The 72,089-nt window shown below is 38.1% G+C and overlaps 1 protein-coding gene across 1 annotated transcript; it reads left to right on the forward strand.

Moving 5' to 3' along the window:
* Positions 1-39,755: 39,755 nt before the first annotated feature.
* On the forward strand, positions 39,756-40,676 carry LOC145163831 (uncharacterized). Its single transcript, XM_079082580.1, has 2 exons — positions 39,756-39,915; positions 40,036-40,676. Exons 1-2 carry the CDS (start codon positions 39,756-39,758, stop codon positions 40,674-40,676), a joined length of 801 nt encoding a protein of 266 aa, XP_078938706.1.
* Positions 40,677-72,089: the final 31,413 nt, after the last annotated feature.

Consider the following 72,089-nt stretch of genomic DNA (forward strand, 5'->3'; position numbering starts at 1 on the left):
TCATCCGCTCCTCGAGCTGCTCGGTCCCTGAACCTGAGCCTGATCCCTCTCCGACACCTGGTCCATCCACTGGTCTATCTTGCATCGCCGCCATACTAAAAACATGCCATAACCAACATCAAAATGCACATCACTGCTGAGGGATCACACACACACTACAAGTTCCCTGGTTTTATCTCGGCCCCTCTTGAATCGAGTACGGATCCTCTGCTTTTAGTAGTACGGGCCCATACTACCTTCCACATCTATCCGTACTTTCCTCAAGAGTTACCTCAACTCCACCAAGTCCCTTTCACTACCACCGCTGCTCCTAGCACTAAACTCATCCTAGGCTTACCCTAGGGAAATCTCTGACCCAAACCAGTCCTCATCTGCGGAAGGTCTCTTCGTAATGCCAATTAGCCATCACCTGAATACCATCACATGTAACGAGGCTCAGATAATCCTTCGAGTAAAGGACTCTTCCCTACAATGGTTGGACTCAAACAAGAGCTGCGCAATAGGGCCAAATCCAGCACTCTGAGATTATTCAACCCTGGTCACATGTGACTTGACGCATTCACCTAATGGCTAACTCCCATCACTCAGAGTCCCACAAAGCACAAAGAAAGCAACATTCAGACCAAAGGAAAATCTAACCATATCATAAACAAGCAATCATATTCACATATTAGGAATCTACACTAGCATGCGATATAAGCTCATGTAATCAGGCATAACCTAAACAGGCTATCCTACCACTGTCTAACCAATACTAGCATATAGCTCAATAAGCGCATATAACAGGCACATAAGGCATCCTCCTAGATCCTTAGCCCTAAATCTAGCATGCTGATCACATAATCATAACATAACATAAACTTGTAGGGGTAATTTGGGAGAACTTACTTGAGCTCAGCTGATTGCATGCACCACACCCTTTTCTTCTTTTAAACTTCTTATTCCTTTTTCAAAATCCTTTTTCTTTTCAAAGTTCTTTTTATAAAAACGATTTTCCTTTGAAAAAAATTTCCTTACCAAGCACTCAGTTTGAGTTCAGTCACACCCGAGAGTGTGCCCGAATCCCTCAAACCAAGGCTCTGATACCAACTTGTAATATCCCAAAAATCATGACCAAAAATTTCTTTTAAAAACACTACTAACCCATAGTATTAAATCATTTCAACCATACTAAAAAGAGTTATATGACAAATCAGAGTATTTTTCCCAAAACACTTATTCATTTTATCAGTGTAAACATCCCAGGCTAAACTTCTTGGTGTGTGCCATGCAATCATCCCGAGCTCTTCCCTCCGCTACCGGAAGTACCTGAAGCCAAAACTGAAAACCGTAAGCACGAAGCTTAGTGAGTTCCCCAACCTACCACATACCATACATATCTACTGATCCATACATGTCATACATAACCCTGAGCACATAACAACATATTGGGCCCCCGCCCGCTGCATTGGGCCTCGCCCACCATCGGACCCCGTCCGTCATCAGGCCCCGCCTGGCATCAGGTCCCACCTGGCATCGAGCCCCGCTCGGTATACATATCCGTTTTCCCTTAGGCCCCACCTGTGTCTGGGCCTCGCCCGCCACTACACATACATACTATCAAATAACACATCAGTGCATACAAACATATCTAACTGTACCCTGTTCTAAGGCCTCGCCTGACTTGGGCCCCACCCATGGTCTGCTACTGAAGTAGTGGAACCCCGTCCATACTCCTACTAGTAGTGAGATACGGGCCCTGCCCACACTCACGTCCTTCCTGCCACGGGCCTCGCCCACACTCACCTCCCTACTAGGCACATACAAGGATCGGTTAGATCTGCCTGTTATATGCTCTGGCTATATATCTTCTCCAGTAGCTTGTGTTGATGTAGTATGGTTGGGTTGATGTAACATACACGTTTTGAAATCGTGTTATATAATTTGAAAAGTTAATAATATTATGAAATATTATGTGAAATTGAGTGTTGAGTTCTAACAGATAGTTTTTACTAGAAATGAAGTAAAACTATGTTTAGAATCACTCATAAATTATTGGAAGTCTTATGAGATTCCAATTAAAAGCCAAATAGTGAAATTTAGCGAAAATATAAAATTTGAAATAAGTAAAATTTTATTATTGAAAGTTTTAGATAATCTCGTTAGAAACATGTAGGCAAAAACTTCATCGAAATCCGAGTTATATCGAAGAAGTTATGACCAATCGAAGATCCGCGATAAAACCGGCTCGGTGCCGAATGACGTAAAAAGTGAGTTTTTGATAAACTATTTTTTTGCCTTAGTGATCTAAGTGAAAGTCGTAGTATTCGTTAAACCGAGAATTTTGATAAAAAGAACGCCAAAATCTGACTTCGTATGAGGAAGTTATGATTTTTACAAGTTTCAGCTTAGCAGTAGACAGCTAAAAACTCGAATTTTAGATCGAGTGATTTTTAGCCGACACAACCTAAACGAGAATCGAAGGTCTCGTCATTAGCAGTACAACGGTAAAAAGTCTGATGAAAACGGACATCGGATGAAGAAGTTATGAATTTTTAACGGATTTTACCAGTCCCGGTCTGTTAAAAATAATAATATAAAAATAAAAGTCAAAATTTTCCGACGAAGTCTAAACGAAAGTTGTAGAGCATAATTTTCTCTACACGTGCATATAAAGATGTAACACCCGGTTTATTTATTAAATAAATAAACAAAATAATGAATGAATGGTAGCTCTAAAATAAATAATTATATATGCAGGGTGTTGGTTTCGAGGAGTTAATTGGCACAATTCAGAAGTTGGGGGTTAGAAGTATAAGTTCCAGACTCATTTTATAATTATTTATGAAGGCAGGGACTAAATGGTAACTTCTGGGACTTCATTTGTAGAGATTTTGGGGCTAAGGAGCTGTTTGGTAAATTAGGAATCGAATTTGTGAAGAATTATGGAAGCAGGGGTTAAATTGGTAAATTCTGCACCTAAGTTGTAATAGATTTTTAATGTTGGGGGCTAAAAGGTAAAATATGGATATTCTTTGAAATGGGTTTTGAAGAGGAGGGGGCCATTTGGTAATTTTCAGATTTAGATTGAAAGAAGAAGGTGATGGAGGGGCTGGAAGTGCCATTATGGCAAAGTTCTAATGGGAGCGGTATTTAAGGGTTAAGAAACCCTAACCCTGGAACCATGTGTATCAGCCGCACCCTCTCCATGTTCGGTTACCAGCCGCCACTCCGATTTCTTCATCTCCGGCGACGCTGCTCGCTGCCGTCGAAGTCGCAACACCTTGTTGAAGCTCTTGCTACCGAAGACCATGAGCGCCACCGGGAAACGAAGATAGGTGGGTTGCTGCCACCGTGTGCTTGCTAGACCGCTCCACAATCGTTGCCGCCACCTCCTTTCCTCCATCTCAGCGTCGTTTCCCTAGTACTACGCCCAAGCCATCGGTCGTCGTTGCTTCGCCGACCTCATGCCTTCTCCAGTCGCCACTGTTGCATCTTCGCCGCTGCCCTCTCGCTTTCGTTCGAGATACCGCCGCCATTTGTGTACTCAAGTGGTTGTTCCACTCGCTTCAGTCGCCGCCATGCGGCTGTGCCGCCGACGATGCTGTTGGACGTTGCTACCTCCGACGAGGACAAGGTTGCCACCGGAATAGCCTTGACTGCCATTCCTGTTTCATTCCGCCACCACCAGCCACCGTGGGAGGTGGCTGTGGACGTATTCATAGGTGTGTGGTGTTTCTGCGTGTTGGAAGCTAAAGGAACCGCTGCCACCACCGTGAGGTGGTGGCTGCCGCTTCATGCCGCCGTGTACCACCGCGGGTGGGTGTACTTTTGTGTGTATATGTTTTGTAATTAGATTAGGGTGTGCGTGTGTTAATCGGTTGGGTATTGTAATTGTAACAAATCTGAATAGTGAAGAAAATCCATCACCACCACCGTTAGGTGGTGGCTGCCGCCACCGGCCGTCGTGTCGGGTGGCGGTGTGCTTTGCCTGGTTGTGTTGACTAGTTTGGGGTGCTAGAAACCCTAATGGGCCCAAGGAAGCCCTAATGGGCCCAATGAAGCCTAATGGGCTTAATGAAAACCCTAATGGGCTTAATAATATTCTAGTGGGCTTAATAGGCCCAATAAATCCCTAATTGATCTAAAAGCCCAACAAATTAATAAATGGGCTAGTATTTGGGTTGGAAACCCTAATTAGGGTTTGGAAAACCCTAATGCCATCAAAACCCTAATTTGGGAATTAATCGGGACACACGGGAATTATTTAATAACTAGAGATATTAAATAATAATCATTGGCAAGAAATTAATCTAAGTAATATTGGACTTAATGGATTAAGTCCTTAATGGGTTAAGTAGGAAACTTAACCCTAATCATCATTTTATGTGAAACCCTAGTTTCACTTGGGTTTATTATTGGACCTTTCTATTGGGCCTAAATGATTAAGATAATAATGGACCATCCAAGATCAAGCAAATGGTCTAGAATAAATTAATGGGCATAGGGTAAGGCCCATGTAAGAGGTTTGGGCCCAATTTGGAAAATTAGGCCATAGTTGGGCCACAGTTTGGGCCTTAATGATTATATGAGGATGAGCCTTAGAATAAGACCATGTATAGGCTTGGGCCCAATTTGGAAAACTAGGACATGTGTTGGGCTTTGATTCCTAATTGACTTTGGGCCTATGGATTGGGCCTTAGGCTTAAATAAAGCCAAGCCTGGGGCAAAGTAGTAATTATCCAAAGTAGGTACTTATGGTTAGGTAGTGGGACCCAATTATTAATTGGGTGATGTTTTGATGATTGACAGATCAGGAATCTGTCATCCAGCAGCTGGGGTTGAGTCTGCAGGACCTCAGCAGTGGGGGATTGAGTCTGCGGGACTTCAGCAGTGTCAGGTGAGTCTTCTCACTATACCTTACCTAGAGTGGTAATTATGTGTGACCGGAAGGTCTTATGTGCTTACACGAGTTATGTGATATTATGCATTTTGTCTATGTGATATTATGCATTTTGTTTATGTGATATATGTTCTTATCTATGTGTTATGTATATGTTGTATGATTTGGGACCGGAAGGTCGATAGAGTTATGGCCGGAAGGCAATCAGAGTTATGGCCGGAAGGCGATCTGAGTTGAGGCCGAAAGGCAAGCCATGGTAGGGCCGGAAGGTCTACCAGAGTTGTAGGACCGGAGGGTCCCACTGAGACACATTGACCGGAAGGTCTTATAGAGCAATAGCCTCGAGTGGCTAATATGTATGTGTGGTATTTTGGGAACTCACTAAGCTTTGTGCTTACGGTTTACAGTTTTGGTTTCAGGTACTTTGTTTCAAAGGAAAGGAGACGGCTTGATCGCAGCGCATCACACTATGTTTTCCGCACACGAGATCATTGGGATTATACTCTGATATGGTTTTATAATATTATATTTTGATTATTCACACTTTGATTTTATGTAATAACCTAATTAAAAATGAAATTTTTGGCCTTGAATTTTGGGATGTTACAAAAGAACGTCAAAAACGGAGCCCGTATGAGAAAGTTATGGATTTTACAAGATTTGACACGATTTTCGAGAAATTTCGGATGAGTCATCTTTGGACACGTCACCCTCGCATGCGAGGCTTACACGTGTCGGACATGTGCTCGCTGCTGATTGGACCGCAGTACGCGTGTCACCCTCTGATTGGTCCGAAATCGTCACCCTTTTTCCCCATTGGACCGAAGCTCGATCCGCTAAGAAGCCTCCAGCTGTCCGAACCGAGGCCTCGCAGAAGCTGTCGCGTGTCCGAGCCAGCTGCTTCGCTCCGCGGTCACCACCTGGCCTTCGCTGCTGATGCCACGTGCCTCACTGACTCCTCCTTCTCGGCCGAACCCTCGCAGCTCTCCCCTATAAATAGTGGCCTTGCGAGATTACCCGGGTATTTGGAGAATTTTGCCATTTTTCACCCATTATTCCATATTTTTACTATTTTGACTTCCCCCGAAGCCCCGGGATTATTTCCAACGCCCGAAACACGCCCCGAAGTGCCCGAGGACCCAGAAAATTTATCTTTTCGGTTTCGAAGCCCAACCCTCGCAGGGCCTGGTTTTCAAGAAAACTCCCGGTTTTCAACGAAGAAAGTCATATTTAGAACCGAAGTGCTGCCCAAATTAATATTTTGACCCCCGGTTATTTCAAGGTGATTTTGATATATAGGAACAATTGTATGTTATGTGTTATATGTGCTATGTGCTTTTCGGTGTTATTATTCTGGGTTATTTTCCCGTGTTATTTTTATTTCTGCTATTTATGATAGCAAAGTTATACCTTTGACCATGTGATCAGTTTAAGAACTCAGATTCACGGCGGTACTGGTATGTAGCCTCTGGCCATGTAGAGCATGTCTCCGTAAGAGAATGACTTCTATTCTATGGCATTGGCAGAAGGTTAGACAGGGCGTGAATACCTGAAATCTACCTTAATGTTAATCAGAAATTGTTTGTCTTCAGTGCCATTTGGGCCGAAGCGTTATTGATGTTTATCAAGTATGGAAATTGTTATATCTCATTGATTGTATATCTTTGAATCGAATCATTGATTAATATGGAAAGCTTTTCGCATTATGCCTTTGTTGTTCCTTGCTCCTATTTGCTTCTGCCATATTGGTATATATATATATATGGCATAACGTTATATTGTATCTATTATTGAACTCACTAAGCGTTATCGCTTACCCCTCCCAATGTTTTAACCTAATGCAGGCAATAAGCACCCAGTATAGTTGGAAGACTTAGAATAGTTTGTAATAGTACTTTGTACTTCAGTTTATGTTTGTATAAAATTACAATATCCTGGGTAGTTATGTAAAATCTTAAAACATAGTCGATTTGTATCCAATCTTTTGTAATGACTTTATCAATGTAAAAATATTATTTTGTAAATATGCATGTAGCATGTTTTGGAATAAGTATATTGTTAAGTATAGAAAGGGGTTCCTTTCAATCATGGTATCAGAGCAGTGGTTTAAGTGAACTAAATTCCATGGATTGGTATTTAGACTTAAACTATTGGAAGTTCAATATATGAACTGAATCATTGTAAATATATGGATACAAACCATAGGAAACACTTAAGTGGGGTATTGGGTAGTGATAAACCCTAGTATTCTAAGACATTAAGTTATTTCAAAAAATTTAGAGAATTAGTATATATGAACTAGGAATTTTGAGAATTTCTATATTTAAACATGAATTGTTAAGTGAAGATGATACAACATGTATCTGGTATATTTTAGGTTGAATACCTAATGGGTAAGCACTAGAATATTAAGAGGAGACATGCCTTATATTCTATTAAGTGCTAAATGATAAGTAAATATAGCATGCTTTAGGTTTCATACCTATATTGCTAATATTTGAGGAAGTTTAAGGTTTGTTGCCGACCTTGGTTTAGAAAATTTTATGTTCGGAATTCTAAGAATTTTCGTAATAGAATTTACATGAAACTTTTCAAAGTAATAAAGATACTTATGATAGTTGATATTGATAAGTTTATTGATAAACGATCGAAGGATATCGTGAAATAATAAATATGAAGTGTAATCGTAAATAATGTATTAATACCAACAGAGTGGTATTATGCATTTAAAATATGTAAGATAATATAATAACATCTTTGGAAGAAAGATGTGCGTTTGAAATACATTTAGATGAGATAAATGTTTTGGCATAACCAATGAAGTTGTTCCACCGCTGTCCAGATTAAAGCAATGATTGTTTATAGAGTCGGAAGAACCAAGATGGTAATAAATACTTCAACAGTATTGAAATTAATGTAGTACAAGATTTAGAAGAATTAAATAAAGATCAAGGAAAAGGCTAATGAAGTTTTCAGACTCAATAGGCCAAGGCCTTGTGATGTAGTATGTAGTTCGAGTAGTAACCCTATACAGGATGCTCAGACTTAGTATTGAATAATACTGAGTGACGATTGATTTCTATCACATCTTTATGGAAGTTCCATTGTGTGTTAAGCCGACTTTAACATACAAAATTGGGATAGTGAAATAGGTTATTTGGTTGTGAAAAGGCTGAGTGGCTTACTTGTTAGAGCAAGGTAGAGTACTTAGTTGAAGAAGATATATACTCATATTATTATATGAGAAGAGAAGTTGTAGTTAGGAATGGTAGAGAACCAAGTTGAAGCTAGTAGAGCTTGCTGAGATGCAGCTATAATGCAGACTTCTTAGGATAGACTCCTATGAAGTAGACATAAAAGATACAACCATGAGAAGAAGACTTACTCAGATACAGGAATGATGATGTCATGAAAGGATAATGAAACCAACAAATATGTATGATGGTTTGCATGAGTTAGAAGATGATGTAAGTAGTTGGAAACTATTTGTCTTTACACTGCTAGAGGAAATTTTGGGTGTAGTATGTCTTGCAGAGTAGACACTACCCGAGAAAGAATTTATATGAAGAAATGGAAGTAAAATTTCTATCGACCTATAGAAAAGTAGGATATATTAAATAGAGCATATGCATGAGAAGAATTTTAGAAGGCGAGTATAAGTAATCCAAGATATGTTTGATAGAAATGCGAAAAGCCTAGTTGAGTCTAGGAGAAATTTTTGTATGTACTTGTTTGAACGCACTTAGGTGTGAAAATTTGCTTTGTGAAAAAAAAACTTTTGAATGGTGACTTGGGAACTGCGAGACAATACTTGGGACGAGTATGAGTAGGTGTGAATAGTAGTAGAGGCCTATACTACTGGAAGCACGGGACTTACACTTGGATCAGGCAAAGTCACAAGGTTACCAAGAAGCTAGTAAATGATTCCGTTTTATTCATGTGTGTCGTTACCTTCGTTTCGGTAATGACTAAGAAGATAATTATCGTTCAAATCTTAATGTCATAAAGAATCGAGTCCGATTAGTATAAATCCGCGAACAGAGTTGATTGGTTCAGAGAACCATGTCTTATATAGTGACAAAACTTCAGTAGGAATACTGAAGAAGTAAATGGTCGAGGTAGTCGATAGAAATATAACAATCTTCATTAAAGGATTGAGCAATCATTAACCAGAGATGTGACTTGCTATGTGGTGTTACTGGCCACAAGAAATGTTTCCGCCCTACTCTTACTAGTCAAATAGCGGGGAGTCAAGTTTCCGTTCAACAATCAAAGAGTACTCCAACTAAAAAGGAGGAGGTGCCAAAAGCTAAAAGATGTATATGTCCGAAAGCACGAATTAGAGATATGTGGTGCTATTCTTTCTGTTCCAAAGCATCCACATGTTGATCAAACTCTTTTCATTTTATTTAGTCCATCAACTTGATTTATTCGATCTGATTCTAATACAAGAGTTTGGTTCGTTATGCGTCTTGTGCGTTATAAAATTAAAGGTCATTAGAATAAGACCATTCGAGTTGTTGTTATAGCAAAAGTAAGACCTTATCTTGGGTTTAGTCTATAAACCAAGAAGGAGCAGGAGTTTGCAATGAGAATTGAGTTTTAACTCAAATATTAGGATCGAAGGCCCAATAGAAAATGATGAGCGGGTGCAGGTTTGAGCACCGCTAGTAATTAAGAAGTTTGAAGAGTTTGACAATCGTTTGTCAAATCAAAAGTTAAATATCGTACAATATAGATTACCACAAAGGAAGTAAGTTAGGACTCGAATGTTGTGACTAGTAATTTTCTCGTAAACTTTAGATCTGATCACATCTTATTTGATTGTGATGCCTCAGATTCTTTTGTGCCTTATAAATTCGCACATTCTTTTCAAATTGCTTGTTGCGCAATTGTCCAATCATTTCATATAGATAACATAGGAAATATATCATTACTTGCTGATAAAGTCTATGGAAATAGTGTCATAGGAATTGAAAGTTATAATCTTCCTGCTAACCTAATTCCTATCTTCTTTCCCAACTTTGATATTATTCTCGACATGAATCGATTGGTTGTTAAAGAACCACGCAGAACTCCTGTGCTACGAAGAGATGATATGCATCCCTATCGAAAGGAGGGATTCTATTTATGTCTACGGTGAAAATAATAAAATTCTTTATTAAAAACTCGTAAATTTATATCAAAGGGATATTCTACTTATCCGGCTTATACAGTTAATACCTTGAAAGAGGAGAAGAAAAACTGTGAATGATAGCCTTTGGATAATTATCGAACGACTGATTAAGAGTGCATATTTTCTCGCCATACGTACAACGGTTCTAATGGAGAAATACGCACAAGTTTACTCAGACGAAATTGTGGCGAGACATGGTGTGCCACTAAAGATTATTTCCAATCATGATACTCGCTTCACTTCTCACTTTTGGGCGAGTATGAAAACTGAATTGGGATCTCGAGTTGCTCCCAACACAGCTTATCATCCCCAGACAGATGGTTGGATGGAGAGAACAATCCAAACAGTAGAAGATATGCTTCGTACATGTGTCTTAGAGTTCGGTAGTAAATGTGAACACCATTATGTTGGCATAATGTAGGACAGAAAATCCTTGGTGGTCCTGAAATGATTCAAGACACCACTGATAAGATTCAAATTATACGAGAATGAATGAAAGTAGCTTAGGATCGACAAAAGACCTGTGTAGAAATGGAGGAGACGATCCATAGAATTCCAAGTGGGTGATACTGAAGGTAACCCCGTGGAAAAGTATTATGAAATTTGAGAAGAAAAGGAGATTGAGTCCTAGATTTATTGGACTTTTCAAAATTATCTAACAAGCATACCGCTTGGAATTGCCTGAAGATTTGGCAGGTATTCATGATGTATTTCATGTAAGATATCTATGTAAATGCTTGAGCGTATATGATGAAACGGTTCCATTATCCGAGGTGAAACAGGATAATAAATTAAGTAGAAGAGATCGTAAATGAAAGAACGACTAATCTACGTAATAAAGAAGTGAAGTTGGTGCTTGTCAAATGGAAACACCATCGAGGCCCAAATTATACTTAGGGAAAAATAAGAATGAAATAAGAATGAAATATCCTCATTTGTCTAAATCGTTGTGATTTCGGGGACGAAATCCTCAAAAGGAGGAGGTAATTGTAACATACACGTTTTGAAATCGTGTTATATAATTTGAAAAGTTAATAATATTATGAAATATTATGTGAAATTGAGTGTTGAGTTCTAACAGATAGTTTTTATTAGAAATGAAGTAAAACTATGTTTAGAATCACTCATAAATTATTGGAAGTCTTATGAGATTCTAATTAAAAGCCAAATAGTGAAATTTAGCAAAAATATAAAATTTGAAATAAGTAAAAATTTATTATTGAAAGTTGTAGATAATCTCGTTAGAAACATGTAGGCGAAAACCTCATCGAAATCCGAGTTATAACGAAGAAGTTATGACCAATCGAAGATCCGCGATAAAACCGGCTCGGTGCCGAATGACGTAAAAAGTGAGTTTTTGATAAACTAGTTTTTTGCCTTAGTGATCTAAATGAAAGTCGTAGTATTCGTTAAACCGAGAATTTTGATAAAAAGAACGCCAACATCTGACTTCGTATGAGGAAGTTATGATTTTTACAAGTTTCAGCTTAGCAGTAGACAGCTAAAAACTCGAATTTTAGATTGAGTGATTTTTAGCCGACACAACCTAAACGTGAATCGAAGTTCTCGTCATTAGCAGTACAACGGTAAAAAGTATGACGAAAACGGACGTCGGATGAAGAAGTTATGAATTTTTAACGGATTTCACGAGTCCCGGTCTGTTAAAAATAATAATATAAAAATAAAAGTCAAAATTTTACGACGAAGTCTAAACAAAAGTTGTAGAGCATAATTTTCTCTATGCGTGCATATAAATAACGTCAAAAACGGAGCCCGTATGAGAAAGTTATGGATTTTACAAGATTTGGCACGATTTTCGAGAAATTTCGGATGAGTCATCTTTGGACACGTCACCCTCGCATGCGAGGCTTACACGGGTCGGACATGTGCTCGCTGCTGATTGGACCGCAGTACGCATGTCACCCTCTGATTGGTCCGAAGTCGTCACCCTTTTTCCCCATTGGACCGAAGCTCGGTCCGCTAAGAAGCCTCTAGCTGTCCGAACCGAGGCCTCGCAGAAGCTGCCGCGTGTCCGAGCCAGCTGCTTCGCACCGCAGTCACCACCTGGCCTTCGCTGCTGATGCCACGTGCCTCGCTGACTCCTCCTTCTCGGCCGAACCCTCGCAGCTCTCCCCTATAAATAGTGGCCTTGCGAGATTACCTGGGTATTTGGAGAATTTTGCCATTTTTCACCCATTATTCCATATTTTTACTATTTTGACTTCCCCCGAAGCCCCGGGATTACTTCCAACGCCCGAAACACGCCCCGAAGTGCCTGAAGACCCGGAAAATTTATCTTTTCGGTTTCGAAGCCCAACCCTCGCAGGGCCCGGTTTTCAAGAAAACTCCCGGTTTTCAACGAAGAAAGTCATATTTAGAGCCGAAGTGCTGCCCAAATTATTATTTTGACCCCCGGTTATTTCAAGGTGAGTTTAATATATAGGAACAATTGTACGTTATGTGTTATATGTGCTATGTGCTTTTCGGTGTTATTATTTCGGGTTATTTTCCCGTGTTATTTTTATTTCTGCTATTTATGATAGCAAAGCTATACCTTTGACCATGTGATCAGTTTAAGAACTCAGATTCACGGGGGTACTGGTATGTAGCCTCTGGCCATGTAGAGCATGTCTCCGTAAGAGAATGACTTCTATTCTATGGCATTGGCAGAAGGTTAGACAGGGCGTGAATACCTGAAATCTACCTTAATGTTAATCAGAAATTGTTTGTCTTCAGTGCCATTTGGGCCGAAGCGTTATTGATGTTTATCAAGTATGGAAATTGTTATATCTCATTGATTGTATATCTTTGAATCGAATCATTGATTAATATGGAAAGCTTTTCGCATTATGCCTTTGTTGTTCCTTGCTCCTATTTGCTTCTGCCATATTGGTATATATATGGCATAACGTTATATTGTATCTATTATTGAACTCACTAAGCGTTATCGCTTACCCCTCCCAATGTTTTAACCTAATGCAGGCAATAAGCACCCAGTATAGTTGGAAGACTTAGAATAGTTTGTAATAGTACTTTGTACTTCAGTTCATGTTTGTATAAAATTACAATATCCTGGGTAGTTATGTAAAATCTTAAAACATAGTCGGTTTGTATCCAATCTTTTGTAATGACTTTATCAATGTAAAAATATTATTTTGTAAATATGCATGTAGCATGTTTTGGAATAACTATATTGTCAAGTATAGAAAGGGGTTCCTTTCAGTTGAGATTGTACTGCTTTGTGCTGCCAGTCAACAAACCCAATAATGTTTATATCGGTACATTATATGTATGCTTATATGTTATATGTCGACATGGCATGTGTGTGTGTGGTTGGGCTGAGGCGGACCTGCTTCGTGCTGAAGGCCAACATACCCATGGCGGCCTGGATAGACTGAAGGCCCATCGGGGCGTACCAGTCAGGCCAAAGTCCTAGAGAATGGTCCAGACAGGCTGAAGGCCAAGCGAGGTGGACCAGACATGCTGAAGGTTCTGAGAGCGGCCCAGACAGGTTGAAGGCCCGGTGAGGCGGTCCAGACAGGCTGATGGCTCTAATAGTGGTCCAGATAGGCTTAAGGCCTAGTGAAGCGGTCCAGTCGTGCTGAAGCCTCTGTATGCATGTTGTTATTTGTATATGTGCTGCTGTTTGTGTGTCGGTACTTTGGGGGAACTCACTAAGCTTTGTGCTTACGGTTTCAGTTTATTGTTTCAGGTGCTTCAGATGTTTTTGGCTAGGCGAAGGCGTGACCGTACACATCCTTGGTTTTACAACTGATTGGATCTTGGGAGACTCTGATTTTAAATCATGTTTTGGATGCAATGGTTTTGTAAACACTTTTATTAGTAAATGAGCTGTTTTGAAAAGTTTAAATATTACTGAAATTTTATGGATGTTACAGTTCAAGTATCGTTTGAGACATATGTGGATTTTAAGAGTAGTTTAGGAGTAGATTAGATTAGATTAGATTTTTTGTTCCAAAATCTACTTACTTCTTTGACCCTCAACCATAAACCTCACACTATCTATAAAAACATTAACAACTTTGGAAAGTAATTGGTTGCATGTATCATCGAGTATTTATATTTTTCATTAGAATTAATTTCATTGTTTGTAAATATATGTACCTTATGTAATTCTAATACCATTCAGTGTAACTTAAGTGTATTGTTTTCTAAGTTAATAAACATAAAAAAAACAAGTTGGGGCTAGCCCACTTGGCTAACAAAATGTTTAACAAGAAGTTACTAACAAGGAGTTCATGGGTTCTATCCCAGACATATACTAAGCCCCCGTTCAAAAAAAAATGAATAAAGTGCCCGAGCATTTAAATCAGAAGATAAGTTTTAATTTTTTTCACATTTAACAATCTTTTATATATAATCACGACATATTCATAGTAATATGTTTGTTAATAGATTTATTACCAAAACAAGTTTAATTTTCAACTCAAATTTATCCATTGGCATATTTATCTTTTACATTTTTTACAAAAAAAATATTTGAAAGTATTCAAAGAACAACCTCTCGCTGTAAGTCTAATGTTGTTGGGAAGTCGAGAAGGAGTGGAAGTAGTGTGGGTTGTTCCACTGATTCGATGAACTCAACCACCAAAGAAGTAGGTAAAACTCTTTAACTTGGTAAGGAAATTTGATATAACATGGATGGTGCGGTGAGAAGGGTTTTGCTCGGGTATTAAATGAGTTGTCTTTCAGTTAATTCGAGAGGAGCGAGAGGTGTTCATAAGGCGGATTGGTTTAAAGAGCTTCAGATGCGACATCATATTAATTTTATCAGTTTTCAAGAGAGTCAAATATGAGATGTTGGTGATATTCCGGTGGAGAAGTTTTGGGACAGATCTGACTTCAATTGTGAAAGAGTCGATACTCAAGGAAGATCAGGTGGATTATTTTGTCTATGGAATTCTTCTGTTTTCAAAAAGGTGAATGTCAGTTTTATTTTGATCTCGAGTTTCTGGAGTGGAATTCATGGAATCATAAATGTTATCAATATATATGCCCCTGTGGATGAAGCTGTCAGATTGAATTTATGGTGTTCTCTTCTTAATCTTATTAGCTCTATGCCGTGTAGTTGGTTGTTAATGGGTGACTTCAATGAGATCACAGGGAGGAGTGTTTCTCCAATTGGATGTGCGAGTGTTCCATGGGTGCTTTCAATTCTTTTATTGCTGAAGCCAAATTATTCAAGTTCAGTTTGGGCGGTAGAAATTGTTGGATTAGTGTCTAAGCCCATAACTATATTTGATATGTACTTGACCCGGTTATGCATGGTCCTTTTGGGTTGCCTTCACCAAAGCAACTTGACAAGGTAATTTGATATGAGAGAGAGGATATTATGGTTTATTAATATATTATAAGAATAATATATTAAAGGAGAAATCATATTTATTTAATTAGTATTAGTCATAAATTAATTAGGAATTAATTTGGTGACTAAAAGAGATTAATTAAATAAAGGGGCATAAACTGTCAAATGTGTGATAGTTGAGTTTTGGGCTGGGAAACCTAATGGACTAAGGGGGAACAAAATTATGATGAAGGATCATCATATTTTCGTCCAAGGGCCTTATTCCAGAAGGTTCCTTGGGCTACTTGGTCGCTAAGGTATCCATTAGGGTTTAGACTGAAACCCTAGCAGCCTGCACTATAAATAAGACCCTAAGGCTCCAATTTTCGGCCACTTGCTTCCAAGAGAAACCCTAGGGCCAAAAATTAGCATCCTCCCTCCTCTCTCAAAGTTGCCTTCTTGCTTGAGGTATTTGTGATCCATTAGAGGAGTTACAATTGTGACTCTAAGCTCAAGAGAAGAAGAAAAGAAGATCTAAGCCAATCTTTGAAGAGGTAAACATCTAGATCTGATGTATTAAGTTAATTTTCGAATTATGTATGCTAGATTAGGGTTTGCAAGTCTTGGATTTAATGCATGTACAATAGAGAAACCTAGATCCAAGCATTAGGGTTTGTATGAGCACATACGATTGTTCTTATGCTTAAAACCCATCAGTGGTATCAGAGCCTTGATTGGTTTCTGTTGTATGTGATGCTTTAACTGTTTAATTGCTGAAAATCGTTTTTCTTGCCTCTGCCCGACTCAACTCGGCGAGTCAGTATCTGGACTCGGCGAGTTGGCCCGACTCGGCGAGTCCAGGACTGACTCGGCGAGTCTGTGCATCAGGCAGAGGATATTTCGGGATTTTGTTGCTGTTTTGTCATGGGGTTAATGCCTAAATCGTTTTTTGAAGATAAAATCCGAATTTTATTATATTTGAATGATTATCCCTGCCAAAACAAAAGATAATTTCAAATCTTTTGAATAATAGTTCTTTATATGATAAATATGGATTATTTGAATTATTTGGTAATTATCTTGTGACTAAAAGTGGATTAGGTCAAATATAGATAATCATAAAATGAATTGTTTAATTTATATTATTTGTTATTTGATCCCTTGTGTTTTAAAAAGTTCAAAACTTGTCCTCAAGTTTTGAAATTTAAAAAATCTACGATTAAAAGTTTAATTTTGAATGATTTAAATTTCAAATCCTTAGAATTTTACAAGTTTAAAATTCAACCCTATACTATTATATTATTACAAGATTAATTAATGTATATGTATAAGAATAAGCTAGTCTTATCGCTAGTAGGCCTCATTCACGAAGCCAGTCTATAAGGTGGGTATAAGGTTGCTGCCTATAAAATGGCGCTTAATGGGTGTACACTCACATCCACTGCTTGCTTGATTGGTGGAGGGTCGTTAGCCGAACGGATAGGATAGGGCACTTAATTCCTCATTATAAGTATAGTGAATATTGCAAAGTAACTACAATGTTTTTCAAATTCCCATCCTAGTTACTTTAGGGTAAAATGTGAAAATGATGCTATTCCATGGAATTACACTTTGTACCCCTGTCAAACGTTAGTGGAGCGTGCGTGGCTAACCGACACACTAATTTGGGATTGACATTGGTGACAAAGGGTGGCTCGATGTTTTATCATAGATCAATGGAGCGTGCGTGGCTAACCAGCACATTGATTAGGTAATGAAGACATTGAGTACACCATGTTGATTCGCATGGTTATTCACAAACTTATTTGCGATCCTCGGCATCCCAGTCGCAAATTTGAAGTGCATATCGAGATTTAAACATGCCATTGAAATGTTCAATGAATCTTAAAAGAAATCTAGGAATTTTCAAATACATTTAAAACTTAATTTCTTTTCGTTTTTCATGGTGAAAATTAGTGAATCGTCATTCACTTACCTTCAAATTATTTACTTTTAGATTACATCATCCCTTTTCTAAGTTGTAAATAATGTTGTTGGATCCTAGCCCTAATTTCTCAGTTGGGTGTTTAATTGGGGATTCATTTCTAATCAAACTTTGTTCCTTTCTATTTCAGATGTCTAACGCAAACGCAAACAACAACACTTCTGGGTCATTCTCGTTGATGAACCTATGTCAAAAGGTGACATTTGATGGCTCGAACTTCAACGAGTGGATGAGATACATTCGCATGATAACTCGCTACGAGGACAAAGAATATGTCCTCGACGAGAAGCTAGAAAAGATCAACCCAGAAGAAGCTACTCCTGAAGAGATGGCCGCCTTTGAGGCCCACGAGCGTGATGCTACGAAAGTTCATTGCATCATGTTGGCCACCATGAACCTCGAACTCCAAAAGTCCTATGAGGACATGTATCCATATGAGATGCACCAAGATTTGCTGGACAGGTACCACCAGAGCGCGAGGCAAGAGCGCGATGAGATCATCACCAACATGATCACCGCTAGGATGGGGAGTGGAGAATCCCTAACTGCTCATTTGCAAAGAATGTAAAGGTATGTTGATCGTCTTCTCAAACTTAATGTTAAGTTTGATGAGGATTTGGCTATCGACATCATCCTCCACTCCTTGCCTTCCTGCTACAACCAGTTCAGAATGACCTACCATATGAACAAAGAAGAGGTCACCCTGAGCAAACTTCAAGGGCTCCTGAGGACAGCTGAGAGCAACCTCAAGGACAAATCTATTGCATCATCCTCTACTGTAGCTGCTCCTATGTTGGCAATTGGCCAAGGAAAGGGAAAGAAGAGGAAGGCTCCTTCTAAGAGCCACCATAAGGGTAAGACCCAAGATGGTTCCTCTTCTAGTGGGACCAAAGCAGGTTCTGTTAAGCCCTCTTCTGACCCCAAGGAAGCAGAGTGCTTCTATTGCCACCAGAAGGGCCACTGGAAACGAAGCTGCCTAAATATCTACAGGATATTAAGGATGGGAAGATAAAGCCCACCTTTGCAGGTATGTATTTAATTAAATCTAATAACTCATCACTTGCTACTTCATGGGTCCTTGATACTGGATGTGGTTACCACATTTGTTCTGATTTACAGGGGCTAAGAAAAAGTAGGGAAGTGGAGCATGGAAGGATAAACTTGATCATGGGAAACAAGAAGTCTTCACCAGTAACCAAGATCGGAGTTTATTCCTTAGTGTTGAGTAATGGGTTAGGGCTAGATTTAAATAATTGTTGCTACTCGCCGGATATGGCAAGGAACATCATTTCTTTTCATGGATTGTTTAGACAAGGTTTCAGATATTCGTTTGATAATAGTAATGGTTCTATTAATGCTTATTTGAATGGTGTCTTTTATTTCAATGCATTACCTTGTAGTGGGATTTATGAATCTGTGTTAGTTATAGATAATTTAGGAAATGATGTTTTGAATATTGATTCGTCCACAAGTTTGGACAAAGCATGCTTGTGGCATTGTCGCCTTGGCCATATTAACAAGAAACGCATAGCCCAACTCCAAAAGGATGGAGTCTTGGAGTTATTCGACCTTAGGGACAATGACGTGTGTGAATCTTGTTTACTTCGGAAGATGACCAAGTCACCCTTTACTGGTACATGTGAAAGGGGTGAGGGTGCATTGGATCTCATACATACAGATGTATGTGGACCCTTTAGATCCACCACAAGGGACGCTTGTCGCTTCTACGTGACTTTTACAGACGATTATAGCAGATATGGATATATCTACTTGATCAAGCAAAAGTCAGAAACCTTTGAAAAGTTCAAAGAGTTTAAGAATGAAGTGGAGAATCAGCTGGGCAGGAAAATCAAGATGCTTCGATCTGATCGAGGAGGAGAGTACCTAAGTCTTGAGTTTCACGACTATCTAAAAGACTGTGGAATAGTTTCGCAATTGAAGCCTCCTAGAACGCCACAATTGAATGGTGTGGCTGAGAGACGTAATCGAACCTTGTTGGACATGGTTCGTTCTACGATGAGTCGTGATTCGTTACCAATCTCATTCTGGGGGTATGCCTTAGAGACTGCCGCCCATATCCTTAACTTAGTTCCCACCAAGAAGGTTGCCAAGACACCTTACGAGATGTGGACAGGGAAAGCTCCCTCATTAGCACATATCAAGGTTTGGGGTTGTGAAGCTTTCGTAAGACAAGAGACTCACGACAAGCTAGAACCTCGTAGTGAGAAGTGTTATTTCATCGGCTATCCACAGAAGTCTTTTGGCTATCTCTTCTATAGACCAAGTGACAATGTTGTCTTTGTTGCTAGGAGAGGAGTTTTCAGAGAGAGAGAACTCAAAAGTCAAGGAGACAGTGGGAGTCAGATTGACCTTGAAGAGCTTCAAGAGTCAGGAGATGAAGGAACCTCTGACACTGGCGTTCAACTTGAGGAGGAAACTCCTGTTGAACCAGTTGACCAGTCCTTACCTCTTAGACATTCAAGTAGAGTTATTGTTCCACCCTAGTTTTATGGTTTCCATATTACTACTGACGGGGATACGTTTATTATGTTGGATAAGATGTCTAAGTCCATAACTTATTTGGTATATACTTGACCCGACCCGGCATGGTCCATTTGGGTTGCACTTCACCCGAACTAGTTATGGATTATTTTATGAGAATTGTATACTTATGATTTATTAATATATTATAAGTTATAATATGTTAATATATAGTCATGTTATTTAATTAGTTTTAATCTTGAATTAATTATGAATTGATTTAGTGATTAAAAGGAAGACTAATTAAATCATGGGCTATTATATTTATATGGTGTGGGCTAACACTCATTTGGGAATGGGCTAAGCTTATATGGAAGTCCATGGATGATCCATGGAGCTTTTACCCATGGATCCTTGGAAGAGGAAAAGACATGGGTTATTAGGGTTTCACCCTAACCATGTACACTATATAAACAAGCTTATGTTGCATGAAAAAGACACTAATGTGTGTGTAAGTGTGGTGGCCAAAATCAAGAGTTAGTATACTCTCTCATACATTTTCCAAGTTTGTGGTGATTTGTGATTTCCATTTGAGGCATTCACATTATTGGTGCTTGGCTCTCAAACTCCAAGGAATCAACAATCAACAAAAGGTATGTAATTCATCTAGTTCTTTTATGGTTAAAAGTACCCCATGCCATGCTAGATAGGTTATAAACCTTGGAAAATAATATTTTGCATGTATCTTAGACAAACATAGATCCAAGGTTTAATAGGGTTGCATGTACACTTAGGAAGTGTTAGAATGCTCAAAACCCAACAGTGGTATCAGAGCCTAGGCTTGTTTGTTTGATACTTGATGCAAAATAGTGATAAAAGGTCGATTTTTTTTTGCTGTCTGACTGATGAACTCGCCGAGTCCATGGGGGGGCTCGTCCAGTTCATGTGTAAACTCATCCTACTCGCCGAGTAGGTTCGTGCACTCGGCGAGTAGGAGCCTCAGAATGCAGATTTTCGACTTTTGCTGCTGGAAATGGACTAGAAACATTACCCTAAACTGTTTTGGTGTTTTAAAACTTGTTTTAGTTGGTGTAATGGTTGTTCTAATCCATTTACAATAGCTTATATCAAAATTTCATGCTTTGTATGTGTTCATATAATTCTTGAAACTTTGATGATCATGTTCATGTTCTTATGAATTTAGAAGATGATAGGAATTATTTGCTGAATTGTTTAGGATTAATTCTTGATCATTTATGTGTTTTAATGGAGTCCATAATTTGTCCTCAAGTTATGGATATCCAAAGGTCACTTCTTTTAAACACACACTTAAAACACATAAGTTACATGGAAATGAAGAGTCTTCATTTTTATGAACCTTTAATTCATAAGTTATGAAATGAAAAGTTTTGAATAGTTTCAAAACTTGTCTTCAAGTTTTGGAATTTGTAAAGTTACACACACTTTAATATACTTTAATTCCAAACCCTTAGAGTTTTAAAAGTTAAAATTCAACCCTTATACTATTTATAACATTAATGGTTAATTATTATATATATGTATAAGATCAAAGTCGTCTTACCGCTAGTACGCCTCATTCACGAAGCCAGTCTATAAGGTGGGTATAAGGTTGTTGCCTATAAAATGGCAACTTAATGGGTGTCCACTCTCACCCACCGCTTGCTTGACTGGTGGAGGGTCGTTAGCCGAACGGGTAGGACAAGGACTTATAAATTCTCATTAAAAGTATGATGAATATTATAAAGTAACTAAACCTTTTATAAATTCCCAATCTTAGTTACTTTAGGAAAATGTGAATATGGTGCTAACCCATGAAATTCACACTTTGTACCTTACCAAGTCGTTGGTGGAGCGTGTGTGGTTAACCGGCACACTAACTTGGACTAGTAAGGATCAGGAAGGGTGACTTAATGTTTATCATAGATCGGTGGAGCGTGTGTGGTTAACCGGCACATTGATTAGGTGATAATATTAAGGGTACCAAGTGAATTTGCATGGTTATTCACACCTTGTTTTGTGATCCTCGGCATCCCAGTCACAAAACTTGAAGGGCACAATCGAGATTGAAACATGCCATTGAAAAGTTCAATGAATCTCAAAGGAATCTAGGAATTTCAAACCAATTAAACCTAATAATTCATTTCGTTTTCATGGTGGAAATTGGTGAATCGTCATTCACCTACCTTCAAATATATTATAGCTTAGATTACGGCATCCCTCTTCTAAGTTATAATATATTGTGTTGGATCCTAGCCTTAATATTACATTTGGGTGTATTATTAAGGATTCGATATATCTAATCTAAACTTGTTTTCTTCTTTTCAGATGTCTTCCAACAACAAAGCTTCGGGCTCTAACCCTACCGGCTCCTTTTCCCTCATGAACCTTTGTGGGAGGGTCATCTTTGATGGTTCCAACTTCATGGATTGGATCCGGAACATCAGGATGGTTACTCGTTACGAGGACAAGGAATATGTCCTTGATAAGGAGCTAAAGGAGCTTGATGAGTCCACTGCTACTCCTGAGGAGGTCGCTGAGTATCAGGCACATGAAAGAGATGCCACCAAGGTGGCATGCATCATGATGGCCACCATGACAGCTGAACTCCAAAAGTCATATGAGGACTATTACCCTTTTGAGATGCATCAGGATCTGATGGAAAGGTACCATCAGAGTGCTCGTCAAGAGCGGTATGAAATAATCTCCTCCATGATCACTACCCGTATGAAGGATAGGGAACCAATCACGAGCCACATGCAGAAAATGCAAAGTTATGTGGACCGTCTAATGAAACTGAATGTGAACTATCCTGAGGAGTCTGCAATTGATATCATTTTTCACTCCTTGCCATCGTGTTATGATCAATTTCGTATGACATACCACATGAACAAGGAGGAAGTCACACTCAGTAAGCTTCAAGGACTTCTGAAGACTGCCGAAAGTGGTCTTAAGAGTAAGTCGGTTGCTACTCCTACTCCTACTACTACCCCTGTTTTGGCTATCGGGCAAGGCAAAGGGAAAAAGAGGAAGCACCCTTCGAAGGGTACCAAGGGAAAGTCCCTTGAAGGCTCCTCATCTGGAACCAAAGGTGGTTCTATCACTCCTTCTGCCATCCCTAAGGATGCTGAATGCTTCTACTGTCAAAATAAGGGGCACTGGAAGCGAAACTGCCCAAAGTACTTGCAGGATGTCAAGGATGGGAAAGTGAAACCATCCCATACAGGTATTTACACTATATTGTCTAATAACTCACCATATTCTAATTCTTGGGTTCTTGATACAGGTTGTGGTATTCACATCTGTTGTGACTTGCAGGGTCTAAGAAGAAGTGAGGATGTGGAGCACGGAAAGATAAACTTAATCATGGGGAACAAGAAGGTTGCACCTGTTACCAAGATTTGAGTTTATACTTTGTTGCTAGATAGTGGGTTAAACTTAGATTTGAATAAATGTGTGTACTCGTCTGAAATGGCGAGGAATATTATTTCCTTTCATGCTTTGTACAAACAAGGTTTTACCTTTTCTTTTGATAATGAAGTTGGTAGTATTAATGCTTTCTTTAATAATGTTCTTTATTTTAAAGCATTACCTTGTGATGGTGTGTATGAAGCTGTATCGGTTGTAGATAATTTAGGAAATAATGTATTATGTATTGGTTCTTCTACTAGCTTGGATAAAGCATCTTTGTGGCATTGTCGTCTTAGACATGTAAGCAAGAAATGCATAGGCCAGCTCCAAAAGGATGGAGTCTTGGAGTCGTTCGACCTCAAGTCGGATGATAGTTTTGAGTCTTGTCTACTTGGAAAAATGACAAAATCACCCTTCACTGGTACTTGTGCAAGGGGTGAGGGTTTGTTGGACCTTATACATACTGATGTATGTGGTCCATTCAAAACCGCCACAAGGGATGCTAATCGCTATTATGTGACTTTTATTGATGATTTTAGTAGATATGGTTATGTCTACTTAATCAAACATAAGTCAGAAACTTTTGAAAGGTTTAAAGAGTTTAAACAGGTAGTAGAAAATCAATTGGGCAGGAACATTAAGATGCTTCGATCCGATCGAGGTGGTGAGTATCTTAGTACTGAGTTCCTCGACTATCTTAAGGAGTGTGGGATTGTCTCACAATTGACACCTCCCAGGACACCACAGCTGAATGGTATAGCTGAGAGGCGCAATCGAACTTTGTTAGACATGGTTCGCTCTATGATGAGTCGAGCTTCGCTACCAATCTCTTTTTGGGGGTATGCCTTAGAGACTGCCGCCCACATCCTTAATCTAGTCCCTACAAAGAAGGTTGCCAAAACACCTCATGAAATGTGGACTGGGAAAGTTCCCAATCTAGACCATATCAAGATTTGGGGTTGCGAGGCTTTCGTGAGGCGCGAGACTCATGACAAGCTCGAACCTCGAAGTGAAAGGTGTATTTTCATCGGCTACCCATAAAAATACTTTGGTTACCTCTTCTACAGACCCAGTGAGAATGCGGTCTTTGTGGCTAGGAGAGGGGTCTTTCGAGAGAGAGAATTTATAAGCCAAGGAGACAGTGGGAGGCAAATTGACCTTGAAGAAATTCAAGACTCGATTGGTAAAGGAACCTCAGACACTAGCAATCAACTTGAGGAGGAAATTCCTGTTGATCCAGCTGACAAGTCTATACTTCCGAGGCGTTCCACAAGGGTTAGGAACACACCTGAGTTTTATTATGGATTTCATATTACTACGGAAGGTGATACATTTATCAGTGACAGTACACTGGTAAATCTGGATGAAACTAACAGTGTTAAGGAAGCCATGGCAGGCCCAGAGTCTGCTAAATGGAAGGAGGCTATGGACAGCGAGATACAGTCCATGTATGACAATCAAGTTTGGAACTTGGTTGACAATGTACCAGGCCGTAAGACAGTCGGGTGCAAATGGATCTTCAAGAAGAAGACCGACATGGATGGGAAGGTGCACACTTATAAGGCTCGACTGGTTGCGAAGGGGTTTACTCAGACTCAGGGTATTGATTATGATGAAACCTTTTCACCAGTATCAAAGATTAAGTCTATTAGGGTTATGCTAGCCATTGCTGCATTTCATGATTATGAAATATGGCAAATGGATGTCAAAATCGCTTTCCTTAACGGAAAGTTGGCTGAGGATGTTTACATGAATCAGCCAGAAGGTTTTGTCAGTGCAGAGTACCCCAATAGAGTGTGCAAGCTTGATTGAAACAAGCATCTCGAAGTTGGAATCTTTGTTTCGATGAGAAGGTCAAAGAGTTTGGTTTCTCAAGAAGTGAAGATGAGTCCTGCGTGTATGTCAGAGCTAGTGGGAGTATAGTTAGTTTCTTGGTACTGTATGTGGATGACATACTACTCATAGGAAATGACATCCCAACCTTGCAGGAGGTTAAGTCCTGGCTTGGGAAGTGCTTTGCTATGAAGGACCTTGGAGAAGTTACTATATCCTAGGGATAAGGATATTAAGAGAAAGGAGTAAAAGACTAATTGGACTTAGTCAGAGTATCTACTTGGATAAGGTGTTGAAAAGGTTCAACATGCAGAATTCCAAGAAAGGAGAATTACCGATCCAAAGCAATGCCAAACTGAGCAAGGCTCAGAGCCCGAGTACAGAAGATGAGATAGCTGAGATGAGTCGATTACCTTATGCTTCCGCTGTTGGTTCGATCATGTATGCTATGACTTGTACTCGTCCTGATGTGGCCTTCGCTTTGAGCATGGTCAGCAGATATCAGGGGAACCCTGGCAAGGCTCATTGGACTGCGGTAAAGAATATTCTCAAGTACCTGCGGAGGACTAAGGATTGGATCCTTACCCTTGGTGGGAGTGATGACTTGAGAGTAGTAGGGTATAGTGATGCTAGCTTTCAGACTGATAGGGATAACTTCCGCTCTCAGTCGGGCTGGGTCTTTACCTTAAATGGAGGGGCAATCACTTGGAAGAGTTCCAAACAGGAGACTGTAGCTGATTCGACTTGTGAATCAGAGTACATAGCAGCGAGTGAAGCAGCAAAGGAGGCGATATGGCTGAGGAACTTCATCGGAGACCTTGGAGTTGTACCAGCTATTAAGGAGCCTATGGAGATTTTCTGTGACAACAATAGTGCGGTTGCCTTAGCCAAGGAACCAAGAGATCATGGCAGATCCCGACACATTGACAGAAAATATCACTTCATAAGACACAAGATAGAAGAGGGACTCCTCGTGGCAAAGAGGGTATCGTCAGATGAGAACCCTGCGGATCCCCTTACGAAGGGACTGACGAGGGTTAAGCATTTGCAGCATGCGAGGCGCATCGGGCTGAGGGACGATATTAGTTTTACAGATTAGATAATTTTTCTGAAACTTGTAAAATGTAATCGACATTTGATGATGAATAAAATGTGTGATTTATTTATAAGTAAAGTGTTACTATCATTGTCAATTATTTACTATTGTTTCAGTTTTGCATATTTTGACTTCCAGAATAATTAATTTATTCAAACCTCCACAATCGGTCATACGTCGGAAGTAGGTATGAATCAAGATTGTCATGAATTGGGATTGTAGATGACTAAAGGTGTTTAGCAATAGCAATGGTTGCTATAACATTCATAAGTACTCATAAGTTATGAGTATTGGAATAAACCCACGCTCACTTGTATCACTTCATGGAATTTATCTCGAGTGATCATGAGACGGTAATATCATATAAGTCTTCAAACCTAGAGATATGAGTTGTTACCTATGAGTTGGTTGTGCATTGATTGCACATAAACGCATCAGTAACTTGATGTTATAAAACGTGCCTTTGTGTGCAATTCAATAAGTAGTAGAACAAGCATATGAGTCGAAGTTTATCTGTTCCTTCTAGAAATAGAAGCGATATCTGGGCCCCTCGATGATTTTGTATTGACCCATGTACCGGGCCCGGTCAGAACTAAATTGATGTGTTCAGTTAAGTTCTTTGTCAAACAAATCGGAAATCGAGAAACAACTGCTAGACAATAAGTAAGACATTGTTCCATGTATTTGTCCGGCTGATATCATGAGAGCAGAGGATTATATGATCACTTATCTAAAATGGCGCTTCATAGTTCACAAGAGTTTTCGAGAGCTACGATTGCCGGTTGGTTCCTGAAGTAATATAGGCAAATATAGTTATTAGACTTATCCAAGTGGGAGTCTGTTGGATAAGATGTCTAAGTCCATAACTTATTTGGTATATACTTGACCCGACCCGACATGGTCCATTTGGGTTGCACTTCACCCGAACTAGTTATGGATTATTTTATGAGAATTGTATACTTATGATTTATTAATATATTATAAGTTATAATATGTTAATATATAGTCATGTTATTTAATTAGTTTTAATCTTGAATTAATTATGAATTGATTTAGTGATTAAAAGGAAGACTAATTAAATCATGGGCTATTATATTTATATGGTGTGGGCTAACACTCATTTGGGAATGGGCTAAGCTTATATGGAAGTCCATGGATGATCCATGGAGCTTTTACCCATGGATCCTTGGAAGAGGAAAAGACATGGGTTATTAGGGTTTCACCCTAACCATGTACACTATATAAACAAGCTTATGTTGCATGAAAAAGACACTAATGTGTGTGTAAGTGTGGTGGCCAAAATCAAGAGTTAGTATACTCTCTCATACATTTTCCAAGTTTGTGGTGATTTGTGATTTCCATTTGAGGCATTCACATTATTGGTGTTTGGCTCTCAAACTCCAAGGAATCAACAATCAACAAAAGGTATGTAATTCATCTAGTTCTTTTATGGTTAAAAGTACCCCATGCCATGCTAGATAGGTTATAAACCTTGGAAAATAATATTTTGCATGTATCTTAGACAAACATAGATCCAAGGTTTAATAGGGTTGCATGTACACTTAGGAAGTGTTAGAATGCTCAAAACCCAACATATTAGTGATAGTACACTAGTAAATCTGGACGAACCTAATAGCTACAAGGAAGCCATGGCAGGCCCAGAGTCTGCTAAATGGAAAGAGGCGATGGACAGCGAGATTCAGTCCATGTATGACAACCAAGTTTGGAATTTGGTTGATAATGTACCGGGTCGTAAGACAGTCGGATGCAAGTGGATCTTCAAGAAGAAGACAGACATGGATGGGAAAGTGCATACTTATAAAGCGCGATTGGTCGCGAAGGGCTTTACTCAAACTCCTGGAGTTGACTATGATGAGACCTTCTCGCCAGTTGCCAAGATAAAGTCTATTAGGGTAATGCTGGCAATAGCTGCGTTTCATGGTTATGAAATCTGGCAGATGGACGTAAAAACCGCTTTCCTAAATGGGAAGTTGGCTGAGGATGTTTACATGAATCAGCCAGAGGGTTTTGTCGATGCGAAGCATCCAAATAGAGTGTGCAAGCTTGAGAAATCCATTTATGGATTAAAGCAAGCATCTCGCAGATGGAATCTTTGTTTTGACGAGAAGGTCAAAGAGTTTGGTTTTCTGCGAAACGAAGATGAGTCATGTGTGTATGTCAAGGCCAGTGGGAGTATAGTGAGCTTCCTCGTATTGTATGTCGATGACATACTACTCATAGGAAACGACATTCCAACCTTGCAGGAGGTTAAATCCTGGCTTGGGAAGTGTTTCGCTATGAAGGACCTCGGAGAAGCTGCATATATACTGGGAATAAGGATAGTGAGAGACAGAAGTAAGAGACTGATAGGACTCAGTCAGGATACATACTTGGAAAAGGTACTAAAACGTTTTAGTATGGAAAATTCCAAGAAAGGGGAGTTACCAATCCAATGCAATACCAAACTGAGTAAGACTCAGAGCCCAAGTACAGAGGCAGAGATAGCTGATATGAGCCGAGTACCTTACGCTTCCGCAGTTGGCTCGATTATGTACGCTATGACCTGTACTCGCCCTGATGTGGCCTTCGCTTTGAGCATGGTCAGCAGATATCAAGGGAACCCTGGTAGGGAGCATTGGATTGCTGTCAAGAATATTCTTAAGTACCTACGAAGGACCAAGGAATGGTTTCTAGTCCTCGGTGGGAGTGATGACTTAAGGGTGCGAGGGTACAGTGACGCTAGTTTTCAGACGGATCGGGATAATTACCGATCGCAATCAGGCTGGGTCTTTACCCTGAACGGAGGAGCAGTGACTTGGAAAAGTTCCAAGCAAGAGACCGTGGCTGATTCAACGTGCGAATCAGAGTACATTGCGGAAAGCGAGGCGTCAAAGGAGGCTATATGGTTGAAGAACTTCATTGGAGACCTTGGAGTTGTGCTATCCATAAAGGAGCCCATGGAAATTTTCTGTGATAATGAAGGAGCGGTTGCCTTGACCAAGGAACCAAGAGATCATGGCAGATCTCGACATATCGACAGGAAATACCATTTTATTAGACATCGGGTAGAAGAGGGACTCCTCGTTGTGAAGAGGGTATCGTCAGAAGATAACCCAGCAGATCCCCTTACGAAGGGACTGAGTAGGGTTAAGCATTTGAAGCACGCTAGGAGCGTTGGACTAAAGGACGATATTAGTTTAGATTAGATAGGTAGAAAATTTGTAATGGATAATTTTGTATTCAACATTTTGATGATTAAATAAAGGTGGGTTATTTATTAGAAAGTTACTATCTTGTGTTGATTATTTATCTGTTATTTCCAATTTTGCATGTTTTGACTTCCTGAATAATAAGATTGTTCGAACAGTCCACAATCGCTCATATGTTGGAAGTAGATATGAAAGAAGAATGTCATAAATTTGTTTGTAGATTGTCTGAAAGGTTTTAGACATAGCAAAGGTTTGCTACGAAGTTTATGAGTGCTTATGAAATTTGTTTTGAGCATTGGAATAAACCCGCACTTGCTAGTATCACTTCATGAAAGTTACCATAAGTGATCGCAAGATGATAATATCATATAATCTTTAAACCTAGAGATATGGTTGTTGTTTGCTAGTTGATTATGCATTGATAATGCGAAAACGCATCAGTAACTTGATGTTATAAAACGCATTATTGTGTGTGACTTAGCTAGTAAATGATAAAAGCATATAAGTCGAAGTTTTTCTGTACCTTTTATTCTAAGAGAATAAAAGCGATATCTTGGCCACTCGATGATTTAGTTTGACTTATGTGTCGGGCCCGGTCAGAATGAAGTTGATGTGTTCAACTAAATTCTATGTCGAATAAATCAGAGATCGAGAAACAAAATGTTGGATAATAAGTATTGTTAGCATGATATCTAGAACAGAGGATTATACGATCCCTTATCTGAAGGACAGGATTTTGATCAGAGTTGACAAAAGCGTATAAGAGCTGCGATTGCTAACTAGATCTTGAAGTCGTATGTGAGATATAGTTACTAGACTTATCCAAGTGGGAGACTGTTGGATTAGTGTCTAAGCCCGTAACTATATTTGATATGTACTTGACCCAGTTATGCATGGTCCTTTTGGGTTGCCTTCACCAAAGCAATTTGACAAGGTAATTTGATATGAGAGAGAGGATATTATGGTTTATTAATATATTATAAGAATAATATATTAAAGGAGAAATCATATTTATTTGATTAGTATTAGTCATAAATTAATTAGGAATTAATTTGGTGACTAAAAGAGATTAATTAAATAAAGGGGCATAAACTGTCAAATGTGTGATAGTTGAGTTTTGGGCTGGGAAACCTAATGGACTAAGGGGGAACGAAATTATGATGAAGGATCATCATATTTTCGTCCAAGGGCTTTATTCCAGAAGGTTCCTTGGGCTACTTGGTGGCTAAGGTATCCATTAGGGTTTAGACTGAAACCCTAGCAGCCTGCACTATAAATAAGACCCTAAGGCTCCAATTTTCGGCCACTTGCTTCCAAGAGAAAACATAGGGCCGAAAATTAGCATCCTCCCTCCTCTCTCAAAGTTGCCTTCTTGCTTGAGGTATTTGTGATCCATTAGAGGAGTTACAATTGTGACTCTAAGCTCAAGAGAAGAAGAAAAGAAGATCTAAGCCAATCTTTGAAGAGGTAAACATCTAGATCTGATGTATTAAGTTAATTTTCGAATTATGTATGCTAGATTAGGGTTTGCAAGTCTTGGATTCAATGCATGTACAATAGAGAAACTTAGATCCAAGCATTAGGGTTTGTATGAGCACATAGGATTGTTCTTATGCTTAAAACCCATCAGAAATTCACCAGGATAAGTGAACATGGGAGGAGTCTCAGCAAGCTTGATAGGTTTCTCGCTTGTGAGGATTTTATGAAGAAAGGGGGTCTCTCATCTGCTACTATTCTTCTTAGGAGATCCTCTGATCATTGTCCGATTATGCTTTTGAGTAAGGTTCATGATTTTGGTCCTTGTCCTTTTAGATTCTTCAACTCGTGGTGTTTTTTGGAGGCGCTGGATGAGGTGGTGATGAAATCTTGGAATAATTGATCACCTTCAGGAACCTCAGGTAGGAGTCTGGCAAAAAAAAAACTTATTGTTGTGAAGAATGACATTAAATTTTGGAGAGTTGATTCTAAAAGGAAAGAAATGGAGGAGCTTAATTGTTTACTATTAAAGATTGATGATCTTGAGTTCTCTCATCCCCCGAGAGACTTTGTCGTCATCAATGGAAAAAAACGTTTGATGGAGATTGATGATACCCACAGGGCAGATTTTGAGAAGAAAGATCGGTTGAGATGAGATGTTGAAGGGGACGAAAAATCAAAAATTTTCCACGGGGTTGTTAATAATAATTTAAGGAAAAATCGCATAAATGGTCTCACAATTGATTGTGTATGGGTAAATGATCCGATCAAGATTAAAAGTGAAGCTTGGGACTTTTTCTCAAAGAAATTTAGCGAGCTTATGTATAATCGACCAAGGTTACTTAGTAATAATAATTTAAGGAAAAATCGCATAAATGGTCTCACAATTGATGGTGTGTGGGTAAATGATCCGGTCAAGATTAAAATTGAAGCTTGGGACTTTTTCTCAAAGAAATTTAGCGATCCTATGTATAATCGGCCAATGTTACTTAGTAATAGATTCAAGAAGATTGACTATATGGATAGGGTTTCTCTCACTGACTCCTTTTGAGAAATTGAAATTAAGGAGGCTGTTTGGTGTTGCGGAAATGATAAGGCTCCAGGCCCGGACAGATTTACTTTCAAATTTTTGAATTGTTTTTGGGAGATGATTAAAGATGATGTGATTTGGTTTGTTCGTGATTTTGGTGATTCGGATATCTTAGCTAGAGGTTGTAACTCCTCTTTTATTTCTCTTATTCCAAATTCAAATGATCCTCTCTCGCTGAAGGATTTCAAACCAGTTAATCTCTTCGGTTGACTATATAAGGTGCTTTCAAAGATTCTTGCTAATCGTCTTAAAAGAGTTATTATAAAGTTATTAGCCTGGAGCAATTGGTATATGTGAATGGAAGAAGTATTGCCCCCTTTTGCTCAATGAGATTTGTTCGTGTTCTAAAAACGTGAAAAAAAGCCCTCCTTTTCAAGGTCGATTTCGATAAAGCTTTTGATTCTTTCAGCTGGGAGTTTCTTGATTCGGTTATGGAACAAATTGGATTCGATTTGAAGTGGAGAAGATAAATTTCCGGCTGCCTTTCCTCTAGTAGAGTGTCCGTTTTAATTAACAAGTCTCCTACGAATGAGTTCAATATCAAGAGAGGTGTTAGGCAAGGATATCCCTTATCTCATTTTCTCTTCATATTGGCTATGGAAGGGCTTCACGTTTCTATGGAGGCGGCATGTGATCGTTACCATTTTAAGGGTATCTCCCTTCCTAATGGTGGTATCTCTCTTTCGCACCTTATGTATGCTGATGACATCAATTTCATAGGAGAATGGTCAGAGTTAAAATTTTTGTTAATCTTAATAGAATTCTTTGATGTTTTTATCTTACTTCGTTCATGAAGGTGAGCATGCAAAAGAGTAAGGTTTATGGTGTCGGCGTGGATAGTTTGGAAGTGGAAAAACTTGCTAGCATTTTAAAGTGTGAGCCGACTTCCTTCCCATTTACCTATCTTGGGCTTCCGGTGGGTGCCAGTATGAAGCTTGGTAAGATTTGGTCATCGGTTGCGGAAAAATTTAAAACTAGACTTTCTAAATGGAAAACAAGGTCCTTGTCTTTTGGTGGTTGTCTTATTCTCGTGAATTCGGTGTTGAATAGTTTACCTCTTTACTATTTTTCATTGTTCTGGGGTCCCAAGAAGATTATTAAACTTCTTGATAACATTAGAAGGAGGTTTCTTTGGGGAGGTGATGGTGACAAGAAAAGTATTAATTAGGTGTCTTGGGATGTAGTTACTCAACCTAAGGAGAAAGGAGATATTGGGGTCAAGTATTGATGCGGCTAATTTGGTGCTTCTTGCTAAATGGTGGCGGCGGCTCAAGATAGGTTATGACTCTTTTTGGATCTCGTGTAGAAAATACATTCATAATTTAAAGTTTATTGATGGAAAACCCTTGGCAAAGAAAGCCCTAAAAGGTATGTGGTTTGACATCTCACAAATCGATACGAAGTAAAGTGTTAAAGGCATCGTTCTTAATAATCTCTTTAAAAGAAAGGTGGGTATAAGGGATAAAACATTTTTTTTTGAAAGATGTGTGGTGTGGAGATGTGGCTTTAAACGATCTTTTTCCTAACTTATATGTGGTTAAATCTAACAAAGATTGTTTGGTGCTTGATAAAGTTGGAGGGGTGACAGGTGCGAGTTCTAGGGGGTCCTGGAGTTGGTCTAGACAGCTACGAAATGGAAGAGAAGATGATCAATTTTCTGTTTTATTTAGCATGATGAACAAATTTTAGTTTACTACTAATCTTGATAGATGGCGGTGGGTTGGGGATGCTGAAAAGTCGTTTTCAGTGAAAGGTGTAGAAATCTCATTGTTGATTCAAGAGTGAGCAAAGATGAGGAGTTTAACCGGATTAATTGGATCCCTCTTAAGATAAATTGCTTTGTGTGGAGGCTTGTCAAAAATAAAATTCCATCTTTTGACAATTTATTAAAAAGGGGTGTTACTTTGAATTCGAGTTTATGCCCATTTTGTTGGTTGTTTGAAGAGGACATGGAGCACATTTTCTTCTCTACAGGAGTTGCTGTGAAATTGTGGACCTGGTTGCTAGAATGGTCATCTATACTTCCATCAACGCCTACATCTTGTTCGGTTTTGTTTGATATGGTGAATATAAGTACTGATGGAGTTATGATGAAGAAGTTGAGGTTATCTCTTATCAATACAACCTTATGGATCATTTGGAAAGCAAGAAATTCCATTATTTTTAGGAACGAGCGGCGAGCAATAATGCTTATGACGGATGATATTATTGTCTTCACTTTTAACTGGATCAATAGTAGATCAAATTGTAGCAAAATTGTTTGGTCCGATTGATATATGTCTCATTTTATGAACTCGTTTTTATAATTGTCTGAGCTCTTCACTTTGGTTTTTTTCTTATCAATGTTATTGTTTGCTTGTTGTTGTTTAAAAAAATATATATCAAAATGATACGTATAAATATGCAAGTACACAAAGAAATTACAAATCTTAATTTTAAATAATATAAAAACTTAATCTTGAAATAGAAAATCTCGTGTTTCACAATTCCATTAGATATTGAATTCGAATTTAGAAGTTCTATTATTCGAGTTTAGTGAAACCATTCTAAATATTGTTGACAGATCGTTTGAGCTTTAAGCCTATGAAATAAAACGGTCCGTATTTTTATCGATTAGTATGAGCTTCATAAGTAAAAATTTCTTATTTTGGACTTTGAGGTAGTTCAAGCCCAAATGTGTGAGAGAACACAATCACGAAATAGTGGTGTCATAGAAATATGATTTCACCCTGAAGAACTGAGGGATAAAACGAAAATTACGAAAATATCCTTACGTGAAAAGATGTCGTCTCAAGAAGAGTTTGTTTAGCTGTTATACGTCAGGCTCATATAACTAGGGGTGTTCGTTTGGATGGATCGGTTTGATCCGGTCCAATCAAGTAAATCCAAATTGATTTCGATTTTCAAAACATGAATCCGAATAGTCCAAACTAAATTCAAATCCGATCCGATCCGAACCAATTACAATTCGGTTGGATCGGTTTTTATAATTTGGTTTATAAAAACCGAAACATTTTAATACGACATATAATTATATTATTACCCAACTTTACACAAGAAGCAAAAACAAATTATTTAGTTGTGATTTGAAATTTATAAACAACTAATAAGAAGATATATTATAATTAAATATTTTATAGACAGAAAACTTTTGAGAGAAAATGCATATTAATGTTTTTTTATCGGATGAAACGTTTTGAACCTATTTGAAAAATAAATTACAAAATTAATAAGTAACTATAGATATATAATAAATAGATAAATTATAAATGTTTATTCGGTTTTTTTGGACTATTCGGTTCTGATTTTATAAACCAAAACCAATCCGAAATTCAAAATAATAATTCGGTTTTGTTGAAAACTCATCCAAAAATTCGAATATCCGAACCAAATAGTCCAATCCAAAATTTCCAATTGAATAATTCGGTTTCATCCGAATAGTGAACAGCCCTACGTATAACTATGAAAATATGTAATTGAGCATATGAACTCATTATCCTCTAATCCATTTTTTTAGTAGGGCATTGATCTTACAATGACTTAGGCCGACCCATGCGACTCATCTTGTTAAATGCATAATGGGCGCCGTATTGGGCCAAAGCCGAATATCTTGATTACAGGTAAGGCAAAGGTGAATGAAAATTTGGAATTTGAGTTAGAAACCAATAGGAAGATAAAAAGAGTGGCAATACGCTAATAAATCTCAACATTTGTTGATGTTATTTTATCGGAAATTATAAATTGATGTCAATATAATTTTTTGAGTAACCTCCAAATTTGGTGTATGTGGTTAGCAAAAAAATATAGATAAGGTCTAAAATTTTTTTGAACTTGTATGGCTAGTCTAAAATCAGATCTTTTGTTGTGGTTATGGTCCTGAAAAATTTGAAAGATCAATTTTTCTATTTTATTTTCTTTTATGCAAAGTTTTAAAAACTGGTATGGTGACAGGTTTCCGGTTCGACCGTGGGTTCAAACGGTTTCTATCTTTTTCTTATTTTCATACACACATAGACATTCATAAGTTTAAACATTAAAAATACATATAAATACAAATTGTAGATCAATCCAAATACATTAAAAAAACACATACCCATAAGTTTTACATCAATCCACATTCATCAAAAAGAAAATAAAATATACCATAGAAAAAAATAGTATTAGATGATTAAACGCATTAAAAAACTTCATAACATTTATCATGTGTTTTTATTCAAGCAAATCTAAATAGATGTGAAAAAAAAGTCACAAAAGTTTGTTATGCAAAATGATTTATTTATGTATGTTTTATTTAATTTAACCGGTTCAATTGATTTAAATTAATCGGTTCAATCGGGTTTTTGTAAAAAAACCGGCCGATTCATTCGGATTTAGAAATATACATATTCTTCGGTTCCTGGTCCAATCGGTTTGATCGGCCGCCATTCAAACCGGTTTTTAAAACATTGCTTTTATGTTCATTTTCATATTTGTTTTAATACTTTATTAACTTTAAATAAAAAAGAAAAAGAAAAACCAGGCCCGCCCTAGTCTTTCTCTCTCTCTCCCTCTCTCTCTCTCTCTCTCTTTCTCTCTCTCTGGCATAAGAACACAATTCCTCATTCTTTGATCGTAACAAGAAAAAATCACTCTTTTGAAGAAAAACCCTAAGTTCATCACCGAATCGCCGCCTCTAGAAACGATCGAATCGTCGCCTCAGCTTCAGCCTCCGCCACCATAGCACGTTCTAAATCCCACCACATGCATCGATTCATCACAAGTTCATCATCAACAAATTCATCACCATTATGATTAGAACTAACTATTGTACAAGTGAAATCGATGCTTTTAAAAGTAAAGAGTGGTTGAATCGATACTCTAAAGATGGATAAAATAAGTTATATGCTTGGTTGACTGATTTCAGAGACCAACACCTCAAGGATTTGGAACTCCAAAGGGTGTTTGAATCCATGACGAGTAAAATCGATTTATGTAAACAGGTTTAAGTTCTATATGTATGCTTTGCTTTTCCAATCCCTATGCGTGATTTCTGTTGCTTTAGAGTAAACGACTACAAAAATCACCCCCTTTCCGCTTCGATTTTGGCTTTCAGGTCTGAATGAGAAGAGTACAAGGGGCCTGAGCATTTTTTTTTTCTAATCTCACCAAAACTAAAATCTCGTTAATTTAATGTTGTAGGTTTGCGATGTTGATTAACAGTTGGAGGTTTGCTTTTGGTGGTGAGAGTGTAAGTTGAAGAATATGAGGATGGTGTAGGATCTGTGTTTGTATTTTGATCCAAAAAACAGATGATGATGATAATCATGTGTTCTCCCTCTTTTTGTTGTAAAAATTTGGTAAGCGTCACTCATGAACTTTCAAATTTTGAACTTTCGTCTAGGTTCTGTATGTAATTCTTTTGGTTTATTGGCATGTAATACAATTGAATTTGAAATGGTGAAATTTAAAATGAACTCTCAGATGATGGTAAATGGTGAAAGAAAGAAGAAGGTGAGATAAAGATCAGAGATAGAGAGAGAAAGAGAGAGAGAGAGAAAGAAAGAAAGAGAATGAGGTATGGTGCATGGATGGAGTGGGTAGTGGGCTAATGCTTTGTTCTTACTATTATTTTTAAATTAAAAAGTATTAAATATAAATATAAAAAATGTAAAAAAGAAAATATAAGGGAAAAATTGACATTTCAACTTTATAAAGGACCATAACCACAATAAAATCTAATTTTAGAGCATCCATGCAAGTTCAAAAGATTTTTGACCATATTCACACTTTTTTTCTAAACACAAGAACCAGATTTGTAGTTTAGTCTAATTTTTTAATATAAATAATATTTATATCAATATATATATATATATATATATATATATATATATATATATATATATATATATATATATATACACTAAATCAGACATTGTCATATGTTTTATTCAGATATAAATAAAGTGTATATTCACTTTATATTGTAACACATTTTTATTCATTCGTAATTAAACAATTTTATTATTTACATATGAAAAAGGAGTTTTAATGTAAATCTCATATACGTTTTATTCAAATCTGAATAAAACATATGACGATACATTATGTAAAAATATCAAAAATAAATATCACTGTTTTTCACAAATATATATATATATATATATATATATATATATATATATATATATATATATATATATATATATATATATATATGTGTGTGTGTATGTGTGTGTGTGTGGATCAAGATCCTTAACCCTATTCAGGATCCCGGATCTTCATGAAGTCTCAGTATCCCGAAACATATCTCAAGATCTTGTCCACTATCATTATTATTTCCTAACACTTTTAACGGATATATTTCTAGTCTTTTTCTCACATGTGCAGAAATAGTCAACATAAGACTCATTCCCAACAAAGAAACGTTTTAATCAGGTAGAAGACCCGGGAATACCAAGCCAAACCAACGTGTTCATATTTATTCGAGAGGATCCCGAAAATATCAGACTTATGGTTACTTAGACTAGACTATAAAAACACATGTACTATGCATACTACGACTAGACTTGCTGCAATACTTCTACTTGTTTATATACTTTCAATTATGTAATCTTGTTCTAATATTGATAATCACTTCAACTACAACACCATAGCCTCTCTTTCACTTTGGTTGATATTCATTCAATTGATTTTTTACCAAAACAATTTGGCGCCCACTATGGGTTCGTGGTGTTTATAATCCTCGAAAATCATATCTACACAACCAACCCTTTCTTCCTCCTCTGCTCCCTCTATTCCTCCAAAAAAATATTCCACCTCCACCAAGCGGAATCCTTGGCCAAAGGAAAAAGGAAAACTCTCGATGTGCCAAAGAAGAACACTCATTCGGTTGCTCCGGGATCCATGGCATCCCAACATCTTCCTACCCCAGTCTCTAATAACGAAATTGTCTTCATGATGAAGGCGTTGACACATCTGGTGGCTCAACAACAGGAAGAAAATAGAATGCTACTTAAGGAAGTGGAAAGGATAAGGGAGGAGATATGTAAACCCCAGGAGGCGACACCCTCAATCTTGTAACCAATGATCTTGAATTTCGACATTACAGGATCCCTAGGGAAACGCCCGGAACTGACAATTCCAACATTCGTTACTACCCTAATAGGGAGAGCGATCCTAAACATCCAAATTCATGTGACTTGGGATCTTGATGAGACCTTCAATATCCCTAATAATAGAAATACCGATACCTTCTTTAATAGTAACACTATTAATACTAACTCTATGGATCTTGATGCAGGAATAAGTCCAATCATGGCCAAAGAACTCCAACAACTAAGACAGATAATCTCAAGCGTACCAGGGGTGGTCCAACCTATAGTGGAAGCATCCCCCACTAATCACAGGATCTCAAGATTTATCCCTTGAATAGTCGATACTGAAGTTCCAAAGCATTTCCAAAATCCTAGCATGAATCCTTAAGATGGAACCACGGATCCTGAAGAATATATCACACAATATAGGGAAATAATGGAGATCATTCCCATTCTGCCACACTTAAAAGAAGCATGTTTATGCAAGGCCATCAGATCGACTCTTACAGTATCAACCTTCAAAATGGCTTCTTAATGTTCCTCCCTACTCTATTCCTTCTTTTTCTCACTAAGTTAATCTTTTCAATAACCAATTTTCTTGTAGCATAATATTCGAAAGGATCACTAGCGGTCTCTATCGGGTAGTCCACGATCCCAAGGAATCCCTAGGGACTTTGAAAGCAGGTTTGGTAGGGAAGCTCTAAACATACCAAACATCGACATGGCCACTGCCATGGAGGCCTTTAAGATGTGTCTAAAGAAGGATTCTCCATTCTACGAAGACGTTATGATGACTCCATACAAACGAATGGATGAAGTCATAAGCAAAGCACTAAAGTTCATTAGATTGAAAGAAGACAAAGAAACACAAAAGAGGGCCAGCACACCAAATTCCTATGACAACCCTAACAGGAAGGCTGAATCCTCAACCTAGATATCCTATAAGTCAAAACCATATTCTAAACCTGATCCTCACAATGTTAATGCCCTTGATGATGAAGGAGAGGAAGTTGTGTTTCCTAAAATTACTGATTATTGCTTCTCTGTGGATGCTTCTGGTCTAATATTCGCCATGCAGGATATTGGGGACAAAGCGAGATGGGAAAGAAAAGGAGAGAAGTCAAACAGATGGAAAGACAAATCCAAATGGTGTGCATATCATGAGGATTTCGGTCATAACATTGAGGACTGCTTAGCCCTCAGGAAGGAGATTAGTTATCTCCTGAGCAAGGGATATCTCAAAGAGATCCTAGGTAAGAGAAAAGAAATATCCAGAGAGAAAGAGCACGACTCTACGAAGGTCCTAGATAAGCCAGGATCCCTTCCCTCGTACGCGAAGGTAATCAATGTAATTTTTGGAGGATCTGACATCTGTGGAACTTCTTATTCTGCAGCTAAAAGACACGGAAAAGTGTCGAAGACAGAAAGAGAAGAAAGACCCCTGAAGATCACGTCGATAACAAACAGCAAGGAGATCATCGTTGATGAACATGATAGAGAAATCATCCAGGATCCTCACCATGATGGATTGGTGATTACTTTATATATCGCCAATCACTTCGTCAGAAGGATCCTGGTAGACGGAGGATCCTCAGTGAACATCATACTTTTAGATGCTCTAACCAGGATGAACAACCCATAATCCAAAATAATCAAAAGATCCTCGGTCCTAATAGGATTCAGTGGTGAAACAAAGCACACCATTGGAGAAATCAAGCTACCCATCTACATTGAAGGGGTAAATTCCATGCAACGTTTTTAGGTTATTGATGTTTTGTATTCCTATATTGTTATATTAGGTAGACCATGGATCCATGACATGAAACCAGTCCCGTCGACGTACCACCAGTGCATCAAGATGCCTACCCCGTTGGGGGACAGTGAAGATCATCGGGGATCAACAAGAATCTAAAGAGTGCTATAAGACCTCGATAAAGTCTTCAACGTCACCACAACAAGCATATCAATTAAAGTAGAGGGCTCGAGACGTGCTAGAAGCAAGAGTGCAAGACGTAAAGGAAGTGCCCCTAAACCTCGAGGATCCTGAAGCCAAAGTCCTCATTGGATCCTCAATACCAGAACAAATCGAGCAAGAACTAATAAAGTTCTTAAAGGACATAAACAATACCTTCGCTTGGAAGCATGAGGATATGACAATTATAGATAAGGAAATTATAAGTCATAAACTCAACATAGACCATTCTTTCAGGCCTACACACCAAAAAAGAATGAAATTTGCACATGAGAGAAACCAAATCATTCAAGAAGAAGTTGAAAAACTTCTCTAGAAGGGGATGATTAAAGTAGTGAAGTTCCCAAGATGGCTAGCCAACATGGTGGTGGTCCAAAAGAAGAATGGAAAATGTAGAGTGTGTGTGGATTACATGGATCTCAATATTGCCTGCCCTAAGGATCCTTTCCTTTTACCACACACAGACTCAATGATAGATGCCACGACAGAACATGAGCTACTAACATTCATGGACGCTTCAACAGGACTCCAACCAATATAGATGGAACCATCTGATCAAGAGGATACTGCCTTTATAACCCGTACAGGTATATACTGCTATATTTCCATACCTTTTGGTCTTAAAAATGCAGGGGAAACATACAAAAGACTAGTGAATCGAATGTTCAAGGACAAACTAGGGGACACCATGCAAGTCTAAATTGATGACATGGTGGTCAAGTCTAAGAGAACCGAATATCACCTCAAGGATCTTCAAGGAGCCTTCGACATTTTATTCGACATTTTAGATGAATACAACATGAAGCTAAATTCCTCCAAGTGTCACTTTGGAATGAAGGTAGGAAATTTTCTTTGATATATGGTCACCAAGAGAGGGATAGAAGCAAGCCCTGAACAAATCAAAGCCATAATAGATCTGAGATCCCCAACTACGACCAAAGATATCTAAAGGCTGACCAGGAGAGTAGCGACTCTAAATACCTTCATTTCAAGATCCTCAAAGAGGTGCAAACCTTTCTACGACATCCTAAAGTAAAAATAAGTTCGAGTGGACCAAGGAGCACGAAAACGCCTTCAAAGAACTTAAAAAATACTTAAGTTTAGCACCCCATTAGTAAAACCATTAGATAGCGAGCCACTCCTCTTATACCTTTCAGTATCCTCAAATGTTGTGAGTGCAATCCTGGCTAAGGATCATTACGGGGACCAACATCCCATTTACTATGTAACTAAAACTCTCCTAGATGTTGAGACCAAGTATTCTCATCTCGAAAAACTAATACTTGTAGTTGTTATAGCTTCTACTAAATTAAGACACTGTTTTGAGACTCATACCATACATGTAAAAACTAATTATCCAATTAAGAATGTTCTGATAAAACCAGAGATGGCAGGAAGGATGGCTAAGTGGTCGGTGAAGCTCAATACATTTCACATAAAGTGTGTGCCAAGATCCGCAATAAAGTCGCAAGCACAAACAGACTTTGTGGCTGACTTTAGTAATGATCTACAAGTCGAACCGGAAATGGAAACTCACCAATTTCTAGAAGAAGAAAACATAGGAAGATGGACACTCTTCACGGATGTAGCATCCAACCAAAGAGGAACTGGTCTTGGGTTCATACTAAAATCGCCACAGGGGGACATACTACACCAGACCGTTAGCTGTGAGTTCTACGCAACCAACAATGAAGCGAAATACAAATCACTAATCATGGGATTGAAACTATCCAAGGATATACAAATCAAGGATCTTCAGGTATACGTTGATTCTTTATTAACGACTAACCACTTTAATGGATCCTATGCAGTTAAAGGAGAGAGGCTAGCATCATACCTTCAAATTCTCAAAAAATTAGACGAGGAATTTGAAACTTTTAACCTAAACCAAGTTCCCAGGGAAGTTAATGCAAAAGCGAATGCATTAGCCAATCTAGGATCTTCCCTTAGGATCCTACCAGAGACTAGGATTCCAATAATCCATGTAATGATCCCAATAAACTGAGGATCCTTCCAAAAGACAAGAAGATCCTGGCGACCGTGATCAGACAACCAACAGTGCAACAATTGAGGATCCTATACCTCAACCCGTTCACCAGGATCCTAACGGTCAGGATCTTGATCCAAATAATTGGGATCCTCTGAGATCCTGGATCAAACCCATTATAGAATACCTTCGAGATAGCACGATTCCAGAAGAGGAAAGAAGTGACAAAGCACTCAAGATGAGGGTCTCACGCTTTGTGATGATCCAAGGGAAGTTATACAGAAAGTCCATGGCAGGTTTATACCTAAGATGTTTGGAAGATCACGAAGTTGCAGAAATCCTAAAAGACGTAGACGAAGGAGATTGTGGCATCCACACTGGGGCAGATCCTTATGCTCCAAAATACTAAGGACAGGGTACTACTTGCAAACAATGAAAAAGGATGTCTTCTTACATGCACAAAATGTGATGCTTGTCAAATACATAGCAACACCCTTCATCACCCGACGTAACCTCTACATCCTATCATCTCCTCTTGGCCATTCTTGAAATGGTGAATGGATATAGTAGGCAAGTTACCAAAGGATCCTGGTGGAAAGGTCTTCATGCTAGTAATGACTAACAATTTCTCGAAATAGAGAGAGGCTGGACCCTTTGTTCAAGTAAGAGACAAGGAAGTAGTCTCATTCATCAAACGCAATATCCTGACTAGGTTCGGGATCCCGGCCGAAATCATATGTGATAACGGATCCCAATTCATAAGCAAAAGAACCAGAGACTTTTGCACCAATTTCGGAATTAAAATGATAATTTCCACTCCTTTTCACCCTCAAGCTAATGGTGAAGCAGAATCTAACAACAAGATCATAGTCAACAATTTGAATAAAAGGTTAGATGAAAAGAAAGGGATATGGGCAGAGAAACTTCCTTTCGTCCTATGGGCGGATAGGACTACCTCAAAAATAGCCACATGTCAAATCCTATATTCCTTGGTGTTTGGAACAAAGGCCATGATCCCGACTGAAGTGGTAATCCCAACAACAAGATATCTTACTATGGGATGTGAGTAAGGGGATCATTTCACGCTTTAGTAGTGTAACATCTCGATGTCAAGGTAATTTCAGTTTCAACCCTATGAATAATATTGCATTTTAACCTTTGGGTTTGAGGAAAGTTGCTATATTGGCCCATTGTGGCAAGATTGTAATTTTGTCCAAGGGAAGTATGCTGAGTGTGCGCTGTTTATGCTAGGCATAGTAGGGCGTGCCCTAGTACGCTGGACGTATACCTTGCACACGAGGAGTACGTGAAGAATGTGCAAACCCTAAATTTTAGGGTTTGGTTCATATATAAACCCCATTATTTCCTCATGTCTCATTTCTTCATCAGCCTTACTCTGTGAAAAACGATCCCAAGCAAACCCTAAGTGAGAAGAGTGCATTTGGAGGCCATTAGAGTGTTTTGGAGGTGTTTTTGAAGTAGAAGAGAGTGGTAAGAAGATCTTGGAGCCTGGAGGCATCTTGGATCTGAGATCGCCTTCTTGTTAGCAACCTCCAGGAGGTATAAAGTCCACATCTTGATCACTCCATCTTTTAGATCTAGACATTTCTTCCTTTAAGACATTTTTTGTCCCAAATATGATAATTCTTGAGCATGGCATGTTCTTGACCCATTAATCCATCCTTTCAGACCTTATGAGGGGTCTTAAGTCATAAAAATGTGGTCTGGATAGTTAGTTTTGCTCCATGCATGCTATAGAAGGTCTTAATGCATTAAGATGTTGAGATTTTATGTTTTAAGCACTTAATGGACGTGAAGATTTGGAGTATTAAGCTCTTAATAGGGAAAGGGCGGAACATGGCACGTACGTTGGATGTACCAAGTGGTATGTTGCGTGTATACGGTCAGCATTCTGTAGGATGGTCAAACATTGAGTACGCCCCGCGTATAGAAGAGTACGCCCATCGTACTCGGCTGAGTCAACTCGGTCAAGTTGGCTCGGATGGGTTGACGCGGCTAGGTGTTAACTTTGACTATGACTTTGACCAAGGTTGCCAAGTTTGACTTAAGGGTATTTTGGGTATCTTGGATTGTGTTTGAGAATTGGTCATTTGGATGGATATGAGACGGTTAGAGCTGAGATTTAAAGTCGAGACCTCATCAGCTATTGTTCAGATTGAGAGGTGAGTCTTCCTCACTATACTTATGGGTCAAAGGCACCAAGGCTGACCCATTGGATTGGATATCCTATTATATGATAGTATGTTATTATGTTGTAGAGATCTATTAGATCAGAATCCTAATATATAGGATGTTAGCATGCGGTTATATTCTGTTGATCTACCTATTTGTCTGTTGACTGGTTATATGTTTATTTGTTATGTATATTTCGACATGTTATGTTTGGTTGGGTTGAGGTGGTCTTGCTTTGTGCTGAAGGCAAAGATACCTGGGGGGGGGGGTTCCAGATAGACTATAGGCCTTGCGAGGCGGTCCAGTTAGTCGGAAGGCTCGGAGAGCGGTCCAGATAGTTTGTAGGCCCTGCGAGGCGGTCCAGTCATGCCGAAGGCTTGAAGAGTGGTCCTGATAGGATGTAGGCCCTGCGAGGCAGTCCAGACAGGTTGACGGCCTATTTATGCATGTTGTTGTTTGTTATGTTTATGTGTTGGTACTTTGGGGGAACTCACTAAGCTTTGGCTTACGATTTTAGTTTATTGTTTCAGGTACTTCTGATTATCGTGTAAAGGCAAAGGCATGATCGTACACATCCTCCTGTTTTATGGCCTTATGATTTTGGGATACTCTGATATTGATAAAAACTTTGGAAACAATGATTTTGTAAACATTTTATGATTATGGGTTGTTTTGAAAAGTTTAAAATTGTTGTGATTTTTGAGACGTTACAAGTTGGTATCATAGCCCTGGTTTATGAGAACTGGATAAGCATTCGTGTGAATCCAGACTCAAACTAAGGAGCTGCAAAGGTTTTAAAATGATTTTCAAAATTGTTTTCAAAAGTAACCAAGGAAGGATGCGATGTGTACGATCAGCCAGAGCCAGTAAGTATACCCCAAGTTACCACATAGTTAACTGTTATTATGTTATGTAGAACAACATACAAGTGATAGGCTAGGGATCTTCAGGAATTTCATGATAGAATTGCCTAATTATATGATGCTTGATAGCCTAGGGTTCATCCTTATATGAAATTGACATCATTACTGTAGTTTCTTAGTGTATGTATCAAAATTATACATAACTAAGATTTTATAGCCTGAGAATGTTTGATTTAGCTTATTTCTTGCTCCTTGTCTGGTTGTGGGCTTAGGCTAGAATCAAGTATTCAACTGTCTATAGGATCCAGTGTTATGTATGATTAGCATACAAGAGTGTTGCAGGGTTGGTGGAAGTTTCATGGATGAGTTATGTGGGGTCAGCCGACCAGTCGAGGGGTGTTTAGCCTTTCTCTATGAAGTGAGAATAGGGTGTATGTGTATTCTAGTGAGTGTTTCTAAGGTCGTTGTGATGATTTTTAAGACAAATACGGGTAGGTGCGTTAGGTATTATGGGCCCGTACTACTGGAAGCACAGGACTTGTACGCATAACAGGGAAATCACGACCCTTATGGTTTTGTTGGGGAATTGTTCCTATGGTTTGATATGATTTTTATCTGATATCTCCCTGGTTTATTTTCAGTATGGTGGTTACGAGGCGATTTGAGTCAGGATCCGGATCAGGAGACGGAGCAGGTGGCCAGGATGGGACATGATTGACTGAGGACCAGGTTAGGGAGATAATTCGTGATGAGGTTGTTTCTATTGTTCTGGAGCAGATACCAGAGCTGTTTGGGTCTATCAAGACCGCTATGATGGAGTTCTTCGATGACTGATACGTTGCACTTTCTGAGACCGTCGCTGCTGCAACTACCGTGGGCGTCGCTACGACAATGATTAGTTCTGGGAGAGATTTCCAGTACCGGGACTTTGACAATACTAAGCCCCCGGTGTTTGACGGGTTTCAGGATCTGATCATTGCCATGAGGTGGATTTCAGATGTGGAGGGATGTTTCCTTACTTGTTGTTGCCTAGCTGACCAGAAGGTCAGGTGCGCTTTGAACCTTCTTCGGTCTGGAGCGAAGGATTGATGGAGGCTGGTTACTAGTTCATACACCCCATAGCAGAGAGCTGCAGTATCATGGGAGCAGTTCTCTAAGATATTCCACTCAAGATATGTTCCATTGGTGGAGCGGGAGAGGCTGGCCCGGGAGTATTTAGATATGAGAAAGGGGACTGAGTCGGTGATGGAGATCACCAAGATGTTTACAGAGAGAGATATGTTTCCCCTGAGTTTGCTACTTCTGAGCAAGCTTATATGACCCGGTACTTGAGCATGCTCAAGTAGAACATCCGTCAGTTTGTGTCTACTCAGCTCTATGGTTCACTCCCTGATTTGCAGAAGTCTGCGAGGTGGCGTGAGATTGAGATGGAGCTTCAGACGAGGGAGAAGAGGCAGGCCCCTGTGCAGTCGCAGCCTACGGAGAAGCGTTTTAAGGCCGCTGATATGAGACCTGGGAGTCAGAGGGGCCGTACTTGTGGTAAGTGCGGCAAGGTTCATGAGGGTCCTTGTCGATTCACTTCTGGATGCCACAAATGTGGCAAGGAGGGTCATTATGTGAGGGATTATCGCCAGCCCACCCCAGTTTCGAGTACCAGGATTTGCTACCACTGTGATCAGGTTGGCTATGTGAAGGTCAACTGTACATTGCTCACCGCCAAGCCAGAGCATGCCCCAGTGCCAACCACTCTGAGGATCACCAATAGGTACCAGGGGAGGGCGGAGCCCCCGAGGGCTTGGGGCCGTGGTTTTCAGCTCACTACCGAAGAGGCTAGAGCAGCGGCAGACGTCGTAACTGGTATGTTTCTATTTATTGTTCTATCGATTCTTTTATGGTATGCTTATATTTATGTTTCTAATAGGTACATTCTTAGTGAATTCTTTGCCCGCCCTTATGTTATTTGACTCGGGAGCGAGTCGGTCCTTCGTGTCACGATCTTTTAGTAGAGATTTTTGTATGCCCCTTAGCGAGTTGGAGTGTCCGTTGTGGGTTTCTATCGCCAACGAACATGAGGTTTTTGCATCCAGAGTGTATCAGGGTTGCGTACTGCAGATCTTCGGGGTGCCTTATCCAATTGATTTGATCCTTATCCCCATGGGGGATGTATGCGTGATAGTAGGGGTGGATTGGCTGAGCAGGTTTGGTGCTATGATCGATTACGAGGGTCAGCGAGTGATAGTCCGAACCCCAAGTGGGGGAGAAATGGTCATCTATAGAGAGGGTACCAGGGTTGGATCAGGGTTTCTTCCGCGGCCAGGGATCGACAATATATTCAGCATGGGTGTGCGGGTTATCTGGCCTATGTGGTTGATACTCGGTTTGGGGAGCAGATTTCGGTTTCATACGTGCCAGTTGTCGGGGAGTTTGCTGATGTGTTTCCTGAGGAGTTGCCCAGTGTGCCTCCCGAGAGGCAGGTCGAGTTCAGGATTGACCTAGTGCTAGGTGTGGCTCCGATTTCCAAGGCGTCGTACCGCTTGGCACCACCCGAGATGCAGGAGTTGTCCTCTCAGTTTCAGGAGCTGTTAGGCAAGCAGTTCATCAAACCGAGCAGTTCGTCACGGGGAGCACTGATATTGTTCATCAGGAAGAAGGATGGTTCACACCGGATGTGCGTTGATTACCGAGAGTTGAACAAGTTGACGGTGAAGAACCATTATCCCCTTCCACGGATTGATGACCTCTTTGATCAGCTGCAGAGTGCATATTGGTTCTCCAAGATCAATTGGAGGTCCGTATATCATCAGGTGAGAGTGAGAGAGGAGGACATGGGAAAGACCGCGTTCCGGTCTCGTTATGGGCATTACGAGTTCGTGGTGATGCCATTTGGACTCACCAATGTGTCTGCAATGTTTATGGATTTGATGAATTGGGTGTGCAGGCCGATGCTCGACCGATCTGTTATTGTGTTCATTGATGATATCTTGGTGTATTCCAAGACCAGAGAGCAGCACGAGGACCACCTTCGAGAGTTTTTGGGAGTATTAAGGCGAGAACGGTTGTATGCCAAGTTCTCGAAGTGTGAGTTTTGGTTATGAGAGGTCTAATTCCTAGGACATCTCGTTAACCAAGACGTGATTTTGGTCGATCTGGCAAAGATCGAGACCATGATACAGTGGGAGGTTCCGAAATATCCCTCGGAGATCAGGAGTTTCTTAGGTTTGGCAGGATACTATCGGAGATTTATTCAGGACTTCTCCAAGATTGCAGTACCCCTCACTCGTCTGACGAGGAAGGGAGTGGATTTCCGGTGGGGCCCTGAACAGCAGGTTGCTTTTGAGACACTGCGATAGAGGTGATGTGAGGCCCCGGTGTTGATCCTTCCAGAGGGCATTGAGGACTTCATAGTATTTTGTGATACATCCATCACTGGTTTGGGAGCGGTTCTAATGTAGAGAGGGTGAGTGATTGCATATGCTTTGTTGGGTCAAAAATATGGTTTATACTTTGCTTTTCTAGGAAAATGTATTTTTATGTCTAGGACAGTAAACATTTCAGTGTTTACGGCCATATATGTGTTTACGGTCAGTGTTTACGGCCCATGTTCCCCAACTATATATAGGGTGAGGAGTGCATAATTGTAACAGACTAGAGGAGCTTAAGTGTGTGCATTTGAAGGTGTTCTAGAGAGAGAGAAAAGAGAGTGTGTGTTAGTGTGTGTGAATCTTGTATCCGGATCTTCATTCATATCAATACATACAAGGTTCATCATCTTCTTCTTCTCCTTCTCTTCTATTTGATCTAACATCATCCAATTGATTGGGATTCCGCACTATCAATTGGATCTGATTGATACACAAGCAGATTAGGGACTTACAATTGATATCAGAGCTTGGATTGTATCAGTCAATTTTGTCAGATCTGGAGCTTTTTGTCACTTTTAACCTCAAAATTAAATTTCTTTTATTTTTAAATTCCTTTTTCAGCCAAAATATAAAATAATAATAATAATAATAATAATAATAATAATATAAAAAATAAATAAATAAATAAAAATTAAAAGAAATAAATGATAAAAAAAATAAAAAAAATTTAGTTTTTAATTTTTGACTTTTAATTTTGACTTTTTACTTAAAATTTTGGCTTTGACTTTTAAAAATTTGACCTTTGACTTTAAACTTTGACTTTCTCATTTAACTTTTAAATTTTCAAATTTAGCTTTTCGGTTTGACTTTTAAGTTTGACTTTTCAAGTTTGACTTTTGAGTTTGACTTTTTTAAATTTGACTTTTAAGGTTGACTTTTGAGGTTTGTAGTCAAAGGGTTTGACTTTTAAGTTTGATTTTGGCTTCTAGTTGTGCTTTTAATGGCTTTTGAGGTCTACGAAGACATGAAAGAGAGTCAGGATATGTTAAGACAAAAATTCAACATGTTCAACTATATCCCTGGAGAAACCCTTGAAGCTCAGTTGCAGCGATTTACTACACTTACTACTGAGATGAATATAGCTGGGATCTTCTTAACCAAATCTGACATAAACAAAAAGCTGTTGAATGCACTTCCGAAGTCATGGGATATGAACGTGGCTGTCATCAAGTAGACAAAAGATCTCAATCGTCTTAGTCTTGCTGTTGTAATTGAAGAACTTTACGCTTTGAAGTGTGGAAAAACAATGAGTTCCGCAAACATCCCGGTCAATGAAGTTTCATGTACTCTATCTTATGAAGATATGATTAAACTTCTTCGTGAGCATAATGATTTGCTAAAAAGGGAAGTCGAGGACCTAAAATACGAAGGATATCAACTTAGGAAAGGACATAAACCTCAAAAGGCTGAATTAGAAGCAAAAACCAAAGACTTTAGGAGGCTTCAAGAAGATTATAGCAACAAATGTGAAAATTATGACTATGTTAAGAGACAACTTGTTGAATTAACTGCTGAGCTTGACACATTAAAAACCAAATTTGAAACTGCAGATTTTGATTTTAGAAAATTTGATGTGTAAAGCGAAGTAGTTGCGAACATGATAGACCATTGCATGCAATTTAAACATAACCAGAAAAAGGGTTTAGGATACGACAAAGCGCCTCCTCCTTTCAATCATAATTATCAGTATCACCCTTTATCCAAAGAGGAGATTGCCAACGAACCATTCATGGTTTATGGCAAACCAGCTGGTTTTGTTTCAGGAGGTATTCAGGTTGAAAATTCTAATGCTTCTACTTCATGTACAGGTAAAGTAGCAGAAGATGAGAACAAGGAGAAAACCATTGAACAAACCAACATCTCCTTGAGCTCTGAATCTGTTTCTTCGAACTCAGCTGCTTCTGATCAACCTGCTGTTGAAAAATACAGGCCACCAATTCCAGTGAAACAGAGTGCCTGTTGTAATTGTGCTTGTGGGAAAAATAAGAGACAAGGCAAGGATACGCCACCAGGGGCAGGAAGAAACAATTTCCAAGTGAAGAAAAAGACTTGTTTTCACCGTGGAACACCTGGACACATTGCCCGAAACTGTCCAAATCGCGCATACGTTCCCTACTATGCACAAGGGTGGCAGAACGCGCCAAGAGGGAGATATTCCAAAAGAAACCCCTCAAGGTCAAGTTCAGACAATGGTGACTGGAACGCGCAGAAGGCCAAGAATCAAACCCACAAAGCCAAGAATCTGAATCCCAAGGGCAAGAAGGGAATGTCGCCCAAGAAGCCCAATCCAAGAGATGCTCCAGTGAAACAAAGACCGGTTAGGTCAAAGTCATCTCAACGGCCGACATCAAGATCAAAAGCAAGTACTGAGCCACCCATCAGATCGAAAAAGAAATGGGTTAAACCCAACTACAAATGGGTTCCAAAGGCTCACTCTCCCAAATCTTCTAACGATTCTAATATTTCTTCATCGTCTGTTTGTAATAAACAAGATATGTCATGGGAGAGAGTACCGTGCAAGGGTGAAAAAGGTCAACCCAGTTTCAAAATGGACTGGGTTCCAAAGACCAACTAATCCTGCTCTGTGTCGGAGCAGCTATGGAGGCATATCATCAGACTTCGGTTTGTTGGTAGTGGCTGTTCCAAGCACATGATAGGGGACATCTCTCAACTGTACAACATTCAGACCTTTGTTTGAGAGTATGTGTCCTTTTGCGAGAAAAGAGGAAAGGAAGAGATCACAAACGGGGTTAGTGCTTAATGACATGAAGAATTTTCAGATCTGTTCTGAGATTATGCGTGTTGTTCTCAGACCTTCTGGATGCAAATTCAATCGGTGAATTACGGTTTGCGTTTTCTTCTCTATACTCCTGAGTTTATCTTACTCTGATTCGTTTTAAAGACAATTTTTCATTTTCTTATAGTTTTTCGTTAGTAGGTATTATTGGGAAGTGATATGAAGTCTAGTGCTAAAGGGCAATATGCAATTCGCGTAATGCACTAAAGCCGAATTGTCTAGACTCTGTATTTAATGTGCTGGTAAGCACAAAGGATTCAAATGGACTAGACATTGATTGACCATGAAAGGACTAGACAATATAGACTTAGATAGTTTCATTTGGACTGACCATACGACGCTCGGGTAGATTGAGCAGTGAGATAAACATGGGAACCTGCGAGATACACTAAAAGTTAATTATCTAGAACTGTGGCTCAACATTTCCTTGATGTATGGACTCATGTCCTTAATTCCGGTATTGATAGGGAAAATGGGGGGTTCTGATAAAGTAGGTCTGTAGGAAATTATTTTCTTGCTTTCTATCTATCAGTCATATGTTGCTTCATTTGCGTGATTGGAACATATCCGACCTGGATTGCAACATATGCAACTCTAATTCTACGCACCTCCTTATCTATGAAATTCTTTCTATCTGTTAGCCATATGTTGTCCCCTCTGCGTGATTCGGAAGATCCGACCTGGGACACAACATATGCAACATTCTACCTCTCAATCCCTCTATCTATGTTAGTCATATGTTGTTCCCTCTGTGTGATTGGAAGACATTCGACCTGGGATACAACATATGCACTTCTATATCTAACCTCTTTCTTAATGATTGAATACTCACCTAAAGTAAGGAGCTCTTTGGAAGTTCTTGATTACCAGGGTATATCGGGAAGTGGGGAACACGTTCTAGTGCAACTAAAATTGAACCATTTAATAGGTTGTCTGTAGATCTTGCTGCTTAATTTAAGTGGACAACAATATCCTTGGTCGTCATCAGCTAAATGTCCATTTAGGAATATATATCACAATGACTTGTCAATTATAGTCTGTCCCAATGTCAACACCCTTTGTGTTTAAATGGACCACAATACTGGTGATTGACCAGATCTAGACATGCAGACGTGTGCTGATAAACGATATTGGATTGCTTGACAACTTTGATCCCAAATATTTTTGTTTTTGTTAAATTTGTTCATAGTTTTCCTCTATGCACAAATTTAGGGGGAGAATTAAAAAAATCAAACAAAAATTAGAAAATTAAAAATCCAAAAAATAGTGTTATTTCTGTTTTTATTTTTCTATTCAAAAAAAAAATCCAAAAATATTTTTGTTTCTATTTTTTTATTTTTCCAGAAAATATGAAAAACCCAAAAATATTGTATGCTAAGTTTTCTTTTAGTTTTGTTTTGTCTTGAAAGTGAATTCAGTTGTAGATGAGACTCATGGAGACTGAATCGAAAATTTCTGAGCCAAGGCTTCATCCGTGAGCATCGAAGAATTCTCATTCGAACGAGCAAGAAATGAAGATTATTCTTTCAACATTTAATCTTTCAACCCCAGAAGCAAGGTGAAGCTGCACTTGAAGATTAGGTGACGGATTGCATTGAAGCCTCCTCAATCAGTCTGCTGCTATCTTGAACCTACTGAAGTGATCCAGAAGATTTGTTCTCTCTGTTGTTCTCTCTGAAGATTCTCAAGCTGAAAGCGCTATCTTTCAAGAATCAGTTCATCAAGCCTCCTCACCCAACGTGCGTTCAAAGCCAAAATATGAAGAAAAGCCCAACTGCTCAAGATGAAGTCATTCATTGAAGATTCATATGTTCATCTTGAAGTCATGAAGATATCGAAGATTAAAGCTGAAGCCAAAGCTCCCAATGAAGATTAACAAGAAAAGCCAGCTACTTTTTAGGGGGAGCTTGTTGGGTCAATTAAGAAAAGAAAGCTATAAACCAAGGGGGAGATTGTTGGGTCAAAAATATGGTTTATACTTTGCTTTTCTAGGATGTCTAGGACCGTAAACAACTTAGTGTTTACGGCCGTATATGTGTTTACGGTCAGTGTTTACGGCCGTAAACAGGTTTACGGTCGTAAACCCATTTACGGCCCATGTTCCCCAACTATATATAGGGTGAGGAGTGCATAATTGTAACATACTAGAGGAGCTTAAGTGTGTGCATTTGAAGGTTTTCTAGAGAGAGAGAAAAGAGAGTGTGTGTTAGTGTGTGTGAATCTTGTATCCGGATCTTCATTCATGTAAATACATACAAGATTCATCATCTTCTTCTTCTCCTTCTCTTCTATTTGATCTGACATCATCCAATTGATTAGGATTCCACACCATCAATTGGATCTGATTGATACACAAGCAGATTAGGGACTTACATGCTTCTCGGCAGCTAAAGCCGCATGAGGCTCGATATCCTACTCATCACATGGAGTTGGGGGCAGTGGTGTTTTCCCTCAATGTTTGGAGACATTATCTTTGTGGGGTCTGTTGTACTGTTTATACGGATCACAAGAGTTTGCGATATCTTATGGACCAGCCGAACCTGAAAATGAGGCAGCGCAGGTGGTTGGACGTGGTCAAGGATTATGACTACAAGATCCTTTATCATCCAGCTAAAGAGAATGTGGTAGCGGATGCCTTGGACCGCAAGTTGGCTGGATCTTCAGTTGGATATATGTGTATGAGGATATCTGTTGATTCTCCACTTTTGGGTTTGATCAGAGAGGCGTAGGCAGAGAGAGTTAGGAAGGAGAACTGGAAACGGGAAAGGATCAGGGGTGAGATCGATAGGTTTGTCACCGATAGTCGGGGGTTGTTGAAGAGGGAGATAACTTGGTACATTAAGAGGTGCTTGACATGTAGGATGATCAAGGCCGAGCATCAGAGGACACATGGCAATCTGCAACCTTTGGAGGTTCCAATATGGAAGTGGGAACAATTCGCCATGGATTTTATCACCAAGTTACCGAAGACCGCCAAGGGATTTGGTGCTATATGGGTCATCGTGGATCAATTGACCAAGAGTGTCCACTTTTTGGCCATAGGGGAGAGCTCTTCGGCCGAAAAGTTGGCCAATGTGTATGTTCGGTAGATTGTTGCTCGTCATGGGGTTCTGGTCTCCATTGTTTCAGACTGAGATGTTTGGTTCACTTCCCGATTCTGGCAGAAGTTCCACAGGGAACTGGGCACGAGGCTATATTTCAGCACTGCTTATCATCCGCAGACCGATGGTCACAGTGAGTGGACCATCCAAACACTTGAGGATATGTTACAGGCTTGTTTCATACATATTGGTGGGAGTTGGAATCCCTACCTACCTCTTGCAAAGTTTTCCTACAACAACAGCTATCACTCCAGCATTGGTGCCCCACCTTTTAAGCACTTGTATGGTCGGAGATGTCCTACCCCAGTATGTTGGGGAGAGGTTGGTTACAGGGTCATGGGAAGGACCGAAGTAGTCCTTCAGACCATGAAGCTTATTTAACATATTAGGTAGAGACTACAGACAACTCAGAGTCGGCAGAAGAGTTATACCGACTGGCACCGATCAGAGTTGGAATTTCAGTTCGGCGATATGGTATTACTGAAGGTCTCACCTGGAAGGGTGTGATACGCTTCAGGAAGAGGGGGAATTAGGTCCTTGGTATATTGGACCGTTTTGTGTGATAGACAGGGTAAGCTGGGTGGCCTACCGATTGGATTTTCCCAGAAAGCTCAGTCAGATCCACAACACTTTTCGTGTCTCTCGGTAGTAAAAGTGTGTGTTGGACAGTGAGGCAATGGTCCCTTTGGATGATATTCAGGTTGATGAGCGCCTGGATTATATTGAGAGGCCGATGGCTATATTGGAGAGAAAGATGAAGGTCCTACGCAACAAGGAGATACCTTTTGTAAAGGTTCAGTGGCAACATCGGAGAGTCTCCGAGTGGACCTGGGAGCCGGAGGCTGAGATGCGAGAGCATTATCCTTTGTTATTTGCGACGGCCGACTTTGAGGACAAAGTCTAGTTCAAGTGGGGGAGATTTGCAACATCTCGATGTCAAGGTAATTTGAATTTCAACCCTATGTTTGAATAATATTGCATTTTGACCTTTAGGTTTGAGGAAGGTTGCTAGATTGGCCTATTGTGGCAATATGGTAATTTTGTCCAAGTGAAGTATGTTGAGCATACGCTGTGTACGCTTGGTATACTAAGGCGCTCCCTAGTACGCTCGGCGTAATCCTCGTACGCGGGGCGTACGTGAAGAAAGTGAAAACCCTAAATTTTAGGGTTTGGTCCATATATAAATCCCGTTATAGCCTCATGTCTCATTTCTTCATCAGCCTCCCTTTGTGGAAAACAATCCCAAGCAAACCCTAAGTGAGAAGAGTGCATTTAGAGTCCATTGGAGTGTTTTGGAGGTGTTCTTGAAGAAGAAGATGTTGGATTTTGAGCATTCTAACACTCCTAAGTGTACATGCAACCCTAAATACCTTGGATCTATGTTTTCTCTATTATACATGCAAATATGAATATTCCAAGGTATTACCCTAACTAGCATATAAAAAACATTAATACTTGGGTAATAAACTAGATGGAAATACATACCTTGTTGATGTAGCTTGACTCCATGAAGCTCGAGAGCCTAGTGCCCCAAGTGTGACACCTCAAATGGTTCACACAACATCACCAACACATGGAATAACCATGAGAAGAAGACACTCATGCTCAAATCGGCTAGCCCTCATATATGTATCACTAGTGCCCATTTCTTGAGCTAAAAGGATCCTTGTATAGTGTGCACATTAGGGTTACACCATGTAACCCATGACTTTACCCATTCCTTATGCTCCATGGGTTTTAACCTCCATGGAGTATCCATGGATCACCACATGGGTAAAACCCAACATAAGGAATCATGGATCATAAGCCTAAATATATAAGAATGAATGATTTACACAATCAATCCCCATATATTTAATTAGACTCTTTTTGATCACTAAATTAAGTGAAAATTAATTCTTGATCAATACTAATTAAATAACATGATTTCATATTAATATATTAGAACTTATAATATATTAATATGTCACAAATGTCCTCTCCTCACAAACGGTCTATCCAAATGTTCCGATGCCATGTAACCCAAATGGACCATGCCGAGTCGGGTCAAGTACATTCCAATTATAGTTATGGACTTAGACACTAATCCAACAGTCTCCCACTTGGATAAGTCTAAAACTATTATTGCGGATGACTTCAAAAACCAACTGGCAATCGTAGCTCTCAAAAGCCGCTGTCGAACTCTGACCTTGTCGATGAACTTTGACCTTTGTCAATGACTTGTCCATTAGATAAGGGATCATATATTCCTCCATTCTAGATATCATATGGACTGAGACATGGATTATAAATCATTCTCTCTGTCCATTTGTTGTTTCCCGATTTCTGATTTATGACGACTGACTAATTGAACAAATCAAATTAGTCCAAGCCCGGCCGAGCACTTACATTTGTCATCACTAAATCATCGAGGGGCCCACAGATATCGCTTTTATCCTGAAGGTAAAAGGAATGGATAAACTTTGACTCATATGGCTTGTTCTACTACTTGTTGAATCATACACAAAGGAACATTTTATAACATCGAGTTACCAATGTGTTTTCGCGCAATCAATGTACAACCAACTCATAGTAACAACTCATATCTCTAGGTTTGAAGAATATAAGATATTATCCTCTCATGATTCACTCGTGACAAAATCCATGAAGTGATTCGAATAAGCACGAGTTGAATCCAATACTCAGAACTTATGAGCACTCATGAGTGTTGTAGCACTTCTTTGCTATGTCCAACATCTTAGACATCTACAAGCCAACTCATGACAGTCTTGATTCATATCTACTTCCAACATATGACCGACTGTGGATGGTTTGAATAACTTAGTCATTTGGGAAGAATGACCTAGTTTATTCTGGAAGTCAAAACATGCAAAATGAAACACAAGAATAATTGAATCTAGTATGGTATCAAAACCTATGGATATAAATTGAACACTTTATTTATCACCATACTGATTACTCATTATTAATTGTTTCGGTTTTATCAACTTTATACTTGAATTAAAAACACTAGTTGTCTCATGCTCCAAGCATGTACACTATGTTCTTCTAAACAATAGCTTTGCCATACACCAAATATGCACTCTATGTTTGTCAATGATCCTTAGTTTGTGAATTAGATCGATTGAACATAATTTCAATGATTCTCTTTTCATACTCCCAAATCCTTACCGCAAATGCAAGAATTCCAAATTCCTGCCATTTACCTAAATATGCTAGATTCTAAACTTATATGCACTGATCCTCTCGTAATGACTGTAGAAAGTAACAAAGACTTGTCACCAAACATTACAGAGTATTCCAATGGAGATCAACTCCATGGAAACGAAGTCTCAAATTCAAAGTACATTGCTTTGAACATCCTTCTTGCATTAAGTTTCCTAATCTTACACAGATTTAATGAATAACTTCCAACTATGATAATATTTCCATATTCTCATTTTGACTATCACCTCTGAACAAGAGTTGCCTCTTTTCAGAATATGTCAATATGGTCCTTCCAAAATTAACACTATACTTCCAACTGTCCCTGAGCAGCCAATCTTTGGTAAACCTTTGATTGTTCTCGACAATTGGTTAATCACTTTAGTCATATCCAGTTCTAGTACTTTTCCCTTCTTAATGCCATATGCATTTGGAAAAATTTAGAACAGATGAATATTATAGCACATGCACGCGATTCATGATGTCTCACATAAAGACATGATACTAGACCAGTCTTTTGCCATAATATTTCCATTTCTATTTGGCATGTTCTCATAGTTCAGATTATGAAAGGGATGTCGTAATCATAATCGAATTTTAGAACGCAAATAATGGAACCATATATAGAATTTCCTTATGTTGAGCCATTCCAACACAAAATTCATATATATATATATATATATATATATATATATATATATATATATATATATATATATATATATATATATATATATATATATATATATATATATCATTGACTAAAGACGATTAAAACCTCAATCTAAGCTTTTAGAATTGAAATGAAGTATAATTTCCTCTCCCTTAATTATAGCAAAACAACTTTTTCAACCCCAGCAACTTCATGAATTGAAACTTTTGTTTTCTATAATTAACATAACTAACTTGCAATACTTACCATAATTATCATGCTCCCACTAACATGAAAATTATTAGCATAACACTTATGTTCCCACTAGCTTTGACATATACTAAAAAATCAGCTGAACTTCTAGAAATCAATACTTTATTGACCTTCTTACCAAAGTTCAGACTTCTGATACGAAATGCTTTGATAAAACTTTATCAAGATCATACACCTTTCTTTAGATAGCACACATGTGTGTCTAAACAATTTCAGAACTATGAAAAGGGATGCCGTAATCATAGTCTCAATTGTTTAGACCTTTGCCATTTTTCACAAGTCCATGTTAGTGTGCCGGTTAACCACACACGCTCCACTAACGACTTTGAGAATGCAAATATCACAATTGCTATATACCTAAAATCTACTTAGTGAAAGAGTTTCCTCACCATCTTTTTCATGAATCGGAGAGAAACATTATGACACTTAGATTTTATGGTGTATGTGTTCCTATCCAAGGGAATTTGTCAAAACCATAATCACAAGACAAGGTTAGTGACAAATCCAAACCCATATGGATTGAACTTGTGCAGTCTTTACTTCTTGCCACCTGGCAGCACAAGGGCCTGCCATTGCTTCCATGTTGTTATGCAACCAATTGAAAACTCTCAGAACTCATATGCAAAGCCAACTTCAACTTGAATGGGCATAGAAATAGAAATATGTCAACACGATAGGTTATAAACCTCAAGTCGTGAGCTAGTGAGAAACTACAAGTTTTATTCTTGATTAAATCTTGAAATACTTTCAGAATCTTTTAGACTCCCACTGTCCTCTTGACATATAAAACTATCTTGCCAAATATTCAAGAGATAGTGCGGATTCTTTATCAAGACAAACACTTCACACAATTGGCCTTAGTTGGTCTTTGTTTTATCCAAAACATCACAACTTACCAATTTCAAATGTACAAGAGTAGGACACTTTTACTCTTACATTTGACAAGTGTTTTAAACCTTTCTTTAAGATATGTCACTCAACTTACAGTCTTGGAGTATGACTCTAAGACTTGTTTTGGAACGAAGTATGACTCATCTTCTTGATTTAACCATTCCAACAATTCAAGATTCCTCTTCTTAGTCATAAGAATGCACTAAGACTTCCTTAGAGGACTAATTGTGATATGATTTCTAAATCATTAAGATGATCACAAACCTGATCCTAAAGTACTCTCCCATCTTTTCAGATTTGAGAAACTTTTATCTTTCTGCCTAATTTGATCATTCTCATTTGTTCTGCTATACATAGAAACTTTTCCAATGTTTCAGAATTATACTTAAACTTGTAAGTATAACCATATTTACTAAACTTTAGTAAATCATGACGAATAGTCTTATCGATCTTTTGTGGTGGACTTGACCGGTGCACCAGAATGTGTACTTGATCCCTTAGTCCTTCACTTGACTCACATATACATGTGAACAAGGAAGTAATCTTAATTCTATCCAAAGATGAAAATTCTCATTCATCATACTATACAACTTGCATGATTTCCAAGTTTCTATCCAACTGAAACCTTGGGTGATGAGATTCTTTCCTTATTTGGTAAATTAGACAATACCACAAATGAAAGAAACAAGTCCACTTTCCATTATTGTTATCAATGGAATCATATAAGCAACAATTTTTTCACAAATGCCATTGTAAGGATACTTAGAATAAATAAAATCAAAAATTTCCTTTAATTTTAAAACTTTGCGAAAAACTTATCCTTACAGTGCAAAAGCATATGAAAAACTTGTTGTTATCTATTCCTAAGCAATATATCATAACTCCTAAGCAACAACTCAAAATTCTGATTACCGAACCATGCGATCGAAATCCATCTTCGCAATCAGAATCAGCATATACTTCCTTTAAGTTTCTTCACTTTTCTTTGATTCTTAAAACATCAACATGTGACCCAGTTACATCATGTAATAAGAATCTCAGAATAGAAACTTAACAGAGTTAGATAGTGGACTTTACCTGAAGTAGAGTCAAACTTCTTGACTTGATCAACCTTATGATCTTTCAGGTAAATAGGCAGCTTCGCAATCAGTGCCCCTTCCTTTGGCAAGAGAAAAAAATGGACTCTTTGGGAATGGTGCACTGGACTATCTCAGACTTGCCTTTCTCTTTACCATTTGGTCAACCGAGTTGACTATGGCCAATCCCTTTCAATTGGGAAGAGAAAGCTTTTACTAGGTATCCAATGTTACCATTGTCAATGTCCATTGAAGGTTTGGGAAGTAGATCTTCTAATCAAATTTGCTCTACTAGTGCTCCAAATCATTGCTGATTCAGCAGCACAAAGCAAATATATAAGATCATTAAGGGTCATGTCATAGTCTTTTACATAGCAGTCCTTAAAGAACTCACTATGTGACATAGAAAGTGATTGAACATCCAACTTTCTTAAGACTTTGACACCCAACTCTCCCGGCTTGTCAATATGTGACTTCATCTCCAAGATGCGATCACACATAGACCTTGCATGCCAATAGGGCTTGAGTGACCTTGAACTTGTGGGTTGGGGAGAATAATTGGAGGAGGTGGAGGAAGTGAAGTTCCAAGAGATTTGGGAAGATCACAGATGTCTGAACTAGACATCTTTTGGGAGATATTCAAGACAGTTGATTCAAAAGTCCTTAATATAACACCCAATATGAAATATTAAGGCTAGGATCCAACACAATATTTTATAACTTGGAAGAGGGATGCCGTAATCCAAGCTATAGAATATTTGAAGGTAGGTGAATGACGATTCACCAATTTCCACCATGACAATGAAATAATTTATTAGGTTTTAATTGGTTTTGAAACTCCTAGATCTTTTGAGATTCATTGAACTTTTCAATGGCATGTTTCAATCTCGATTGTGCCCTCTCAAATTTTGTGACTGGGATGCCGAGGATCACAAAACAAGGTGTGAATAACCATGCAAATATACTTGGTACCCTTAATATTTACCCCTTAATCGATGTGCCGGTTAACCACACGCGCTCCATCGATAATATGATAAACATTAAGTTACCCTTTGCCTACCTTGTTAAATCAAGCTAGTGTGCCGGTTAGCCACACGCGCTCCACTAACCGACTTAAGCAAAGTGCAAAGTGTAATTTCATGGGTTAGCACCATATTCACATTTTCCTAAGTAACTAAGATTGGGTATTAATAAGAGTTTAGTTACTTAGTATTTATCATTAATACTTTTAATGAAGGGAGAATTATGGTCCTTGTCCTACCCGTTCAGCTAACGACCCTCCACCAGTCAAGGAAGCGGTGGGTGAGAGTGGACACCCATTAAACTGCCATTTTATAGGCAGTAACCTTATACCCCCCTTATAGACCAGTTTCATGAATGAGGCCTACTAACGGTAAGACTGACTTGCTCTTATACATATATATATATATATATATATATATATATATATATATATATATATATATATATATATATATATATATATTATTAACTTATAATACTATAAAGTATAAGGGTTGAATTTGAACTTTTAAAATTCTAAGGGCTTAATTTGGAATTAAAGTATTCATGAAAGAAAACTTTTCAAATTCCAAAACTTGAGGGCAAGTTTTGAACTATTCAAAAACTTTTCAATTCCATAACTTATGTGTTTAAAGTAGTTTTAATACAAAAAACTCTTCAAGTTCCATAACTTGAGGACAAGTTATGGAAGACTTTAAACTATTAAAGAATGTGACTCTTCTTTATTCATAACCTAAGGAAATATTTATGAGCTTTATGAATCTTAAATGTGACTTTTCATATAACTTGAGGACAAGTTACAAAATCACATTTTAGAATCAACTCTTAGATTAATTTGGATTGAAAACAACTTTTTCACATAACTTTTCTATTAATCTAAGCAACTCATAAGAACAAGATAATACAAATCAAATTTTTTCATGTAATTAGCCTAATCCTTAAACTAATACAAACATGAATCTATTGACAATTATCTTTGAAATTGGATTAGCATGAACATTACCACATAAAAACAGGTTTATTAGTTGAAAAACAGCTTAGGGTAATGTTCCTAGTCCAATTCCAGCCAAAACAATTGAAGATATGCTGTCTGGGGGTCCAACTCGTCGAGTGCACAAACCAACTCGGCGAGTTGGATGATTTTACTCTTGGAATCGTCGAGTCCCTTCATGGACTCGGCGAGTCTGCTGTTCAGACAGCAAAAAACTTCGATTTTTCAGCAATTTTAGCAAGTATAACAGAAAAACAAGCCTAGTCTCTGATACCACTGTTGGGTTTTGAGCATTGTAACACTCCTAAGTGTACATGCAACCCTAAATACCTTGGATCTATGTTTTCTCTATTATACATGCAAAGATGAATATTCCAAGGTATTACCCTAACTAGCATACAAAAAACATTAATACTTAGGTAATAAACTAGATGGAAATACATACCTTGTTGATGTAGCTTGACTCCATGAAGCTCGAGAGCGTAGTGCCCCAAGTGTGACACCTCAAATGGTTCACACAACATCACCGACACATGGAATAACCATGAGAAGAAGACACTCATGCTCAAATCGGCTAGCCCTCATATATGTATCACTAGTGCCCATTTCTTGAGCTAAAGGGATCCTTATATGGTGTGCACATTAGGGTTACACCATGTAACCCATGACTTTACCTATTACTTATGCTCCATGGGTTTTAACCTCCATGGAGTATCCATGGATCACCACATGGGTAAAACCCAACATAAGGAATCATGGATCATAAGCCTACATATATAAGAATGAATGATTTACACAATCAATCCCCATATATTTAATTAGTCTCTTTTTGATCACTAAATTAAGTCCAAATTAATTCTTGATCAATAATAATTAAATAACATGATTTCATATTAATATATTAGAACTTATAATATATTAATATGTCACAAATGTCCTCTCCTCACAAACGGTCTATCCAAATGTTCCGATGCCATGCAACCCAAATGGACCATGCCGAGTCGGGTCAAGTACATACCAATTATAGTTATGGACTTAGACACTAATCCAACAGAAGAGAGTGGTGAGAAGAGCTTGGAGCATGGAGGCATCTTGGATCTGAGATCGCCTTCTTGTTAGCAACCTCCAGGAGGTATGAAGTTCACATCTTGATCTCTCCATCTTGTAGATCTAGACATTTCTTCCTTTAAGACACTTTTTTTTCCAAATATGATGATTCTTGAGCATGGCATGTTCTTGACCCATTAAGCCTTCCTTTCCTTAGGAGGGGTCTTAAGTCATAAAAATGTGGTCTTGATATTTAGTTTTGCTCTATGCATGCTAGAGAAGGTCATAATGCGTTAAGATGTTGAGATTTTGAGTTTTAAGTAGTTAATGGACATGAAATTCATAAAGTTGGAAACTTTATGACTCTTGAGGGTATTTTGGCTTTGGATCTGACTTTGGACGTGAAGATTTGGAGTATTAAGCTATTAATGGGGAACGGGCTGAACAGTGCGCGTACGTTGGGCGTACCAAGTGGTACGCTGCGTGTATAAGGTCAGCATCCCGTAGGCTGGTCAAACACCGAGTACGCCCAACATACTCGGCTGAGTCGTCTCGGTTGGGTTGGCTCTGCTGGCTTGACTCGGCTAGGTATTGACTTTGACTTTGACTTTGACTTTTACTTTTACCAAGTTTGACTTAAGGGTATTTTGGATTGTGTTTGAGAATTAGTCATTTGGATGGATAGGTGACAGGGAGAGAGCTGAGATTCGGAGTCAGGACCTCATCAGTTATTGTTCAGATTGAGAAGTGATTCTTCCTCACTGTACTTATGGGTCGAAGCCACCAAGGCTGGTCCATTGGATTAGATATCCTATTATATAATAGTATGTTATTATGCTGTAGAGATCTGTTAGATCGGTATACTGGTATATAGTATGTTATCATGCAGAAATGATCTGTAGAACTGCCTATTTGTCTGTTGACTGGTTAAATGTTTATTTGTTATGTATATGTCAACATGTTATGTTTGGTTGGGTTGAGTCCGTCCTGCTTTTTGCCGAAGGCGAAGATACCCGGGGCGCTCCGGATAGACTTTAGGCCTTGCGAAGCGGTCCAGTTAGGCCGAAGGCCTGGAGAGCGGTCCGGATAGGCCATAGGCCTTGTGAGGCGCTCCAGTCATGCCGAAGGCTCGGATAGCGGTCCAGATAGGCTGTAGGCCCTACGAGGCGGTCCAGTCAGGCTGAAGGCTCATTTATGCATGTTGTTGTTTGTTATGCTTATGTGGTGGTACTTTGGGGGAACTCACTAAGCTTTGGATTATGGTTTTAGTTTATTGTTTCAGGTACTTCTGATGATCGTGGAAAGATGAAGGCGTGACCCTACACATCCTCCTATTTTATGGCCTTATGATTTTGGGATACTCTGATATTGATAAACACTTTGGAAATAATGATTTTGTAAACATTTTATGATTATGAGTTGTGTTAGAATAAAGATGAGTAGATCGATAGATTTCAAATAGGTAAATGAATCATAAACAAAGAACGTGATGATCATAGTTGTGTCGAATGATTAATAATCTCTTCCTTAGAAGAACTCGATGAAGAATTTCTACTGTAAATGTTGCATTAGTGTCTAAGTCCATAACTATAATTGGTATGTACTTGACCCGATTTGCATGGTCCATTCGGGTTGCATGAAATCGGAACAATTTGGATACACTTTTGTGAGAAAAGGATAATTATGATTTGTTAATATATTATAAGTTCTAATATATTAATATGAAATCATATTATTTAATTAGTATTGATCAAGAATTAATTTGGAATTAATTATGTGATCAAAAGGAGACTAATTAAATATATGGGGATTGATTGTGTAAATCATTCATTCTTATATATGTGGGCTTATGATCCATAGTTCTTCATGTTGGGCTAAACCCATGGATACTCCATGGAGGTTTTAACCCATGGAGCATGAAGAATATGGAAAGACATGAGTTACATGGTGTAACCCTAATAGCCACCATATATAAGGACTCCATGGCTCAAGAAATTGGCACTAGTGTGTGTACACATGAGGGCTAGCCAATTTGAGCATAAGAACCTTTTCTCTCAAGTTATTCCAAGATGTTGGTGATGTTGTGTGAACCATTTGAGGTGTCACACTTGAGGCACTAGGCTCTTAAGCTCCATGGAATCAAGCTACAACAAAGAGGTATGTAATTCTACTAGAATTTATATTATATGTACTTCATATTATGCTAGTTAGAACAGTACCTTGGAAAATTGATATTTGCATGTATAGAAGAGAAAACATAGATCCAAGGTATTTAGGGTTGTATGTGCACCATAGGATGTTGTATTATACCAAAAACCCAATAATGGTATCAGAGTCATGGGTTGTTTTCTATTATATTTGATGCAAATGTTTGATTTTCAAAGTTGAAAACAAAAAGAAAAAAAACATGAAGTTTGTCAAATTTTAAGATAATTACTTGATTTTATGGAAAACTAATTATTTGTAAAATTTGAGTCATTTTACTACACGAGTTGAATTAGGTCAATTTATTAAAAGATAGAATGATATGATTATTTTATTTGTTTTAAATGTTTGATCTAAATTTTTAAGGAGTTACAAATTTTGTCATAAAATTTTGGAACTCAAAAGTCTTTTTTAAAAGTTATGATCTTAAGAGTTTTGAAACTTCCATAAGTTATGGATTATTAAAAGTTTTTTTATGTTACCTTGTTTTATGAGTTAATTTAGATTAATGAAAAAACTTTGTGTTAGTTGTTTTCAATCCAAATTAATCTACAAATTGTTCATAAAATGTGTTTTTGTAACTTATCCTCAAGTTATATGAAAAGACACATTTATGATTCTTAAAACTCATAAATAATGCCATAGGTTACAAAATGAAGAGTCTTTTTCTCATAAATAGTTTTTATGAACTCCATAACTTGTCCTCAAGTTATGGATGTTCAAGAGTCTCTTCATTTAAGTCTCTAAAACTTTAATTAAACTCATAAGTTATGAAAATCAAAGAGTTTTGAATAGTTTCAAAACTTGCCCTCAAGTTTTGGAATTTGTAAAGTTTCCCTCATGAATACTTTAATTCCAAGTTAAGCCCTTAGAATTTTAAAAGTTAAAATTCAACCCTTATACTTTATAGTATTATAAGTTAATAATATATATATATATATATATATATATATATATATATATATATATATATATATATATATATATATATATAAGAGCAAGTCAGTCTTACCGTTAGTAGGCCTCATTCACGAAGCCAGTCTATAAGGGGGGTATAAGGTTACTGCCTATAAAATGACAGTTTAATGGGTGTCCACTCTCACCCACCGCTTCCTTGACTGGTGGAGGGTCGTTAGCCGAACGGGTAGGACAAGGACTAGAATTCTCCCTTCATTAAAAGTATTAATGATAAATATAAAGTAACTAAACCTTTTATAAATTCCCAATCTTAGTTACATTAGGAAAATGTGAATTTGGTGCTAACCCATGAAATTGCACTTTGTACTTTGCTTAAGTCGGTTAGTGGATCGCGTGTGGTTAACCGGCACACTAGCTTGATTTAACAAGGTAGGCAAAGGGTAACTTAATGTTTATCATAGTATCGATGGAGCGCGTGTGGTTAACCGGCACATCGATTGAGGGGTAAATATTAAGGGTACCAATTATATTTGCATGGTTATTCACACCTTGTTTTGTGATCCTCGACATCCCAGTCACAAAACCTGAGAGGGCACAATCGAGATTGAAACATGCCATTGAAAAGTTCAATGAATCTCAAAAGATCTAGGAGTTTCAAATCCAATTAAAACCTAATAAATTATTTCATTTTTCATGGTGGAAATTGGTGAATCGTCATTCACCTACCTTCAAATATTCTATAGCTTGGATTACGGCATCCCTCTTCCAAGTTATAAAATATTATGTTGGATCCTAGCCTTAATATTTCATATTGGGTGTTATATTAAGGACTTTAAATCAACTATCTTGAATATCTCCCAAAAGATGTCTGGTTTAGACATCTATGATATTCCCAAAAACTCTTGGAACAAGTTTTCCTAATGAAGATGATGTCCCGGAAATCATTCTTCACTCCCTCCACCTCCTCCAATTATTCTCCCTAACCCACAAGTTCAAGGTCACTCAAGCCCTATTGGCAAGCAAGGTCTATGTGTGCTCACATCTTGGAGATGAAGTCACATATTGACAAGCCGGGAGAGTTGGGTGTCAAAGTCTTGAGGAAGTTGGATGTTGACTAATCACTTCCTAAGACACATAGTGAGTTCTTTATGGACTACTATGTAAAAGACTATGACATGACCCTTAATGATCTTATCTATTTGCTTTGTGCTGCTGAATCAGCAATGATTTGGAGCACTGGTAGAGCAAATTTGATTAGAAGATCAACTTCCCAAACTACAATAGACATTGACAATGGTAATATTAGAACTCCAGAAAAGCTTTCTCTTCCCAATGGAAAGGGATCGACCATGGTCAAGTCATTTGACCTAATGGTAAAGAGAAAGGATAAGTCAGAGATAGTCTCATGTACCATTTCTAAAGAGTCCATATGTTTCTTTTGCCAAAATAAGGGGCATTGGTTGCGAAGCTGCCAGATTTACCTGAAAGATCTGGTAAAGTCAAAAGTTTGACTCTACTTCAGGTAAAGTCCATTATCTAACTTTATTAAGTATCTTTTGGAGATTCTTAATACATAATATAATCTAATTACATTTTGATGTTTTAGAAAATCAAAGGAAGCTTAAAGAAAGAGTATGTTGATTCTGATCGCGAAAATGGTTCGGTGATCATAATTTTGAGCAACTGCTTAAGAGTTAAGATAGATTGCTAAGGAATAGATATCAACATAGTTTTCATATGTATTTGCATTGTAAGGATAAGATTTTTCCGCAAGTTTTAAAATAAAAAAAAGTTTTGATTTATTTATTTTAAGTATCCTTACAATGGCATTTGTGAAAAACTGTTGTTTATATGTTTCCATTGAAAGCAATATTGGAAAATAAAATTTGATTCTTTCAGTTATGGTAGTGTCATAATTTACCAAATAAGGAAAGATTCTCATCACCCAAGTTTCAGTTGGATAGAAACTTGGAATCATGCAAGTTGTATTATGTGATGAATGAGAATTTTCATCTTTGGGAAATTAAGACTAAGACCTTGTTCATATGTATGTGTGAGTCGAGTGAAGGACTAAAGGATTGGGTACACTTAGTTGTGTGCTAATCAGGTTCACTACAAAGGTCAATACGATTATTCGTTATGATTTACTAAAGTTTAGTAAATATGGTTATGCTTACAAGTTTAAGTGTAATTCTGAAACATTGGAAAAGTTTCAATGTATGGCAGAACGGATGAGAATAATCAAATAAGGCAGAAAGATAAAAGTTCCTCCAATCTGAAGAGATGGGAGAGTACTTGAGTATCTTGTTTTATGACTATCTTAGTGATTATGAAACCATATCACAATTGATTCTCTAAGGACACCTTAGTGCATTTGTTTGACTAAGGAGAGGAATCATGAATTGTTGAAATGGTTAAATCAAAAGATAAATCGTACTTCGTTCCAAAATAAAATCTTAGAGTCATACTCTAAGATTGTAACTTGAGTGACATAACCTTAAGAAAGGTTTAAAACACTTGTAAAATGTATTGTAAAATGTTTTCTTACTCTAGTATATTATAGTTTCAAGAACTAATCAAGAGTAAACCTATTGTTAATCACTAGCACACAACTTGAGGTTTGTAACCTATTGTGTTGACATATTCATGTGATTAAGGTTATGACACATTCACATGGATAGGAACACTTACACCATAAAAAATCTAAGTTTCATAAGGTTTCTCTCCGATTCATGAAAATGATGGTGAGGAAACGCTTTCACTAAGTAGATTTTAAGTAGATAGCAATTGTGATCTTTGCATTCTCAAAGTCGTTAGTGGAGCGTGCGTGGTTAACCGGCACACTAACATGGACTTATGAGAAATGGCAAAGGTCTAAACAATTGAGACTATGATTACGGCATCCCATTTCATAGTTCTGAAATTGTTTAGACACACATGTGAGCTATCTAAGAAAAGGTGTATGATTTTGATAAAGTCTTGTCAAAGCAATCTCGTATCAGAAATCTGAACTTTAGTAAGAAAGTCAATAAAGTATTGACTTCTAGAAGTCCAACTATTTTCTGATACATGTCAAAGCTAGTGGGAGCATAAGTGTTATGCTAATAATCATCATGTTAGTGGAAGCATGATAATTATGATAAGTATTGCAAGTTAGCAATGTTAATTATCGAAAACAAAGTTTCAATTCTTGAAGTTGCAGGGGTTGGAAAAGTTGTTTTGCTATAATTAAGCGAGAGGATATACTTCATTTCAATTCTAAAAGCTTAGATTGAGATTTTAATCACCTTTAGTCAAGGATATATATATATATATATATATATATATATATATATATATATATATATATATATATATATATATATATATATATATATATATATATATATATGAATTTTATGTTGGAATGGTTCAACATAAGAAAATTCTATATATTGCGTTCTCAAAATTCGATTATGATTACGACATCCCTCCTCATAGTCAAATTTTGAGAACATGGCAAATAAAATTTTTATAGCATGAATCGTGTCCCATATGCTTCAGGTATAGGATCAATTACATGTGCTATAATATTTATCCTTTCTAAATTTTCCAAATGCCTGAGGCATTAAGAAGGGAAAAGGTCTAGAATTGGATATGACTAAAATGATTAAACATTTGTCGAGGACAATCTAAGGTTTTCCAAAGATTGGTTGCTCAGGGACAGTTGGAAGTATAGTGTTAATTTTGGAAGGACCATATTGACATATTCTGAAAAAAGGCAACTCTTGTTCAGAAGTGATAGTCAAAATGGGAATATGGAAATATTCTCATAGGTGGAAGTTATTCAATCTGTGTAAGATTAGAAAAGTTAATGCAAGAAGGATGTTCAAAGCAATGTACTTTGAATATGAGACTTCGTTTCCATGGAGTTGATCTCCATTGGAATACTCTGTAATGTCTGGTGACAAGTCTTTGTGACTTTGTGCATAATCATTACAAGAGGATCAATTCATATAAGTTTAGAATCTAACAGATTTAGGTAAATGGCAGGATTTGGAATTCTTGCATTTGCGGTAAGGAATTGGTATTGTGAAATGAGAATCATTGGAATTATGTTCGATCGATCTATTTCACAGAGTAAAGATCATAGACAAACTTAGTGTGCATACTTGGTGTATGGCATAACTAATGTTTGGAAAAACATAGTGTGCATACTTGGTGTATGTCATGACTAGTGTTTAGAAAACATAGTGTACATGCTCGGAGCATGGGACAGCTATTGTTTTAATTCAAGTATAAAGTTGATAGTTTGAAACAGTATGCAATGAATGATGGGTAATCAATATGGTGCTAAATAAAAGGTGTTTTATTTATATTCATAAATTCTAAGACCATATTGGATTCGATTATTCTTGTGTTTCACTTTGCATGTTTTGACTTACAGAATAACTAGGTCGT

Source organism: Lactuca virosa, chromosome 3 (genome assembly GCF_052849685.1).
Source record: "Lactuca virosa cultivar CGN04683 chromosome 3, Lactuca_virosa_CGN04683_v6, whole genome shotgun sequence".
NCBI classification, from domain to species: Eukaryota; Viridiplantae; Streptophyta; class Magnoliopsida; order Asterales; family Asteraceae; genus Lactuca; species Lactuca virosa.

What these genes read in the sequence shown, in the direction of transcription:
- LOC145163831 (XM_079082580.1), top strand. Translation starts at nt 39,756, where the DNA reads ATGGCCACTGCCATGGAGGCCTTTAAGATGTGTCTAAAGAAGGATTCT. An exon ending in AGAAACACAAAAGAGGGCCA is followed by an intron (nt 39,916 to 40,035) that starts GCACACCAAATT and finishes TTGATGATGAAG; the next exon opens with GAGAGGAAGTTGTGTTTCCT.